A 72,089-nucleotide genomic window follows, 5' to 3' on the forward strand; every position below is an offset into this window, starting at 1 on the left:
TAAAGATATTGATTTTAAAACAACTCCCCGTGTAACACTATTATGAATTATTATTAATTTTATGTAAAATTATTATAAAATTTATCAATTTATAAGAATTGTTTATTAAATTTATTTTTGAGCATAGTATTTTCAAATTCTAAATAGAAATAAATATTAAAGAATGGTAGTATTAAATGACTATATATATGTATATCCAAAGACAACTGGTACAAAATATATATGTATAAATTTTGATCTCTTAAGTAATGTTACTTAGTTTATATTAAACAGCGGTGATATCGCAATTTAAATATAATGATGTAACACTCATTCTATTAAGTTATTGTATTGAAAGAATTAAATAAATGAACGTCACATAATCATAATATTTGAATTATCACATTAACATTATTTAATATAAATGAAATAACGTTACTTGGCAGATCAAAACTTATATATATATTATATAAGTTTTTTTTTCAAATTAATTAAAATATAAGTAACATTGAAGGACACAAAATGGCAAAATCAAAATAATAAAAGACTACATCATATAATTAATTAGGCGATCTTCAATTATATGGAGAAGGCATGTACGTAGTTAGATGGAGATTGCCCTATTAATTGCAGTATTTTCAGAGAGTTATTTTGTGGGTTTCTTGGCAAAGCAAAGGCAGGCATGTAATCTTAATTACTAAGTCGTCAGCTTCCCACTAATAAAAATAAAAGAAAAAAGCGTTTAATATTTTCTTTTTTAAAGTGATAGGAGATCAATTCTGGGTGAAGATAAAAATATCTCATTTAGTGAGAACTGACCAGCTATTTGCTTAAAAGTGTATAAATTTATGATCACATTCAATTTATTCGGAGACTGAATCGAGAAAAGACCAATCTCTTTCAAAATTAGACGAGAGAAATTCGAACACCTAAATCATAAAAAAAAAAAAAAAAAAGAAAGGAAAATGAGGGCTGGATTGTGCTTGGAAAAGCCTCAAAATGATTATTAGTATAATATGTATGTATGTACTTAGGTAAATGGGGTTACTTTCATTTTCTTGGTCACGAGAATGAGTCTAGAAAACAGTTGGGTTTTTCCCTTTTCCACACCTGCCTTAGTCCAATCACCCTACTAATTATGACCCAAATAGAATCTGTCTATGGCTTCGTGCTTTTTGTTTCCTCCATCCTCATTCATTACAACCAAAAAATTAATGAAAATCTTCACTTCTTTACCATACTACTTCCTTTGCTTTGAAAAAGTCACAATTCTCTTACAAAAAATTAAAAGTTTCCTTCTAGCTAACAAAATTAAGCCACTTAATTCCAAAATAAAAAACAGTGTTCCAACCCAAAATGGGTTCTATTATGATTGAATGTTTTTTTTTTTTCTTGTGGAATGACTTGGTCATAAGTCAAGAAGTGATCAGTGGGGTTTGAACAAGACAGAAACCTGAAAACCAACCAATCTATGTATCTTGTGTGAACCCAACAAAATAAAGATTAATAATGGGAGAAAAACCCAATCAAGTAGAGAAAAAGAAAATTAATGAAAAAAATACACACACACACAAACAAATAAAAGTGTTGGTAAGCAGTGGAGGCTGCTGGCTGGCTGGCTGGCTCATGCAAATTGATACACACACAAGTACTCTCCAATGACCCCACAAGGAGGAATATGCACCCACCTTTCTCACCTCAACTAGCTTTTGGGGAATTTCATGCTCCACTTTTCACTAAAATATTGCTTTAAGTTGACTACAACTACAAGTTAAGAATATCTTAAGAGTATGTGTGTGTATATATAGAGAGAGAGAGAGTGCCAAACATATGTTACCTTATGCGCAAGTCACAGGCCTTAATATATTCAACTTAGATGAGGTGGGTTTCGGGGATTTTAATTAATAAAATAAATCTTTTTAACTATGGCTGCTGTTAGTAATTAGATTAGACCGAAGATAATAAAAAGATTACTGCGATGTCATTTTTATGATACTTTTTGGTGTAAAAAGGTCTGTGAGGAACATAATTTTCTTGCTTACGAGAGAAGGAGAGGGTGATGGAGATCGGAGAGGTTTCTTGACTTTTCTTGTCTAATATCCATCCATTTTTTCCAAGCACCAGTCGACAATCCCTGTTCTAGACCTCCACTGCCCACCACAGTTTGCTTCTGATTTCTTGGTCTCTCACAGACATAATCCATGACTAAAGCACCCACCAAACGCAATTAAGATATCAAAGAAATTAAGAAAATGTGTATGAATGAAGAGATAATGAATACCAAAACTGTATATGACGGAGAAGAAAGGTCTGCAACAGTCGGGAAATAAACCCTCTGGAAGTCACATCCATTTATCAACATTAACATATATTCAATCTGCTGCCACGCCTGCAATGCTAAGAGGGAAAATAAAATTAAAACCATACTGAAGCATATGGATGGAACAGCAAAAGGCCATGTACAGTTTACTGGGAAAGGAGGGCAATCTATATGCAGCTTCTTTACATCTTCAAAACCTTGCGAAAGGAACAAACACTTCTATTACATCTTTTTGCTCCTCGGCAAGCTTAGCTACGGATCCTCATGCTTAATTAGTTTCCAAAAAAAAAAAGAAAAAATGAGCGCAAAAAGACAATTAGACCCCACCATTGATAGAAAGGAAGAAAGACCTAAGATGGTTCCTCCCGACACCCAACTGTACTGTTCCCACTTATGAGCTACTGTCTGCGAGGACTACTCAATACTTCGAACTGCCAAAATTTGAGGTCCTCATCATGGCCTCTTTCTTTCAGAAGCTGCTGCTGCTGCATAGCTAATTGTGAAGCAAGAAATTGAAGAGTTATTGGTTTGCTCAGATGGTGCATATTCATAACCCACCTGGGTGGTGATCATGAGACTCGACGCCGTCTTCGTAGTCCATGGCCGGGAGCTCGTTGAGATCGAAGGGCAGGGCTCTCCGGCCGGGGGAGGCACTAGCAGCAGCTAATTGGGTAGAATTAGGAGCTTGGTGATCGGCGGCACCAGTCCAGTGACACCTTTTATGGCCCCCAAGGGCCTGCCCTGTGGGGAATGACTTGTTACAAATCTTGCACAGGTGATCAGCAGCTACCTGCTTTGAGCTGCTGCTGCTGCAGCCGGCACCTTCGTTCTCCTTGTTTTCTTCTTCATTATAGCAGTCGACACTGGGTTGGTAATCATCATCATCTTGGTCAGCAGGAGCAGTGGAGTTTGTTAAGGTCTTGTTGATCTTGTTGTGGCTGGACCTGTGGCCGCCCAAAGCTTGGTGAGTCGGGAAGCACTTGTTACAAGTGCTGCATTTGTATCTGTCCACCGGTTGCGACTTCTTGTTATGATCATCTCTTACAGATTCCAAATCCATCAGCTTCACCTTCTTCATCTTCCTCTTCCTCTTCTTCCTCATCATCACCAAGCTTCCCTGACGATCGTATTTGTAATTATTATTATCCATGATCAGCTCCTCCTCCTCCTCCTGTAATTCACTGGGCATGCTCCCATTGGAGATCTTTCCATCCGATTCATCATCGTCATCTTCCTCAACTACATCAGCATCTGTGAACTTCTCGCAATCACTTTCTTTGGCCCAATCCCATCCATAGGATTTCTCTCGAACAGACTCAGCTTCTAAGATAGCTTTCCCGTGGCCCTTGCCCATTTCAATCTTAATCTTATTAGCAATTTCATCAATTGTTAGCTCGGCGACTTCATTGTTGGTGAGGGAATTGCTGTTGCTAGGCTCATGAGCTACATGCTTATGGTGAGTGAGGCTGGAGTCGAGAGAATCCCCATGTGCCAGCATCATCAGATCGTTCACGGCGTCGAGGAGCTTTTCATCGTCGTCCTCCGCCGCTACGAAGGACTTCCGGCCTCTCTTCTCCGTCACTGTCCAGCCCGGCAAAGACTTAGTTAAATCAACCCACTTGAAGCTCCCGACAGGATCGTTGAATTTGGGAGGCTCGCAGTCCGATATCGAAGAGGAAGAGCTGTTCTTGGCGGCGGGAGGCGGCTGAATCCCCCTCCAGTCCCTCTCCGGATGGCACCTCATGTGCCCGAACAGCGACTTCATCGACGGGAAATTCTTCTGGCAGATGGAACAAGTGGGCTTGGTTTGATCGTCGCCGGAAGCAGCAGCAGCATTGGGATGATGAAGAAGCTCTTCGCCATGATTCAGCTGCCTTTTGATCTTTAAGGGTTTGAGCTTCTTGAGAGACATGTCCTTGTTGGCCTGAACATGAACTCTCATGTGACCCCCAAGAGCTTTCCCAGAGCTGAACGCTTTGTTGCACACGTTGCATACCCGGTTAGCCGCCACCGCCTGATCGCTCCTCCGGTGAGTCCCAATTGGATCTTCCTTATCCTCACCTTGGATCGAAATCCACAGCTTTTCTTCACCGCCAGAAATAGCCTCTTGTTTCCGATCATCATCTTCCTCCGTCAGAAGATGCTGGTTTTCTTCTTCACCGTCAAGATCCATTGCAGAAGAACCTAGAAGAACAAACAATGCCAATTAAAAAGCTAAAGCTTAAAAACAACCACAGATGAGAAGTGAAGAGGGATGATCAAAAGTACCAACAAGCTCGGATCAAGATCGCAAGGGTTTCTTAGCTCAAAAGAAACCGAGAAACAAGCATCAAAGAAATAGGAACAAAGAGATCAACAACGGAGTTGTTTTCACATACCCAGCTAGAAAATTGAGCTCCTCGTCAATTACCCACACTGTGAGTGGACTCAGTTACCAAAGATATGAATGCGTATTCAATTGGGTTTGTTAAGATGAGACCCAAACGAAAAACCAGACACCAGACACCAGAACACAGAGATGGGGGATAAGGGCAAGAATCGAAGAGCTGCTGCTGATGATGAAGAAGATGATGATGAAGAAGAAGAAGAAGAAGAAGAAGAGCAAGAGGATGGAAGCTCAAGGGTAAGGAAGAGTCATTCTTAACTGCTGTGTGGAAATTGACTGTCACGTTCTTCGTCCCTTTGCCTCTTATTCCGGTTTTTCAGAATCCCCTTTTCTCTCTCTCTCTCTCTCTCTCTCTCTTAATAAAAGATATATATTTCTCAACCCAAAACAAAACTTTGAATTCAATTGAATGACCCGAAAGAAAAAGAAAAAAGAAAAAAAAACAAATAGTCATCGGCGTCTGGGGAGTGAGCCAGCTAAGGAAGCTCGCTAGAGCCACACCTCAGCAACAAAAGAACAAACCCAAGAAAAGAAAAAGAAAAGATTTTGGTGGGGGGGGGGGGGAAAGAAAATCGAAAAGGAAAAGATTTTCTGGGTCTTTCTCAATATCTTGAATTAATATTTTGCCTTAAAAAGTTAGGGAGGGCGACGAGGAGAGGAGGAATGACCTTTCTTGGATGGATAGGCCTCACCTACCTAAAATCTCTCCCTGTAATTGAGCTTTAAGATCTCCATATCTCTCCCCTCCCTTTTAATTAGAGCATTAATTCACTCTCCCTGCCTATTTTTCCCCTTTCTTATTATTATTATTTTATTATTTTATTTATTTCTCTCCTCAATTTCCATCTCAAAGATTCCCTTAATTAATTTTCAAATTCTTACTTTCGTCCATATCCACACTTCTCTCTCTCTCTCTCTCTCTCTCTCTCTGCTCTTTATCTTTCTTTTCTATGGAGAAATTGCCAATTTAGTCCTTTAATTTTTTTGATTTTCATCATCCATTTAGTGGGCAAGTTGATTGATGATTTCATCATCAACGGATATCTCTTAATTATTGATTGAAGATGAAGTGATTGTCACATGCCAGTACGGTTGTAGGGGATAATTCCATGGCAATAGAGAGCTCGAAGGGTGCCTGCCTGCCTGCATGCTAAAGTGCATTTAGTTTCTCTTTTAACACCAAAAATTAATTATCCCATAAATATTGTCAATTACTACTGCCCTTCCTTCCTTCCACACGCGGTTTTGAACTTTGGTCAGGCTTCAATTCCAATTTTACCCTCGAACGCCTGCCCCAAAACACAAGGCACGCAGCAACTAATCAGGAAGAGTAGGACGGTTAAGGTGGGAGAGGGTCCATCCTATTAACATGCACATCACCCCTCTGCTCAAAACTTCACATCAACCAAACTTCTTTAATACTTCATCTAAAAGTGAAAATCAAAAGTCTTTTTTTTTTTATATAAAAAATTTCATCTTTTTTTTTTTTAACTTTTCAATCCATTCCGTAAAGTGAATTATTTAAGGGTCAATCCTTACCCTTTTTCACAGTAATATACTTTTAAATATGCAATTAATATAATATTTAAAAAATTATACCATGCCTAAATATATATATATATATACATAAGCCAAGAAGGCAATTATTAATCATCATGTGCACATTTAATTTACCTTATTATGCAATATTATGTTTAGTGAAAATTTACTGATTTTCTAAATGTATATAATAATAATAATAATAATATAAAAAAAGAAAAAAGGGTTTGATGGGCTTCAACCCACTTGCCATAATGGATTAAGTCATTGAAAGTTTCCACCATTTTGGGGGGGTAAAGAAGGAAAAAAAAATATTCTTGGGAGTCAGAGACCACACACACAACACAAACACACCCTCCTTTTCTTTGAACTTTCCATGAAAATTCAAACAAAATATAGTGATTAGCGTGACTTCGCCTTTGTTTGGCTAAGACCCAATGCCTCTTCTGTCATTTAAGTATTTCCTCATTTGCAGGCTGCTGCATGCACCAAATCCCTTCTCCATCGCTCCCCAACTAATTCTATTTTATTCTTCTTTTCAAATTTTAGAAACATGCAGTTGCATTGTTAATAGAATATTATGCAATTTGAGAAACACAATCTCAAACCCCGCGTTGCGTTCAATGGTATGGTTGGTAGGGTTACCCTCTTAACACCTAAATACGAACGCATCGTCTCATCACATATTTTATGTCAGTTGAATCATCACTAAATTTAGTTTTACATCGTAACTCTTTCACCATATAAATTTTGTACAAATAAAATTGAAATTATTTTAATCTCGACTACTCTAAATAACTATTACACACTTTATACGGACTCTAACACACAATCAAGTAATTTCACAAAATCATCCCCCAAAATATTGGCAGTGCAGTTAGGAGTCTATTTATAGATAACAACTTTAGTAAATTTAGGGCTCTTGTATCTATCTATTTTTTTTTTATTAAAAATTAGATTATGTTATCTCTATCATACTTTAAATTTTAAGAATTATCTAACAATAGGAATAGTTTTAGACCCAACAAAAAATAATTTTTAGGCTCTCTTCTCAATTTTTTTTGGAAATGGCAAGATCAACTCTTGGTGGAGGTAAAAATATCTCATTTAGTGAAAACTGACCGAGTGTCTGCTTGAAAATGTATAATCTTGCGACCACATCCGATTTACGCAAATACTAAACTAAGAAGGAAGACCGATCTCCTCCAATACTAGGTGGGCAAAGTCCGGATACTTGGGTCATTAAAAAAAAAAAAAAATCAGTCTTTATATTCTAAAATAAAGACGTTTTCAAACAAAAAAATTTAAAATAATCTTTAAAAGCTCTTCAACAAAAGCATACTTTTTAACTAATTATTTGATTGAAAAACTAAAACCAGAGTCTTTTAAACCTCTGAAATTTGATGGCGTTGCCAATCTTTCAATTTAGTGAGTTTAAACCAATAACATACCTATTCGAAACTAAATTTAGGTAAATTACACGATACTTCTAAAAGTTCACTAAATTACAATGTGTGCCTTCACACAATTTAGAAATTACACTAACTCCCCTCAGTAAAATATTTGTTAATAAATCCATATAGGTCAACAAAGATTGAAGAGTACCCATATTATTTCAAACCTCAAGTGTTAATCTAATATAACTTCATAATAATAAAGAGCTAATTAGTGTATTTTTTCAAAAGATAAAGGGTAAATTATATGAACCATAAAAATGCATAGTATATGGGTAAATTATACAAACTTCCACCATTTATTGAAATTATAATGATCTCCATTGTTGTTAAAAAGGTAAAATGAGTAGTTTACCGTTTCTTTCTCCTTCTCTCTTCTCTTTCTCTTTCTATCTCCTCTTTCTAATTATAAGAAAAAAGATTATCGGTGGTCAACCCCCACTACCACCATTCCAACAATGATGGATTTAATATTGTACATCCCAATTGGCCATTACTTCATAGTTAATAAACCCCTACATTGTTGAGGTTTATGCAAAACCAACCGCTTAGGTTTCATGATTGAGCTCTAGCATCACTAAGGTTCATAGCCAACAATCACCATGTTTTTCGAAAAGAGAAAAAAAAAATTGAGAATGAGAAAGAAAAAAAGATGGATTTAAACCCTTATGGCTAATTCTTCTTCAAGTTGAAGAATACAATTGCCAACTACCCTATGACCAAATAAAAAAAAGAGATCGAGGGAGAAAGAACAATAAGATCATACTGTTGCCATCACTGAAGAAAAAAATAAAACACATCATTGCAATTGTCCGAGAAAGAGAGTATTGTTGCCATTGCCGAAGAAAGAGATATACAGAAGGCATTCTAGATATTTTTAAAAAAAAAATTATTGATTCTCGATTAACAACAAGGATATCAATTGATGCAATTCTTAAAATTTATGAGACTTTCATAATTTCTCAAAATTAAAGAATGGTTTCTTGAATTAGATTAGTGTTTTCTTTTTCACTTCTCTTTTAGTTGTACTTGGTAGTATTTTTACTTTGCTCGCTATTAATGGTCATCCATATTATCTCAATTAAAAGCAATTTCCTATTAACTCAATTTTTCTCATTATTTTTCTAATATATTTCTAACAAATAATCAACTTCAAATATGAATGCTTATTTTTATTTAATTAGATAATAAAAGGATTTCATTAAAACAAAATCAAAAAACATTAGATAATGCACAAGCATGAGCCTTAACATGAAAAGACTCTTTCCATACACATTGCCCCACATTTGAGATTCAAACTTAGCAAAAAGGTGAGAAAGTCGATTACCCATTCAATGAGTGTGTTGAATCCCAATACATGGTGCCTTATTAGTAGCACAAAAATTGTCGAAATAAAATGATTGCAAGAAGAAAAAACATTTCATCCTAGTAGATCTAAAATCACCTAAAATGAGTCTACCTTTCACCAAAAAAAAAAATGACGTTTTAATGCCAACTACACACCAGCTAATAAAGTTGTAGCTTCAATAGAATGTAAACTACCTAAAAAATGAAGACATTGACTCGAAGCTATCACAATGCACCCATCAAGGTCTTAAATGACAACTCCAATGCCAACACCAAGTGGGTATAATTGAAGAATACCATCCACATTCACCTTAAACGACCCACAACTATGAGACCTACAAAGCACCACAGTAGCATCTCGTTTATCTAGCCCACACTTATCTCATGTTAGATGGTATTCAAGGAGATAATTGTGTACATAGCCAAATATCGACCTCTAAATACCTTGACAATAAGGGAATCAAGACATGGTAGGAGGTGCCACTCTTTCTTAGCAAGCATAGCTAGATTAAATGCCTATGTACTCCTAAACCCAAGTTCAGACCTCGATTTTGGTAAACACAAAGTGTGCCAACTGACCCCATGCATTCGTCGTTTCTCCCGAGTATGACACCACCAAAAGCCTCGAATTAAGACTTCCAACTCATGGTAAAAGGACACAAAACGTAGAAAGCATAATATTACGTAAGTGGGAATAGTCTAGGCCACAACTTTAATCATAACTTCTTTACCCCCAATAGACAAATGTTTCTCATTCTAACTATTAATCAATTTCCATATCCGATCTTTCAAGCCATGAGAATACTGATCTTTTGAGTGACCGCAAAAGTAGGCAACCTAGGTATTTGCCATTACATTCCATATCTTTAACATAGATTTCTCAAAATTAGTCAAAATTTATGTTTTTTTCTAGATTTCTCAAAATTTACGCACTACCCAAAAGCCATTTTTCACATGAAAAGCAAATTCTAGATTCTCCACATTAGACTCATTAGTGCTTGCAAAAGTAAGACTATCATCAGCAAACAACAAATAAGATAGAGAAAGAGATAGCCTAAAAATTTTAATGCCTATAACCTATCAATCACGTTCCATGGATCATGCACAACTAGGAGGATGATGATACCTCAAAACACAATATAAATAAATATGGAGATAATGGACAACCCTATCAAAGCCTCTTACAAGAGCAAAAGAGGTGAGAGGTCTTTCATTAATAAGAACCTAAAACTTAAACTAGATATACAATCGTAGATAAAACTATAGACCGAACAACAAACCCTATCTTCTCCATCAAGAGATGCAGAAATCACCATTCAACTAGATCATATGCCTTCCTCATTCAAGTTTCAAAACCAAAAAAAGAAGCTCGACCATGTCATTTATTCTTTAAGCTAATAAAGAGCTTTGTAATCAAGGTTATAATTATGCAATTAGCTAACTTGGAACAACAAAACTTTGATAAGGAGAGATCATATCCAAGAAAACTCTCTTGAGATGATCTGTTAGCACTCTTGCCACCAATTTATAAATATTACATAAACTAATGGGTTGAAACTCACTAAAGCAAACATGGCATTTCATAGTCAAAATTAAAGTGATGAAAGTGTCATTAAAAGGACTAAGACTCCCGTCATCATTTAGGATGAATAAAACAAAAGGTGTGACATCTCCCCTCCTCCAACACTCCAAAATTTTCAAGTAAGAAAAAACTGAAAAAATTGCTTTAACACCCCCATAACCTCCTCGTTTGTAAATGGCGAACATAAAAAGATACATTCATTTGAGACAAAATTTGCGTCTCTACGACAACTAAACGACGATTTGTAGATTTAGATGACGAATTAAAAGATGCGAAAAAGTGCTCAAAGTGTTCTAAGAAAGTTTGTCCAATAGTAACCTCGAAATAGTGCTAAATACCATAGCATCCTTAAAGACATTGAAAAATAGTTGTCTATTTTGTTAAAAATCACATCATTGCCTGGTTCAAATTATGCTATGAACATCATTGGGTTTTGTGAGCTTTCTAAGTTATTTTATATTAACAAAATAGATGAGAAAGATCATACAAGAGATGATTTATTGCTTGCGTCATGTTGCTCGGGCTAGGGGGTGGTGTGTGGGTCCCACCACCCTCCATGAGACCTATGCCCTGTCTCTAAAATTATTGATATCGGACAATTATTATATTGTCTGATACAAATAATATATCAATTCTACCAATAAGAAAGCCCCAAAAGAATTGCCTTGGGTTACAATAATGAAACCTGTTATTGTTGTTGCTGCTTTTTTTTCTCTTTATTTTCTTTTTTTTTTTTCTTTTTTTTATTTTTTTTTCATTTTGGTTAAACTAACCACATCCTCAACACTTTCTTTTTACAATTTTGTTTTCAAACTTTACTCCCCCCCCTAAATAATAGGCTTTAGCCCCAATTATGAAATTATTTTTCAAAATACAATCTTGTGAAAAATGCACCATGTATAGGCCTTGGTGTAAAAGACATACCACCAGCTCACGAAAGCAATTAGTCATAAGCAGTGATGCTATATTGCTCATTGGCGGGCAACATAACATTTGCCCGCCAATGAAGAGGGCATGGGCCCCATGCACGTGGGGCCATGTGCAAAGGCGGGCTCCACGTGCATAGGCCCTCACCCATTTCATTGACGGGCAAATGTTATGTTACCAGCCAATGAGCAACATAGCATTCCTATAGGCATAAGACCCTCAAATTCCAAGTGTTAGAAGATGGTGATATATTAGAAATTATTTTTTAAATTCAAAAGTGATATTTTAAATTTTTTATCTCCCTCTCTCTCCATCACATCACCATTATCACATCACCATTAGTGAGGTTATTTCGTAAAAGGTCAAATCATCTTAGAAATGATTATTAAATGTCAAATTATCTTATAAAATGTCAAATCATTTCAATTAAAATTGAATTAGCTTACTTCAAGTTTAATTGACGCCTTTTGTTACCTAAATAAATAGTTAGTGTTGGGACAAAATTTAAAGTACAAGACAATAGAATTATTCTATTCCTATAACCACAAGACATCTACAAACCGTAAGGAACCTAAAATAATTTACCCAAATTTTTTTGTTATTTTAACATGCATGAATATTTATGGGCAATTTGGACCTAAAGGCCTTGTGCATTTAGGGGTTGTGTTGGAGATCTTAGTATCATTAATATAAGAGCATAAAAATGTAAAATTATGTAAAAAAGAAAGGTATAAAATGTAATATTTCTTCTATTTAAAAAGGAATAAAACATAATCACCACGATAAATATTATCTCAAAAAAATCGTAATTAGGATTTTAATTCTAAAGTTATAATAAATTCTTGTATTTAGAATAGAAAGAAAGAATCGGACTGCTATATATTTAGTATGAGTCGATTTTATGTCACGAGACTCCCACCGACGTATTCATCAAATCTTTGAAGAAGAGACCCAATCTCCTATTTGATGGTTAGTATGGTGATAGACTTCGCTTCTATGACTGCCTTCCCAACTGTTGCAAACATATCAAAAGATAATAAGAATCAAACATTGAATGAGCAGATGAATCAATAGAATTCCGACCAAAATTGGTCAAAGAGTTAGAAAATTTTTAAATCCTACTTATTTATTTATTTTATTTCTTATCTTCTCATTCCCTATTTTTTCTCTCCATGTGGTTGTGATGTTAATTTGCTTATCTTATCTCAAAATTTTTTTAAAAAAATACTTGTTAAAATGGTATTTTTAGCATTATTAGCTGATATTTTATTTAATTATTATATTTTAATGATAAAATATCATGGTTACATGATTCAGTGACATTTATTTTATGGATAACATTAAAGAATAAAATCAATAGTTTAATATTGTATATTTTATTGGATTGTTAAGAATAATATATATATATATATAATTATAATCAAACCCTTATTTAATTATTGTTCCAAACATAGAATTAGAGTGCTAATTTCATTGCAATTGGTTCCAAGCAGGTTGTTAAGGTGATAAATATGATATTATTTAAAATTTATAATTGAAATACTTGAATTTCAAATTCTGTCATTTCAAGCGTCACCCATTTTCATATCATTTTAAATTATTCTAATTTTGGATTCAAATTCAAAATAGATTTGACCCCAAAAATCCAAATGCATTCAAATAATAAAAATATGAAATTTTAATTAACAAATTTCAAATAAAAGCGTGGACCGACCCTAAAAGAAGATGGGAAAAGGCTAGTAGTTTTTATACAAATTCATGAGCCATAAACAAATGTACACTAGCTCGTAAACAATGTTTTAAAAATTGGACCAGATAGCGAACTGGCCTATTAATTGAGTCACGGGTCAGTTGGTCTGACCGGTTAGACCAGAGTGGTCCGACTAAATGATGTCATATATATATTTTAATATATATTTAAAATACTAATATTCTATATATTATGAGAAATGTTATTATTAACTAATATATAACTAATAATTGTTATATATGTTATTATATAATTAAAAATTTAAAAGTGAGTGGGGTGAAAAAAATTGGGGTCAATCCAGTTCTCGGTTCACCCGTCTAATCGAATTTTGATCGATTTTGATCGGGTTGAAAGATATTTGACTTTTTAAGTTAAACCGGACCGGATAGGCCACCGGTTCCCGGTTAAATCGGTTTGACCGACCAGTCCGATCCGATTTTTAAAACATTACTCTTAAATAAGATTATTCACGAGCCAAACAATCTGAAGTTTAAGTTTTATTTATTTACTAATTAAACTTAAAAATTAATCTCGAGTAAATAAGCGTAAATTGAATCGAATTTCAAATCGTGTACATCAAAGACTAAACCTTGAGTTATACACACGCATAAATGACTAAAATATCATTTGCGCCTCATCGTCTCATCTCGTGCCATTTCATGTTTTAGGTGAGTGGTATTTTAGTCATGTGTCTGATTATCTCATGCTATCTCATCGCATTGTCTCATCATTTTAGATTTGAAATATTTAAGTCATGCATATGACGGCCTCACGTCGCCTCACTGCTTTAAATAAGAGATATTTTTATCAGTAATCTCATATATAACTCCACCCCTATTTAACATAGCCAATCTGTGGAAGCCACGCCGGCGGGCTGAAATTGAGTTTTCCAGTACACAAGAGTTGATAGAATAAATAAATAAATAAAAAAGAGAAACGTAGTAACGTAACTCTTCCCTAAGCCGTGACTTAAACAAATTGTATTCTCGCTGAACATGGAGAAACTTGATTGAATCCTAATTAACTATACACTTAAAAGTTAATTCCAACCAAACCAAAGGATGGAAGTGGAGACAGATTTACGCATGGACCCAGTTTCCCTAGTGAAGTTAGACTAAGCTAATAAAAAAAATATTCATACTGTTTGAATAAGTTAAAACCATATATTCTTAATAAAGATAAATATGATACTTTAAATTTTTAATACTGCTTAATTAACGCAGTCTATTAAGAGAAATAGACTTAAGAGAGTCTACATAAGAATTTTAAAGTAGAGTTTCATTACTTAAATTCTTGTATCTGCGTCTCCGATTAGTCATCTGCTTTGACAACTTTCTCCTCCTTTTCTTTATGCGGGTTTCTTCGGTGTAAAAAGTGAAATCCCTCACTTTGACAACTTTCTCCTCCTTTTCTTTACGCGGGTTTCTTAGTAACCAAACAAGGTGGGCAAAAGAAAAAAGAGAGAAAATGTTGGAAGTTGTTTTTAGTTTCGAAACGAAAACAAAAACTTAAAACACTAGCTTAATGTAACCCAACAGCCTAATCCGAATTCCCAATGGTATGATCGAAACCTGCAGGATTTGTGAATTGAAAATGAACAGAAATTAAATACACATCGATACGAGCATGAGGTACTGCTGCTGTTGCTGCTTCCGACCCACGATAAATATAGTAAGAAACAACTATCATCATCAAAACAGAGATGCATACGTTAAACTATCCTCCTCCTCCTCCTCTACGTCTATTATGGTTATGGAGCTGCTGCTGGTGCTGCTGGTGCATTGTTGTTGGAGGACCTACTGCTGTACTCCAGCATCTCACTCTTGTACCTCTCCTTGTCTCTCAACCCTTTGTCCTGATAAACCTGCATCCCAGCCCACCACCACACATGAACATCGACATCAACATGATCAAATAAAAAATTAAGGCTCGCTCGAGTTGTAGCACTAGATCAGAGCAACAAGGGGTATCGTAAAATTAGGATATGTTCCAATTTATGCTGTTAAAAACATGTTTTACCTGTAGGCACATGATTACATTAAAACTTGTTATTTTTTGTTTTCATGTTTGGCAGGGCAATGATTGGAAGCTACATCTTTATTGAGGTGCCTAATGGAAAGCTATTGAGATAAACAAAAGGGTTTTGATTTGCTTACGGTGTTTATAAATTAAGCAGCTTATGATAGTTTCTAGAGAACACTATGGAGGGTTCTAGAAAAGAAACGAGTCTAACTCTGCTTATATAGATGTTATTAAAGATACATGTATCATGAAGTAGAAACATGTGATATGTGGAGAAGATACCAGGATTTTTCAATTACAACTGGATTGTGTCGTGACCCCAAGGATATAATAGTACTTTAGCAACAATAATTTTGTTATTTTACTTGTTATATTTTCTGTTTACTTTGTAACAGAAGCTATATAAAGCTACTGGAGCTATAAAAAAGGGATCATTGTGAAATATATTAAATTGACACTTTTGATTCTTTCTCTACATTCTCTCCCTCTCGGATCCTACTGCTCTTGCTCCCTCAACATCTCTGATCTCTCTCTTTCTCTGTTCTATTTAAAATTCTCCCCCAATTCTTTCTGTAATTCCCCCTCAATTTCTTCCAAATTCCTAGGCAAACCCTAGGGTCGTGATAGATTGCATCAAGGATTTGCTTTAAACCCTTATCTATTTTCCCTAGTGTAATGGATGAATCTATAAACATATCTAGGAAGAAGCCCATTGGTGTATCATATTTGCAAATGACATTGTGGTGATGGATGAGACAAAAAAAAAAAAAAAGAGGCATGAACTCTAAGCTCAAGGTATGAAGGAACACATTAAAATCCACAAGCATTAAGATAAGTAAATCGAAAACTGAATATATGAAATATAAGTTTAGTAAAAGTATGAATGTCCCTGACATTATGGTAAACTAAAACTAATAAGCCATACCAAGAAAAGATCAATTTAGATACTTTGGATCAATCATCCAAAAAGATGGAGAGATTGCAAATCTTACCCATATAATAGGATGGTTGCTATGGAATTTTTATGTGCAAGTAAAATTTCATTAAATCCAAAGGGAAAATTTTAGAAGACATTAGTAGTTTAGAATCTACATTATGTATGTACACAATGTTGAGCAATAAGCACCAACATGTGCAAAACATGAGTATAATAGAGATGAGGATGTTAAAAGGGATGTGTTAAAGATGAAGTTGTTCGTAATAAGGTCGAAGTGGCTTCTATTAAAGATAAGATGCATGAGACATGCTTATATTGATTTGGTCACATGAGAAGAAAACCAATAAAGGCTCCTATAAAGAGAGTTAATGGAATGAAATAAGTATTTAGCAAGAGATGTGGAGGAAGACTTAGAAAAACTTAGTGGGATACACTTAGATATGACATGAAGTATAAGGGCCTTATAGAAGACAAGCATAGATAGAATTGACTCCCTAGCTAGAATTCATGTAACTAACCCCATGAAGTGGGATAAAAGGCTTGACATGTTATTGTTTGAAAATGAACATTGAAAGTTGAAAAGGGTAAACTAAAAGCTTTGTCCAACAGCTCCTTAATATCACAAAAGTACATCAGTTAGGAGATTGCTAAAGATAGAAAAATTCACAGCCCCACAGGCTGCATCTGCAACCTCTCCCTCCAACATAGGACCCACCTGCTGCCCATGTGAGAAAGAGGGCTATGAATTCAACTACTAAGTGTATGGATGTATTAATCTCCAATTTGAGAATTCTGCATGAACCAGTAAATCCAGTGACTATAGTGATCCTATCACAAAATTAGGGCAGAATAATGCAATAGAAGAATTACCTGTTTTTCAGAATCTGTGAGTCTGCTCCATAAAATTGCAATTTTCTTGGCAATAGCTTTTTCCTTCCCATGGTACAAAGGCTTTAGCCTAGTGTAATGCTCAGAAAAGAAGAAGTTGTAACCGCTCCTATTTGGCTTAGGACGAGAGGGATCCCTTGATGCCAGCTGGTATCTTTTGCGGTTCCGGTTAGGATGGACAGCTGATGTCTTATAGCTCTTAGATGTGTGCAATGACAAAGGAGTATGATAAAGGACGCCTTTCAGCTTCTCAGAACCCAATTTGACAGTAACCAGATAGCCACTGTCAAATTTTGCATCAATGGTTCCAATGACTGAACTGCCAGGATCCAAGATAAAACTCACTGTGAATCATAAAAAAAGAATATACTTGTTATGCAACAATCAATCAAATCATTTTGTTGTACCAGATGAAACATGCCCAAGAAAGAGAAAGGGAAATATAAAAAGAAGAATATTAGGTGGAATAACGGGAGAAAAATTGTCATTGTCATTTGTTAAAATAGAGAGCAAGACTTCAGAGTCAAATCACATAGTGGATGTAAGTACTCTATTTACTCATACTAACATGTAGGCATGAAAGTACGCTGTTTGTTAGAAGAGAGAGCAAGACATCAAGGTCAAATCACAAATAATGGTGTAAGCACTCTTTACTCATTCTAAAGATATCAAAACATTTAGGCAGTCTTTGATAATTCAAAATTTGCTGGTACAGTGTGTGTCAATCTTGGTGGCTTTGGTTGATGTAGGAAGCATTCAGTAAGAGGTGTCAATCACTGCAATTGGAGAGAACATTCCTCACAGAAAGAGACCTTTCTGCTGGCCATGGTCAACAAATTTATCACCCAGAAACTCCTAGTTATAAAGGAGCACCTAATTATAAGGCCGTGTTTGTTTCCCAGGAAGATGTTGAAAGATTAGAAGGGACATGTAGTACCATAGGATAAAAGGCCAGGTTATGCGTATCATGAGACTAAATGGAAATATGCGGGGTTAACATAAGACAAGAAATGAAAATAATGTAAAACTGAATGCTAAAATTACATCCTTGCTCTTATACAAACTATTATAATTGTATACACATTTGTAGAAGGTGACTTAAATGGTCATTTGGGTAGAGAAATGAATGGATATAGAGATGTGCATGGAAGTTATGGCTTCGGAGAAAGAAATAGTGAGGGCAAAGCTATTCTAGATTTTGCTCCAGCACATGATCTCCTCATTGCTAATACCATATTCGAAGAGTCAGGATGAACAGTAGGTCACATATGAAGATAGCTTATCAACGACCCAATTTACTTCAGACAAGTCAAAATGATCACAAGGATTGCAAAGTTATATCGAGAATATGTCTAACCACTCACATAGGGTTATGGTCCTTGAAGTCTATCAAAAAATAGAAGGTGAAAAATGGAAAAAACAAAAAAAAACAAAAGTCCAGGAATCCAATTATGAGAATTAGGTGGAAAAAAAAATACTTTCAAGGAAAAAGCATACAGAAAAAGAGATTGAATCGTTAAAGGAGAAACTGATCCAATGTGGATAATAACTATTGCTATCTGAAATACAATAAAACTATTTTAAGAAAGTCAAACAAAAACCCCAAACCAAAAAGAACCTTGGTGGAGTTAGAAGGTGCAAGGAAGAATCAAGACGAAGAGAGTCTACTATAAGACTTTGCATACATGTAGTAACAAAAATCTAAAGATGTATATAAAAGGAAGAAAATTAAACAATCAATGAAGTAAAGTTAAGAGGTTACAAAAATGTATATCAACAACCTTAGTACAAAACTGAAAAATATACATGCATACATTTATATATAAACGTTAGCAAAAGCAAGAGAAAGAAAAACAACAAATTTAAGCCAAATGAAGTGTATAAAAGACAAAGGCCAAAACGAGTTGTTAAGTGAGGGTGCAATCAAAGAGATGAGAAGAATGGTTTTCAAAGAAATTCAATGAATGTGAAATTATAAATGTTAGTTGGACATTTTGATAGTCCCAACGAACATAAGAATTAAACGTTCTAGACATATTTATCCAAATGAAGAGCAAGCTATCACAAAGATGAAAAATGGTAGAGCAATTGAAATGGATCATATTTTGATATAAGCATTGAAATGTATAGAAGAAGTCCTTTTATGGTTAATGAGTATCTAATGTGGTCTTTAAATCAAATAGGATATCTGATGAGGGGAAAAAGAGCACTCTAATTTCCATTAAGAAGAACAGAATGTTTGAAGTTATAAAATTTACAGAGGAACCAAGCTAATGAGCTACATTATGAAACCTTGAGAGAAGGTAATTAAGCAAAGGTTAAAAACATAAATCAATGTCACTAAAAACCAATATGATTTCATGACTAGTAGGTTAACCATAAAAGCTATCTACTTACTAAAGCGTTTGATAGAAGGATCCAAACGTAAATCAAAACAAATTATATATGGTATTTGGAAAAAAACCTATAACATAATCTCCAAAGAAGTTTTGTGGAGGGTTTTAGAGAAGAATTAGAGTTTGGATTATTCATTTACAGGTTACTAAACACGCGTATTATCAGGCAGAAATTGTGCTAGCATTTGTAGAGAAGATAATTGAGACTTTTTCAATTATAATTAGATTACATCAACAATTTATGCTAAACCCTTACCTCTTTCCTCTAGTGATAGATGAGCTCATAAAACACATTCAAATGATATTATCGAACTAAATGAAACAAAAAGGCATAAATACTAAGCTCAAATTATAGGACATTTAAAATCCAAAGCCTTTAAATTGAGCAAATCAAAAATCAAATCTACAAAACATAAAATAAAAATATAAGTATGAATGATGTCACAATGAGACTTAAGAAATCAACCAATTCATAAAAAATGATCGATTTGGATATCTTGAATCAACTGTTCAAAAATGAGAGATTATTGATAGTCTTACATACAAAATCAAGATAGGTTGAATAAAGTGATAAAGTGCTACCAACATTTTATATGACTAAAATATCTCGCTAAAACTAAAATTTAATCGAATAATTTGAAGATCAAGTTTGCTATATGACATAAATATTGCACAATTAAACACTAACATGCAAGACTTGTGATGGCTGCATGAGGTGTTTTTTCTGTTATATAAACCAATTTGGAGCTGTTAGGTCAAACAAATGTTAATGCTGACAGTTTTATCTAACGGTATGATGAAAGTGATACGCATTTGAAAGTCTGGGTATAGAATTGATAATTTTTAAAGTTCATTATAAAATTGATACCTGGGTGAAATTTCATTGATTTTTTGGTAATTGTCATGAACCTAGGGTTCATAACGGGTTGAAATTGGCAATTGGAAGGATCCGATTGAATTAAGGTTAAAAACAGAATGTATAGAGGGAAAATTGAAGAAGAATGGGGAAGAAATTAGAGAGAATTGAGGGAGAGCAATAGAGAAACAAGAGGGAGAAGGGAAAGAATTGTAGAGAGAATCAGAATTAGAAATTCATCATTTAATTCAAGCATATTCATCTCCTCTTACAATGGGCCTTTATATAGGCATAGGTAGCTCCTTAACTAATTTCTAACAGCACCCATGTGCTCCTAACAAACAACCAAATATCTCCTAACAAGTTAATATAAGTCTATTACAATATTACCCCTTTATTATATCCCTATCAGAACATTACCCTTCTAATCCTCCTAGGGACATGACAGTAATTTTCCTTATATATAACAATTTGTAATATATACATTTTAGATGAATTGTTCATACAACATTGCACAGAATAAAATGTTCAAATTACAATATATAGATATAATAATATATTATTTATATATATTTAAGATGAATTATAAAGAAAACATTATTACTGATCCAAAAAGACAATAACATGTTATATTCTAATATAATAAAACATGAACATATGATAGTTAATACAACATGCATTATAGGTCAATATAATATTGTTAAAATAAAACGTTAATATGTTATAACATATAAAGTTAACAACGTGAGGGCAGCCCATAGATTTCAAATCCTATTCCCCCTCCCCTTTTCTCACAGAGTTGCTGCAAATGAGAAGCCTTAATCAGCAAATATAGATGAAGGGCAAAATTCTCAATATTAAAAACTAACCCCCCCCCCCCCCAACCCCCCCGGCAGCAGTGACAAAAAGAAATAAAAAAGAAAGTTTTATCATATTCCTCATAGATTCACACTTCATAAGCGACTAAATTGTTAAGCATGCAGTCATCTCATGCTACAGCCAGTATTACAAACAAAACTTGTATGCTTTTTAGCAGGTTTGGATTATAAGCTACGTTTTAGAAAAATAAAATCCTAGTCTAGGAAAAGGCATGTCCTTTTCACTACAAATAATCAAGTAATGGGTATTCCTTTTGGCAGTTTGTTTGGCTTATATCCATCATTGTGTCAAAAATGAAGCCAGTGTACAGTCATCTGCATAGTGTCATCAGTGGTTCAGGCATGTCAAGTGTGGAGGTGCATGAAAATCAAGAACTACCACTACCAGCTCTGCAGGTTTGACAACCAGATGCCATTCCAGACACAAATTTAGCAAAGGAAATCCTTTTGGAAACTACAAAACTATATTGCAGTTGTCAGACAACCACAGATTTATATAAAATAAAAGCAGAACAATGATTAAAAAATCAAGTAGGTTACACAGTTAAATAATACTTCCTATATGGTAAATTCATAATTTCAAAAAGGTGCTCTATCCTGACCTGGCAGCTGATTTGTAGAGGCACCATCCCCAAGCCCATGTGGGATTGCGGATTCATCAACTAAGTTCCTGCTTGTAGAATCTGTAGAATGTAACAGAAGCATGTCTGTTTTAGTCTATACAAGAAAACTTCTAAAATATCATGTGCATCATATGTTGACATACCATTGAGAATGGAAGGAACTTCTTTCCGGAAGTAATAAGCCTGCTCAAAGTGATAAAGCAACAATAGGTAGTACTTCCTCAAGACAAATGATGCACTGGTTATTGTTGATGGGAAACTGAAGGCTGAAGTCACTTCCTTCCATTTGCGATCTCTGATAACCTGCAAGAAATTCACCCAAAAAACAAAAATCACTTCCAATTAAACATAGACCCCCCTTACCATAAAAGATAACACTAACAAATAAAAACTAATAGTAATGATGATGATGATAAAAATATAAAGAAATCAAAGAAAAGAAACTCAGGACAAAGTGAAATTAGAAAGTTATGGAAAATAGGAATATTCTGTCTTTGGTTCAAATGCTTTTGAAATGAGCAAGCTAAAAGTAGGCCCGTAAATGGACGGGACTTCATCCATATCTATTAGATCTAATCCTTTTACATTTAGATCAAGTCCAGATCCATTATATAGATATCTACTACAAAATAAAATTTCATATTTCTAAATTCTAATATTAAATTACACATCTTTTAAAAATATTTTATTCTCATTCATTTATAACAAGTACATATATACTCATGTATGTTTGTATATTTGTTAAAATATTTACCAGTATGTATATGCATACATTTATATGTAAGCATACATACATGTACGTAATACATATATAGTATATGTCCATAAGTACATTGGATGTATACATATATGTACATATGCATGTTTATACATATATGTACAATGTTTATAAGTACATACATATAAATATATGTACGCACACATATACACATATGCATACATGTGCATATGTTTTAGATATAAATGTAAATATAAACATACATACATATGCATAATATGTATGTAATTACATATATATGTGCATGCATATAGGTACCTAAATATATTTACATATGTACTTATGTATAATGTGTATGTATATATGTATATTTGTGTATTCATATATAAGACCTATGCGTGTATTCGTATAAAAACATACATGTATACATATATATGATATAGATATGAATATATACAATAATATGTAATTTGGGTAGTATTAATATATATGTGCATGTACATGTAGTATATACTTGTGTTTATATATATATATATATGTATGTATGTATGCACATTTGTGTATATATAAACATATGTATGTATATATACCTATTCTTGTATTCATGTATAAACAAATACATGTATTTATGTGTTCATATCTATGTATATACATATATATTTGTTGTAAAAACTAAAAAGGAAGTTAAAAAAATGGATCTCATGGATTTGGTCCAAATCTATCAAGATCCAGATCCAATATAAATGAATCTAGGCTAGAACATTAGTTATTGGCTCTGGACCTAACGTACCTAGTGTAGATCCGGTCCATTGACAGGCCAAGCTAAAAGGTAGCTCCCAAGCTGACACACATCTAGAACGTCCGCAACATGAACGTAGAAATCTAGAATGCTCAATAGAACTAACAGCTCAATGCTGGTACATAGGTGAAGCATGATACAAAAGGCCCAAAAGCATATAGAAAAACCGGCCCAAAAGCATATAGAAAAACCCAAAAGTAACGGTGTAACTCATTAAGAGTAGGTTAACAGTATCCAAGAGGAAGTTTTAACAAAGCCAGTGTTCAATTGTGACATGAAATAGAATTATAGCCTACCTCTTTCTATTGCCAAAAAAAATGGAAAAAATTTTGAGTTCAAAGTAATGATTGTTGTTTTTCTTTTTTGGGTTGGATTCAGACAAGAAATTGATTTTTCACTATTGTTAATTGGTCCACAATTAGAATGGCTTTTATTTAAGATGTGTAAGATAAAAAAATATACCAAGCCTTTATTCTACCATGTGGGGTCAGCTATATAAATTCCAAATCTCTAGTCTTTTCTATCTATGACACTATTTTCTGTACGAGCCTTAAAACTAATATCATACCCACATGTCTCCAAACAAGTTTATTGTGGTCTTCTTCTATCTCTTCTGCTAAATATTCGTTCCATTCTATCGACTCTCCTCAAAGAAGCCTCCATTGGTCTTGTTCTTGCATAACCAAACCATTGTAATAAGGTGTCCAGCATCTTATCTTCAATAGGAGCCACTCCAACCTTATTACAAATAATCTCATTTCTAATTTTATCTTTCTTGTATAGTTGCAAATCCATCTTAGCCTTCTCATCCTTGTTACACTTGTATTTTGCACATGGGGTGATGCAGAACCCAAGTCAAAGAAACTAGAGAAATCCCAATTACTCAAAACTAATATCAATATTCAATATTATTTATCAAAGTCTAATCTTCAATAGTTCACTATAGGATTATTTGTAGACAACTAATAGATAAAAAAAAAACCCTATTCTAATTAGGATTCTAGGAAATCAAAGAAATTAAAAGAAACTAGAAAACAAATTAAAAGTAAATAAACTAATCAGAAAATATTAATTTCTACTTTTATGCCTAAAATATTGTTTGCCAAAATATTTGTTTCTATGATCTTCATTATTGGGCTTTCATAACTAACATTCTGTGTCATATGACAAGGCTAGTCTTATAGTTGTTTTATACAATTTTCTTTAAAGCTTTAATGAAATCACTATCACACAAAACACCAAATGTATTTTTCTATTTTAACATTAGCCACACTTTTAATTTTACTAAATTTATATTCCATGTATTCAGTTTTCACTCTAGTTAACTTAAAACTGTTAGATTATAAAGTGTTCCTCCATATCTTGAGCTTAGTATTCACCTTCTCTTGTCTCATCTACCAACACAATGTCATCTACAAGTAGCATACACCAAAACACCTTTTCCTAGATATGTTTAGGGAGTTCATCTATTACTAGGGGAAATAGGCAAGGGCTCAAGCAAATCCTTTATGTAATCCCATTGATGTGTAAGATGCATTTAAGATAATTTGGACAGGTGAGATGAACACCTAAAGCCCCTAGAAGGAGAATGAATGAAATAGAATAAATTTGTAGCAAAATACACCCCTCAAAAAATGATGAACTCTTAAACATGACATGACCTATAATGGCATTATCGAAATATGATCATGAATAGGGATGATGGCATGCTAGATTCCATGTAGACAACTCCATCAAATGGGGGGGATTAGGGCTTGGTGTTGCTACAATGAAGAATGATATTATATTTATTGTGATACAGTATTCTCTAACATAAGTAAATTCCCTCATCTAAAATATGTGGGTAAAGAGGAGAAGGCAAGAGAGAATCTTAGGTGAACACATGTTTCTTCTTTCCCTTACTTCAAAGGTTACCAACACATGTACAATACCCATACAGCACAAAACCATGCAGTGTCAATCCAAAAATTTGCACTTGTCATATCCTAGAAAGTTCAGAAAACACAGGCTGAAATCGAAGGTTTGGTCAGAACCAACCAAGCAATAAGTATTGCTCTTGGACTTGGACTCTTAAACAACAAAAGTATAAAACTCATACCTTTTCAATGCCACCTCGAGTTGTGACTTCTAGAAAGAGGCGGTATAGATCAAGAGCCCTTCCTCCTATAGTAGGAACCCTGGGAAAAGAAACAGCCCATGAAGAACATAACCCAAAACCTTCTGTCCCGTTCCTATTTTCATGTGATCTGATCCATTTCTTCTCCAAATTCACATGAAACTATCGAAGATGTAGAGTAAGCAAGCAAGTCAAACAATATGCAGGATATCATGAATTATTGAGTAAAATCACAGCAATGAAACATGACAAAACCTAATAGGCAATAAGTACACCTATCTTTCACAACCAAACATGACAAAAGCTATTATGCACAATACAAATATTTGTATTCTTTTAACTTTTTCTTTTCTCTTTTTCTTTTTTCCTTTTTTTTTTTTTGGAGGGGGTTGAGGGGGTGGCGGAGGACAAGATAGATAGGACGTTTAAAGATTAGATGTTAAATTATTGCACTTCACTTATATACCAGAAGGGAAAAAGACTTCCCAAATGTCAATTACTTTTCATAATCGCCATAGAAGGGCATTCTGTAATACAAAAATGTCAAGGTAGCACCTCCTCACAATTCCTTAGAATATTCCTACTGAACCAGTGAACCACACCTTCAGATATATAATTCATCATTTCAACAATTGAATGGTATTTATTTTCTTTAACAGGTTGCATGAAACAACACAGGATCATCAACCACTTCCTCAGTCTGTTGCGACGGTGTGTGTGTATATATATATACATGGATATATATATATATATATCATTGCATCTGTGGGGCAACTCTATTTTGGCAATGCAAACAGCAACAGAGTTTCAGCAAATAAACACAAATCACAGCAATTTACTCCAGGAAATATAAGCTGCCCTTGAAATTTTCAAGAACTTCAAAATTACAGGATGTCCATAACCTTGCGGTGGCAATTTCCTATCCAAAAACTCTAAACTAGTTTGAACTATTTCTTCACTCTGCAAAACCAAATATTACAAGTTAAAGAACCCAATTCACTGCAGGAAAGATGAGTTAGACATGAAAAGTATGGACATTTGCAAAACTATAGGAATGTCCATAGCCTCTAGTAGCCCTTTCTTCCCTCAAAATCCTAGACTAGTAACAACTATCTTTACACTATCCAAAACTAAAACCGTTTGCAAAAACAATGCTCTTCTCTACATTCATAGCTGCCAACTAGCATCTACCAAAACGTCTTAAGCCTTGACATTTCCTCCAATTAAAACATAAACATTAACTACTCCAACACTTTTGCTATCCACTTAAATCAATCAGACCCCTACTTAGTTGTCTTAGGTATTATCCGATGCACCATTCACCAACTCGGCAACTCCCAGAATACCATCTAAACTGGTAGTCGGTAGAGGAACCATTACTCTTTTAACATCACTAACCACTTCATTTCAGCTCCTTTCTTTCAAGGTCACCTTCTGGTAGCTTATATACAGAAAGCAATGAACCTGTGAGGAAAAATTAGTAAATGACCAAACAAAAACAATGTAAGGTTGAAAGAATTGGATCATGCTGGTGACAGAATGATGGAATTATAGTACAGAAGCCACTCTTGCAAGTAATCAAAATGATTATTTCTCACTGGTGAATTTTACATATGAACATCAAGAGGGCAAAGGCAACTCTGGATATAACCAAGAAGATTCAGATTTTGAAAACGGCAATCTTTTCCTAGTGGCTACCCCCTGTAGGTGAAAAATGAAGGTGGCAAACCAGAGGTTGGCTTTTTCAGTAGCAGAAGTTTTCCATTCAAGAGCTAGGGCCAGTGGATGATGCCCCATCTAGATCATCTTTGAGCAACAAGAAATGGAACTGCTCAATTGCAGAAGGAAGGATTCTAGACTTTTGAAGGTGTGGTACCAAGCCTTTCTCTTTATTTTATTATTTTATTTTCTTTCCGGGGGTGATTGGGATGGGAAATTCTAGCATCATGGAAGGTCCTTATTCCAAAAGGTGTCTGGAGTTGGAAATTCAAGCATTGTGAGTCTTGTTTCCAAAGATGAAGAGAATGGTGGAAGGAAGGTGTGAAGGTTTTTGAGGTATGCCAATATTGTTATTGAGAGAGCTAAACAGATTTTTGTAGAAGTCACCACTAGTCAGCCATGGAAGACTACTTGTGCCCTACAAGGGTTTCCCTCAAAGAATGTCAAGATTAGGAGTTTTCTGGCTATTCAAAACAGGGTTCATCAGCTGGTGGTTCAGGTTGGGCAGTTCATAGACAGCTATTTAAGGAAAAAGGTAGATTATGGTCTCTGGGAGGTCATCACTAAGCTCTTCAAAGTTATAGTGGCATAGTGCAACTTTTATCTTGGACACCAGTGGAGTTGAGACAGGTAAGGAGATGTAGAGACAGCTTGCAAGATGGATGTAGCGTATGAAATCAATATGGGAAGTGCATGACTGTTGGTTATGGAGTATTTTGGTACCCCTACGCACTGTGGCCATGTATCAGATGCGGCCCCAATGTACCAAATTGCCATGTGCCTGCCAAACCTTTCTTTCTACTCAAGGTTTCAGTAAGCCAATATGTTCTAAAGGTTTCCAAGTGGATCAAGCTACTCTGCAATTTAAGGTCCAAGATTCAGCTCAGAAGATGAGTGGGCTGTGTAAGTTTTGAGCTTTTTACAAAGAATCATTTTAGACTTGCTGGAATAAGCACTAAGGCGGCCAAGATTCTGACTTGGGGATTAGCCAGCCAACTAGAAGGTCTGTTACACTGATAGCAACAGAAATGAAAAGATGGTCTTGAATATTTTACCTATGCAAGAGTATCTTAAGGATCTTGAGAAGACGTGTTTAACAAAAGCTCTCAAATCCTGAGAAGCACCGAACATACAGATACAAAAAGTGAATATGGAATATAATGATTTTGAAGGGGACCGGGGAAGTAATAAGGATATGACTATGGTACAGATAAGACAAAAGTTAATACTTCTTATAAATTTCTAAGAACATAATAACCAAAATGCACTAAATTATTGAAAAAGTAGCATAAATCTAATATAAAATAGCACTTATCCTATAATACTTATAATATATGAATATAGTAAGAAAAACAATCTCCAAATTCCAATATTAGAACTGCATTAAATCCATAACAATCATAATTCAAACATCACTTAAAATAAAGAGGATTAACTATTTTTGTCATAGGTGTCATATTTCCATGTTGTACAAGTTGGTTTCACAATATCAACTATGTGATAGAGCATGACCATATCAGTTATTGTCATTCGTTGCCATCTCATGAAACTTTTCCATATGAATATGGTGTTGGTACTTTATCTCATCATTCCCTTTCTAGAGAGTTGCATCAAGAAAGGTATCCGGCATAAAATTTTGCCACATTGTTCTTTTACATGGATTTGTATTGTCAATGTAACTCTTAGAAGTCAATTAGTATTATAAATGTCATGCCAACAAACCTAACTTAGTTAGGATAAGGTGCAGTTAATGATGATGGTCATAGTTGTTATTAAGCTTAATTTTGTGGTTTTTTATTCTTTACAAATAGCTTATTGTATTTAAGACTTTACACAAAGAAACAGGATTAAAACTCTATTAACGACACTACTGTTTCCTCAGGCATTTTGTTACAAGTCTAGAAGTGTCCAAGTAACAATAACAAACAAGGACGAATCATTTAGGGTACCAAAAATATATACCATAGTGTTTGACTATCCCTTCTGATACATGTACCCAAATACAGCACCCAAATGTGGTGTATGTGCTTCCTCGTTCAAAGCTAACTGGAAGGCACTTCTTAAGCTTGATGGTTGCTTCTGTTATAATAGATAGTTGCCTCTCTATAGGTCTCCTTTATCTTTATTTTCTATCTTCACCCCCACAAAATGCCTCTCCTCTTCTCTGTTTTATAGTAGGGTTGTGCCCCGTTGGTAACTTTTACTTTAATATTTTAATACTTTTATGGAAATTTTTTATTACTAACTGAAATATTATCAATGGAAATTTAAATTTTAGACTCCAATTCTTGTTTAGCAAAATAATGTAAAGCAAGATATAAAAGATAAAACAAGTATGATCCTAGATATTCTAACAACAATGCAAGTTAGGGCATTTGTTTCTCTTAAACTTAACTTGTTGGTCAAGAAGCAAGATCGACAGGACTTTAGTACCTATTATCATAACTCAAGCCTTTAGCCATTACATTGCTTTTCTTTTTTAGGAAGATAGAGAGATAAACAAGGACAATTAGACAAGCAATAATTAAGGTTCAATAGAAATTACAGTTTCTCTTAATGATTAAAATTTATACTCTATATGTTCTTGTTCTGTATGATTACAATTTTAGGCTTACATGTTTCTTTACTTTTTGATACAAAATTAATGCCCTTAGGTACTGAGATCAGCTTGAGGATGCCCGCTAACAACAAAGAAAGATCCATCCATTTATGCCAAAAAACTTACTGAAGCTACTAGTAAGAGGATATTTTCCATCAATGGAATTGAACATACAACTTTAACTTTTAGCATCTATTTTTTGCAGGAGAAATAATGTCATAATAGGCAGTATAAAGGATAGAAATTACTAAGATTTTAATTATGATAACCCACAAAACGATTTAGGTTTTTCTGACCCTGTATGTTATTCGAGAGATTATGAATAATGCTCAAGTAGAAAACATTCCAACTATATTATGCCGCTGCATTATGGCCTCTAGTGACACAAATCCACACAATTCCAAGTCCTGTGCACAGGCCTGATCAACGGACAGGTAATTAGCAACACGAGGTTAACAGGAAAAAAAAAAAAACATCTGCCTAAAATCACGCCCAATAATAACTGTAAATTCACTATAATGGAGACGATGACGACGAAAAAATCAAACAGAAATTGAAAAAGCAGAAAAGAGAAGAAATGAAAGAAACCCACAAAAGAACTTACTTGAACTTGGTACCAGAGGCACCGTGAAACCCTTTAAGCTTTTCCAAGAAAGCATCTGGGTTTTGAGCGATTTCCTCATACTTAGCCTCAGGTGGAGGATAAGCCTTCTGATGGGATAATTGGGCTTGCGATGGGTGAAGTGTAGCAGTTGCCGTGCTGGTATTTTGGTGGTTGGGAGAATGAGAAGACATTATAATCGGAGGTAAAACGAGGGATTTTTTTTGTATATCCATTTATCCCTCAATTCATCTGCATTTTTTTTGGTTTTGAGAAGAAAGATGAAGGAACAATAGGGATGGATGGAGGATTGATTGAAGGATGTTCCGACTTCCAACTTTCACGAACCCTTCTTCTGTTTCTAATACAGCAATCTAGACATTCATATCATATCCATACATACTATCATCACAACAAATCAGTAAACAGGTTTGTATTCTCGTGAATCGTATACTGTCATATTAATTAATGGCTAATATATTTATTATTTATTTTTTTAATAACGAAAAAATGCTAAAGTTATAGGATCTTAATTTCAATTTTAAAATAAATTTTTAGTTTTTTTAATAGCTTATAACTTATTTTTTGAAGCATTATTATTTTTAATTATTATTAAAATATTAATGTGACATTAAGAAAAATAATTAAAAGATGAAATGAGAGAAAATAAGTGAAAAAAATAGATTAATAGTGACGTACCATTATTATTTTATTTGGTAACGGAGTCATGACAAGCTAGCTAAGCCCTTACCATCTATGTTATATAAAAACGAAAACGGGAAACGTTTCTGATAAGAAACGAAAACGTGATAACAAAAGTTTTTCTGAAAAAATAGACATAAATAGAATCTGAAACGAAAATAGAAAACGCTTCGAAAACATTTCAAAAATGGGGAAATGACTCATATGAAGTGTTTCCGTGCAACATAACTTACCCCTAATTGGCCAACTTCATACCCTAAATGAGTTGGCTCACAAAATCTTTTAAAAATGTTTCTTTTAAATATTTACAAATATAAAATGTTATAAAATATAAATAAGTCATTTTAAAATAAATTTATATTTATACTTGACATAAATATAAATTAAACTATAGAGTGTGAGACTCGTGACTCACCATTTATATAGGTCCAGGAGCCTAACTTTTTTGGACTGTCAGCCTGATCAGTCTCAAACCCATAAGCTGGTAGGCTTTGTCCTGGGCTAGGTCCATTGGGCTTGGTGAAATTTTAATTTTATAGGAAATAAAATTATAAATAATTTAATTTTGAATTTGAGTTATTGATTTTTAATTTAATAACTCAAATATTTTAAAAATTATATAGACAATTTCACAAATTTACAATGACAATAAATAAATTCAAAATAATTTATATCTCATACATAATTTTATACTTTTTACAAAAAAACTTATACTTCATACACAAAAATGCATAATCACATTAAAAATTCTAAATATATAAATAAAATTTTATCTCATGCACAACTCTTACATTTTGAATTCAAAATATGAAATAATTTTTAAATATTTATAAAATGTAATACTGCTTTAAAAGTAGAACTGTTGATTATTAAAAGTTTTAATTTTAAAATTTATAGTCTGCGTTCTCTTTGAATTTTAATTTTTAATTTTAAATTTTGAATTTATTTTTAATTTTCTATTTTAATAGTTTGTTTTTGAAAAACTGAAAACCCATTCTGTTTGACATTTTAAAAAATTATTTCTCAAAATAGAAAACTAGAACACGCTTTTTATTTGAAATTTTAAAAATAATTTTTAATGACATTTTATTCAATAAATTTAATTATTTAATATATTATAACTATTTAATACTAATATATTATTAAAAAATATATACATTTTAAAGTTGGTGAATCTTGTAATATTTTTTTCTTGTTACAAGAATAAAATATAAATATAAGAAGCATAAAAATAAAAATTAAAGATTTTGAAATGACATCTACATGACCCCAACGCTTGGAATCCTAACAAATGTATGAACTTGGCAAGGACAAATGATATTGCCAACCTCACTAGGTCGCAAATTTAGTACGTGCTCAAGAGAAGAGTATTTCTTCGGGCACCATAGGGTCGATCTAAGAGGTGAAAGATGGTATTTCAAAAGAGTTGGAGAAAGATCTTAAGGGGCATTCCTAATCAGGTATTTGCTCATGGCTTCTTAGTAGCCTAGTGCCCTACTTTAGTCGTTTGAATATCAGCCCTTGCTTTTTTTATTTTTGTTTTATGCTTTGTATGTACTTTCCATTCTTAGATGGAATTGTTTTAAAGAAATGAAAGGAGCAATACAACTTTTCTTGTGCCTATGGTGTCTCTTATTTTCTTACACCTTACACTGCTAATTTATATGTCTCATGTCATGCGATCGTCAATAAGTAGGGATACATGTACCAGGTAGAAGAACAATTAAGTTAAGTATTGGTACCTAGTAATGCTCTTGCACATTTCTTTAAATCTGCCATCCACGTTAGTTAAGAGATTAAATATGGCAAGACTAGATCAGTCACCATAAAGCCTTAGTTTTTACAAGAGCATTATGCCATCTGCTAACTAGAGCTCTTATCTTGCCAAGCTGGCTAGTATCTAGCTTCTTAATCATAGAGTTAGTTCCTAAAATTCTCAACTCAAGCAGCCCAATACGTTTGACACCCATATGGTTAAGAACTTGAAAATAATAAATGATAGAGCAAGTAAAGAGGAGCTCCTTGTGTACCTTGAATTGAATACCACTGGTTGGGGTGACAGATAGCGATGACTAACTGGAGTGAAATTGTCAATGCTACTTATACTGTCCCTTAGCCTTTTACCTAGCTATCACGGGGAATTGTGGTGTGGCCATCTCTAACCTGACCACCTCGGTGGGTTTTAAGCATTAGGGACCCTTAGAGCCAAACTGTTATGGCACATCTCTCTGAGATCGTCGTCTCGAAAAGAGATCTCTCAGAAAGAACGTTTCGTAGGACAACAGAGAGAATCCTTTTAGGTGAGACTTGAAACACTCACTTAGGAAGATCCCCGAGTGAATCCTTTTGGGAAGAAAGCTAAAAGGGATGTCTCGGAGAGAGCCTCAGAAAGAATCCTTTCAGAGAGACCAAATCCCAAGATCACATATCCTCCTTCGATCTTCGACACGTGTCCCCCATTTTTTTGAGACCTCGAGATCCAAGCTGCTATTAAAGCCATGCTATAGTGTTGAAAAATAGACCTTTTTTCCATCACCGATAAACCAAACTCTAGCTTTTCTTTTGGAAGCATTTCTTGTTTTCTTTATGCAACACTTTTCCTTTGAATATTAACTTGAGCATTAGAGGGTCTTTGCGGGTGGTCCTCTCCTATGAGCCTCTAACCTTTTGCTCTATTCTTGCAGTCATTTTCGGAAGCCTATTCCTCTCCCTGAGAGGATTAAAGTCCTTTGCGGGTCTATCAAAACACCTTCCTAAAAAAAGCTCCAATCTCTTTCCAGAAGACAAAATCATCATCTTGGAAAGGTGTTCCAAATCTTTTCTGCGAGCCATCTTATGCATTTGATCACTCGAGACGCCAATCTTTTGGGAGTCCAACCCCAAGAGATCACTCTTCTTTCCTAGAGATAACTTTAAGACTTGGGTGACAATCCTCTCGGGAACAATCGTTTCCAGAACATCTCTTTTGGTAGTGACCCTTTCGACAACAATCCATTTTGGCCTAACGCACCGGCTTTTCTCGTATTACCAAAATTCTAATTGTTGTATTTTTTACAACAACAATTGGCACCATCTGTGAGAAACCAATATAAAGCCAAGATGATGAGAGCCACAAGATCAATTGGCTTGGGAAACCCACCTACCCAAGTATGGAGAAGCACCTATTCCAAAACTAGAGCCACTAGAGAACCCAGCTTGGTACCATCTATACCTTTGGAGCACAACCAAGATGAGGAAGTTCACTTGAGACATATGCCCCAGCTAAAGGGGCAATTAGAGTGATGGACCAGAAAACAATCCAATCACCGAGACTGGGGGCAGAGGACAATCGGAACAAGGAAAAGTGCATGTTACTGATTTTGGGGTGCACATAGCAAGACAAGGAAGGTGTGCCCCATTCTCGATACTTATGGTCCAAGAGCCTATGAAGCACGAAAATGGCTCGGAGATGCCATTTCGACATTTTTGAACCGTTTCCTATTTTGAAAATGGGAAAAACAACCTAAAACATTTTTTGGGCCATTTGTGTAATTTTTGAAAACTTTCGGGTCGTTTCAAAATTTAAAGAACTTACCAAAAATGCGTTTCAGCGAGTGTTGCACAACTAGATCCCTATAAAAAGCTTTCTCGTCCCTTTTTCCCTTTCTTCTTCTTCTTCTTCTTCTTCTTCTTCTTCTTCTTCTTCTTCTTCTTCTTCTTTTAGCCATTTCTTCTCCTTCAATCACCCTCGTCGCGCCACCGTCTTCTTCCAGTCCTTCGATCGCCCTCATCACCAGTCCTTCTCAGCTTTCCATCATTTGCTCTGGTGCTTTGTCGTTTGCTTCGGTGCTTCACAGACTGTAAGTAACCCCCTCCCCTCTCTCTCTCTCTCTCTCGATATATATATATATAAGTTAACAGTATATATAAGTTAACAGTTATATATATGCGAAAATATATATGTTAACACTTAATAGTATGCATATTTATCATTTTACATATATATTTATATATATATATATAGATTTCATTTCAGGTGTTAACATAACCATATATATATGTTTTATATATGTTTCTATTGTTAATTTATCATTTTAATCATCTATTGTTAGTTCATGAAAAATTTAAGGGCTATAAACAATAAACACTAATACAAGTTAAAAACTTTTTTGGAGCAATGTTGTATTTATAAATTTATGGACTATTACATATATTTGATTTGGTGGAATTTGATCTTATATTATGAATCATATATTTGATCATCTATTAATTTATTAATTTAACTCATTGGTCATATGGCTCATTCAACTTCAAGTTCAGGATCTAGCAACAGTATTACATCCAAAAATAAGATGAGAAAAATAGTTTGTTATGGAAATATGTGACTAGAATGGAGAAAATAAAAGAATGAGGGGATAGTTGAAAATGGACTTGTAACTTTTGTGGTTTGCAAAAATTTGGGACATACACAAGAGTTAGGGCTCATCTATTAAGTATCACTGGGATAGGGATTGCTTGTTGTAAAAAGTTAAGTCCTGAAATTATAGCTGACATGAAAAAAGTTGAAAGAGAAGTTGCAGAAAGACTCTCAATTTTACAACATAAGCAAGTGTCATTATCGACTAGTTGTGTTTCTTTGGGATCTTCTTTAGTTTTACATGAACCAAGAGTTTTAGAACATTTAAACAAAAGAAAATCTATGGATTCACCTATTGCTAGAGCTTTTGACATTCAAACTAGAGCATAATTAGATACTAAGATAGCTAGAATGTTCTTTACTGGGGGTTTGCCTTTTAATCTTGCTAGAAACCCATATTATCTGAGTTCTTATTCGTTTGCTACTAATCATCCATTAGGTGGTTATGTGCCTCCAAGTTATAATAAGTTGAGGACCACATTACTTCAGCAAGAAAAGGAAAATGTTGAAAAATTGCTGGAACCTATTAAAAGCACTTGGTTGGGAAAAGGTGTTAACATTGTTACTGATGGTTGGAGTGACCCGTAAAGAAGACCCTTGATTAATTTGTTGGTTGTTTTTGAAAATGGTCCAATGTTTATCAAATCTGTGAATTGTTCAGGTGAAGTAAAGGATAAACAATTTATTGTTAATTTGATGAAAGAGGTAATAGATGAAGTTGGTGACCAAAAAGTAGTATGGATCAGTTCTGATAATGCTGCTAATTGCAAGGGAGCTGGGGAAATCATTGAAAGTATGTTTTTACATATTTATTGGACTCCTTGTGTTGTTCATACGCTTAATCTTGCTTTGAAGAATATATGTGCAGCTAGGAATTTAGAAAGTAATCAAGAGACATATGATGAGTGTCATTGGATCACTGAAGTGTATGGAGATGCTTTGGTCATAAATTTTTTTATAATGTATCATTCAATGTGATCGATTAGCCATGTTCAATCGGTTTAGTTCTTTGAAGTTGCTTGTAGTTGCTGACACTAGATTTGCTTCTATTCTTGTTATGCTTAAAATATTTAAACTTATTAGACGTGCACTTGAAACAATGGTTATGAGTGATGAATGAGCACAATATCGAGATGATGACCAAGGAAAAGCTCGATTTGTTCGTGAATTGGTTATGAATGAGGATTTGTGGGAAAAAATTAATTATATTCTCGCTTTCACAACACCTATTTATGATATTATTAGAGTTTGTGATACAAATAAGCCATGCCTTCATTTAGTTTATGAGATGTGGGATTCTATGGTTTTCAAGATGAAGAAGATTATTTATGATCATGAAGGCAAGCTGCCAAGTGATTTTTCATCATTTTTTCATGTCATTCATCGTATTCTTCTTGGTCGTTGGACAAAACATAGCATTCCATTACATTGTTTAGCTCATTCATTGAACCCGAGGTAATTTTTAAATTCAATCTCCATTTCTTACTAATTCAATACTCTATGTATTTTTTTTTTATTTTTAAATTTTTGTTGATTTTGTCTTTTGAAGGTATTATAGTGACAAATGGCTTCAAGAAAGAGAAGGTAGAATGCCTCCACATATGGACGGAGATGTCTCCACACAAAGAATGAAATGTTTTAGGGTACTTTTTCCTAATCTAGATGGGCGTGCTAGTGTTGAAGATGAGTTTGTTGATTTTTCTCTCAAAAATGGGTCATTTGGAGATTTAGATGCTATCTTGAACAGCTATGATAGGGAACCTAAGAAGTGGTGGGCATGTTATGGTTCACATGCTCCTTTGCTTCAAAGGTTAGCTTTTAAGGTTCTTGGACAACCTACTTCTTCCTCATGTTCTATAAGGAATTGGAGTACTTATTCTTTCATTTATTCATTTAGAAGAAATAAATTAACTCCAAAACGTGCAGAGTGTTAGTAACCGGCCAACCGTGTAGCTTCGATTCTGCCTTCTTTGATCCGTAGAGTTGCAAGCGCAAACTCCTCCAAGTTGGTCCACACGATCGAGCCTTTTCCACGACGCCTCGAGTAGTGCTAGCAAACCCTAGGCGCCTCCAAGAGAGATCCGAATTTTCCTTTTTTTTTTTTTTCAGCTTCTTAACTGGCCTTTTATAGAGTAAAAAACCCTAATTATGCCTTTGAAAAAAAAAAAAAAAACCTAAACGATTTAGGTCTAGCCCATAATCATATTGGGCCGTATCTCTCTTTTAAATTATGGAACGGGCTCGACCTAAGTGTGTAACCCTTTAGGTCCACCATTAGGCTAGATGTAGGCCAACTCTATTGGGTTATATGAAGGCCTAACTCATTAGATTAATTAAACTATTTAATTAAACTTATGGGCTTCTTAATTAGCACATCTTATGAGCTTCTTAATTAAACTCTTTAATTAATAGTTTTAGAATTAATCAAATTAATTCTAAAACCCTACATATCTTGGTTAACGTCTAGCAACATGCCATGAATACCTAGCCAACGATGAAAAAAAAACACGGACCTTTTCAATTGCAAATACCATGCATAAAATCCTTTCATTAATCTATGTCCCGATTGAATTTAGGGTATGGTCTTATGACAAAACCCTAATCATTCAATAACTATGTATCCATTCCAAATTTATGACTTGATAGGTGAAATCAAAACACCTTTTGATTTCCACCTCACCTTGGCCAAGGATTTCCTCAGTCATGAAATCATCGAAATACACAGGACATCTTTTCATCTTATCGATAAGTGATGAATTCTATTTCGACATCCACAAGCCTTCATATGTGATAAGGTTATGCCCAATGATAATTTGTTAATGACTCCATTGGAATCCAAAAAAGAACCAAAGCATAACCAGTCAAATATAAGACTACCGTGATGTCTCAAGTCTAAGGACCAATCTGCACTATTGTAACACAGAAATTCCAATTCGACAATAAATAATTACCATTAGGAATTCTGTAGCGGGTCAGTTCAATGTACTTATTCTTGTAATAAGCACCCACATATATGCACTAGTGTCCACACACCAATGTCTATGAAACAAGACATTCTCCTAATTGAGCATGTATCATATATGCTAGTCTATCCGAGTTATTAGTGTCCAATCCTAATAACTCTATGACTAGGAACATTTAAGATCAAGGCTTATGAGGAATATGTTTCATGATCGTCATCTCTATGCACAACCATATTCCATGAGCCTATTTGATCTATGGACTTTGTCAAGAATGGAAATAATAAAGACAACTATCAATGACAAATAAAACATAATGCCTTACAATAATAATTGATTGAAGATAAAGAGTCACAATGAAAAAAAAATATGATCAATTACATGTAAATATAATTGGCTTGTGGGGCATAACTCTAACACAGAGGATTTAGTCTTTGTTCATAACAAGCTTTGTCTTCTATCAAGAAACCCTCCCAATATTATGACGAAAAGACAAAGATGTGGGATGTAGGTGGAGGTAAATTTGGGAGTATGGAAGATGTGGGTGTTCTTGAGTTTGCTAATCTCTCCTTAGATGAACCAGAGTTGGAGTCTATACTCTTTGGTGAAGATGTTAGCCATTCTATAGAGACAGAGAATGATGAACTGAATGAACTTTTATAAATTGTATTATATTTGATTTTGTTATTTAAATTCACTATTTGTTTTTAATTACTAAGTCATGGAAAGATAATAGAACTTTTTAAATATTGCTGATGGTTGTTTGAATGTATTATGAACTTTATATTTATGTTTATTTAAATACATTATAGAATTTATGTTTATTGTTTATGTTTGAGCATTTTTTTATTTTTTTATATTAAAAATTATATTTACAAAAACCCCTATATTTTTTAAATTTACAGTTTACCCCATGTTTCTGTTTGTCGTTTTCGCGTTTCCATTTCCTATTAGAAATGTCTCTCATTTCCATTTCCGTGCAACTTAGCCAAGAGCAAGATTCTCTAGGACAATCAGCAATTCCTTTAAGAAATTCCAGCCGTGACCGTAGGAGGACCCATTGGCCCATCTTGGATAATACCCCTCACTATACCATTATCTGATTATGAACAACTCTAGAAGAATTATGAAGAGTTGAGGCACAAGAACGAAGAGCTTGAGAAGAACTATGAAGAGAACATAAGAAGAATGCAGGGGATCAAAGCTCTATTACAAGAAATGATGCCTGGACAAATCCCCCATATAGGACTTACAGACATAAGGGAAGGATGATCAGGACTCCAAGGCCATCTCTCAAGAATGGCTTAACTTGGGATAAGGATCGGAACACTGAGGTCAAATGACTGCACCCCAAGGATGATAAACCTTCCAGAAGGAGGTGGTACGCGGGCTGGGAAAACTCCTATGTATGAAGAAATAGCTGAGAGTACCCCTTTAAGAGCCCTCTGTGTTTCTCCCCCTAGTAGAAAAGAAGTAGAACAAGGATCGCTTAACTCGGTTGGTGATTAGTGGTCAAATTTGTAAAAATTTTGTTATAATTTCACCTTTATTTTGATCTTAAAATGGTTTAAATTGAATATTATTATGCATTTTGTGATTGCATACAGGTTTAAAAATGTTAATATAAAAAAATATATAAAATAAATATAATATATATAATATATGAATTGTAAGCCCAACACAAGGAAGGCCCAAATCGCTTATATCATGGGTTGGAATGATGTCATTGCTTACATCAAGTCACGAAGTTTCAAGAACCACACTTTGGCCCGAACTTTTTGAGTAATTAGATATTTTATTTATCTTTGTATTTTTAAATTAGGTATTTTGTTTTTCTTTAGATATTTTGTATTATTAAATTATATATTTTATGTGATCTCCATTGCACCTTGTGGGCTATAAATAGCTTACTTGGCTGCATTTGTAATGATCTAATTTTTCATATAATGAAAGCATAGTTGTGTTCTTAGAATTTTTCTCTCAAATTTCCAACTTTAGTTTTTGTATAGTTGTGTTCTTAGAATTTCTCTCTCAAATCTTCAAACTTTAGTTTCCATATAGTTGTGTTATGAGCACCCCCTCTCCTAGAATTGCCCGAGAAGAGGTGCTACGGGAAAACAAAATAAACTAACTGATGAACTGAAATCTGAAACCAATACCGAATATCTCAATCAATTGAAATAAAACTTCGAGTTAACAAAAACTGAAAACCACAAACTGCATCTAAGGGAAAATCCCTAACTAGAATATAAAATAAACCTAAACTAATTAAAAACCTAATTAATAAACTCCCAGATATCTTTGGTCTTGAGTGGCTCCACGTACACACACAGTAACACGGCTGCTAGGCCCCACATCTGGTACTCCCCCGTTAGGTCCTGGAATGGTGAAGAGTACAAGGTGAGCTACAAAGCTCAGCAAGTAATAAACTGGAAAGAATAACTGAAGCTGAATCGAAGAATATCAATATTGATAAAAATACTTACTGAATTTGTACTGAGAGATATAATAACCACTGGATGGCATTTATAAGATGTAATGCACAAAAGCTGTAAACTAAATGCAGGTATGCAACTTTGGCTCATATGCCCACATATCTGTAATACATACCTGACTGATCTGAGTCCTGCAAACATAAAAACTGTAAGCACATACTGTAGGCAATATGCCCCTAGCTCCCTGGTCGACATCAGGCGAGTGACACACAAACTGAAACTGAAACTGAAACTGGTGGGATCCCCGCGGATTAGCCGCCTGGTACGCATAATGCAATACTCACATACATGTTAACACACGATATGTAGTGCTCCATAGAAAGTCATGCTCAATGCTCATACCAAAATGTATGCATATAATTTCACAAAATAATACTGATTATGCCATAACAACTACTAATCATGCAATCTGATCTACTATATTGAATTACAAAGATTCTATGAATTATGAAATGGGTATGGGCATGTTTAACTTGTCATATTCTGGCTTATGAATTCAATGTTGGAAGGTACTAAGTACATTGATTGAATTAAACTTGAATTAGAACTCACTGTAAATATACTTGACATTCTGGAAAAGGTCATCCGGATATGGATGAAGACATCCGGATATGAAACAAGTCATCCGGATCACTGGAATCGCAAGGGAAGAGTTATTCGGATATGCTGGAAGGTATTCAGATATGATTTTGGTCATCCGAATATCCCACTAAGACATTCGGACACTACTGAAGCTTATTCGAATATAACAATTTCAACTTTTGAGCTGGCATCCGGATATGAAACAAGACATTCGGATATCACTTGACTCATTCGAATGTATGAGAAAAACATTCGGATATAACTCTAGACACATCCGGATACGACACAAGGTATCTGGATATCACTTATATTAGACACATCCGGATACGGCCCTATGTATCCGGATATCACTCACAATATAGACACTGACACATCCGGATACTAGAACAAGGCATCCGGATATCATTAAGACCATCCGGATGTGAACAATGACCATCCGGATGTCACTCACATAAATCTTTTTGAGCCATCTGGATAGCCTCTAGCCTATCCGGATGTCACTCACATACTCTGAAAAACTCATCCAAATATGGGGAAACCTATCCGAATGTTTGCAACTTTTAAACTCAAAGACGAACGCTCACAGAGATTGAAACTTGATTTAAACTTAATCGAAACTACACCATTCCGAACAAAATCTTGGGAAAACAAATCCCAATTGATTCCAAACAAACTTATGAATGATTCAACAATAATATTGATAAGAATCGCTAGAAGTAAACGTGCATGACTGCTGTGAACTCACTGTACGCATGTAAATATATATATATATAAACATGCACAGAACTGATATAACTCAAGAATCTGATATAAAACTCAACCGAGACCTGTAAGAAAGGATTACAGGGGAAGGATACTATAATACCCCATATTTTCGTGAAGATGCCACGTATTTTAAGTGAGTTTAAAATACCAAAAAATATGTTTTAAATGGCAACGAGTGACCAAATCAGTCGCAGGGAGTGCCCTAGATCTTAGATACCTGAGGATAAAGGTATATTTTTTATGAGCATCTCGAGGCGAGATTTATGACGCTGAAAGAAATTAAATCAGAGACGATTTTTCGATTAAGCTAAGTTGTAGTCTAAAATAGCCGAATGATGGTAAGGGGCTTTGGGAGATCGTACATATCGAGTAATTTTGAGTTATTAATTTTGAGATTTTAAGTATCTCGATAAATTTGATGTTTGAGGGTGTAATTGCAATTAGAGAATTATCCAAACGAAATAAGGATAAAATTAAGAGTTTATGTGGTGAAATATTAAAGTTGAGGACTTGAAATAAGGGCCAAAGTGTTATTTGAAAGAAGTTTGGGATTTTAGCTTGGATTTCAAAAGTTAAATTCATTTTAGCTTTGGATTTCAAAAGCCATTCAATTATAGGTTTGAGTCTTTGGAGTCCATGGCTAAGATTGTGATAAGTGGCATAATGTGATTGGTTGAAGAAATCTATAAAAAGGCACCATGGGTTGTTCTCAAATCAATCCAAGCAAGTTTGAGAGTTGAGGCACTCTAAGAGGAGGAGTTTTCTCTAGAGAGAGAGTAGGAAGTTCGGCAAGAAGGCGGGAAGGAATCGAAGGAGAAGCCGGGGAGAACGAGACTCGTCGGAGTTACAAGCTTTCGCCGGAATTCGTCAAAATTAATCAAAAAAAATGAGGTAAGTCCTTTTTTTTTATAATCCTGTAGAGGGGGAAGAGAGGGTCGTGTAGGTTCAAATGGGGGTCGAATTAGAGTTAAAAGGATGGAGATATGGCTGAAATACGAAAACGATGCAATGCTATCCAAAATCTGGTAGCAGCGTGTGAGATACACGTGCCGGAAGTGGCTGCTCGTGAAGGCGAGTGAGCCACCTTCCTGGGGCGAGTGAGGGACCCATTTTCCTTCAAATTTTTCAGTTTTTTCCATCCTTTAATGCCCCTCATCCTTATGTAAAAATATTTGAGGTTAGGTTTAGGAAAATGCATGTTTTCTGCAGAAACCTAGGCCATTTGTTATGAAATTATACCGTCCAAGAGATAAATTAATAAGGTGAGACTCTTATACTCCAAATCCTATTTTTTATTATCTTATGAGATACTTCTATTGCATGATACGTGTTTGGTGAAGTTTTTATACGTAAACTCTTGTTATTCTCTTACGTGAAATCATGTTGCATATATGAAATGTATTTTTTTGAAAATTATATGCTATTAGCTTTTTAACTGTTGCATTTATAAAATTCGCGTGGCCATACTGTTGTACCTATTTGTTGTTGGCTGAGAGAAAAAGTCGGATATCCCTCGAGAGGAGCTATGCGTGCGCCATCGAGAAAGCTCTCGTGGGGAAGACCGTGAGCCTAAGGAATAACGGATGTGGTGCGTGCATGAGTGCTATGAAGTCGGGCCAAAGTGACATGGTTGGGGACCTCCCGAGAGGCACTATGCATGCGCCATTGAGAAAGCTCTCATTGGAGGAGGCTGACGTGTTCACGAGGCACTTCGGAGTAGTTCTCCTTGTCTTCTCATACATTTTATACCTGATCATGCATTGATATAAACTGTTTTTGGAGTTTCTCACTAGAAGATTCATCTTCTAATTGGACTATGTCCCTGGAATATTCAAACGTTCCAGGTTTGACAAGCAGCTCTAAGGGAAATGAGGTAGCTGAAGGATAAGCTTAATTTACTGCCTGTAGCATGTTTAGCATATCTATGTTTATGTGCGAACCTATGTAATTTTGGAAATGTTTAAGACATTCAGTTATCACTTGCTAGAGATAATGTCCATGTAATACATTGTGTAGACGTCTTGAATGATTTTATTTATAATAAATAAGGCATTATGGTTGTGAACCATATCAGGTTCGATCTAGCTTCCGCATTTGAAATTTTAACACCTGTCTTAGCTATTTGATTATTGGGTTTGTTAAGTTGAGAAGGTAAAAAATAGGGTTTTTGGGATATTGTGTGATGTATGACAGTTATTGTGATATGAAAAATTTGTATATTCCCAAAATCCTAAGTTATAACACGCTCAAGAAATTTGGGATGTTACAGTTGATATCAGAGCGAACCTAAGGAAAAGTTCGCATATGGCTAGATGAGTAAAGCCACCGTAAGTTTTGAGAATTAGGTTAGGATTTTTGAAATATTTAGTGGCATACTCTTGTTGCTTATTCAAATTGAATTGAACCATGCCCTGATGATTTAATAGATAGCCCTGTCTTCTTGCTAGATGGTGAATATAAGAAGGAACAGGTGCGCGAGAGGCAATGGTGAAGAAAGCAACACTAACCCGCACCCAGGAGGTGGTGTGGGAGGTCAAAGAGATGCACGAGCTGACCTCGGTGAAGGCCGGATTGATAGGATCGAGAGAATCCTATAAGGCATGGCTGGGCAAATTTTGGAGTTGCAGCTTGAGCAAAGAAGAGTAGATGCTTTGGAGAGGTATCTACGACAAAACCTGCCAGTGTTTCGAGGAAAATCGGCAGATGACCCCGCAATAAGTGAATACTGGTTGGACTAGACCGAGAAGATCCTATAAAGATTGAGAATCCTGAATGAGGACAAGGTCAAGTGTACGACCTATATGCTGGAAGAGAAAGCGGCCCAATGGTGGAGGTCTATGCAGCGAGCAATACCTAACCGAACAGGATCTTAGGGGTCAGCAATAGATGTAGAATTAGGGGAGGCACCCCAGATGTCGTGGGAACGGTTTAAGGAACTTTTCAACGGAAAATTCTTTTCTACTTGCTGGAAGTTGGCTAGAGCTCGAGAGTTTATGAACTTACGCCAAGGACCAAATATGTCTGTGGCCCAATACGAGGCTGAATTTTTGTGGTTAATCAAGTATATGCCGCTGTACAGGATGAATGATGTGGAGAAGGGACGAAAATTCTTACAAGGATTGCGAACTGAATTTCAACAACTGATGAGCTTGGTCCACGTAGAGTCTTACGCGGATATAGTTTTCAAAGCTATGACGGCTGTGGAGAATATGACGCGGGTGGCAGAACTAAAGGCCACAACTGTTCAAACTGGAGGACAATAAGAGAAATCCCACTCGACTATGGGACCTCGGGATGGGAAGATCATGAAAAAGGGTAAGGCGTGCTTTAAATGCAAGAAGAGGCACCTGGGCAAGAGGTGCGATGGCCAAAGCATTGTTTGTTACACCTATGGACAACCTAGGCATACTTCTAGAAATTGCTCGAAGGGAATGGTCCAAGAAGGTAAAGCTATAGCAGCAACACCAGTGAGCGTGATCTGCTACAATTGCAACCAGCACGGGCACATCTCGAGGAATTGCCCGAAGAAGAAAGAGCAGCAGCTAAGGATTGAAGAGGAAAAAGGGACCAGACAGGGGCGAGTCTATAATTTGACCAAGGAGGACGTAGAGGCGAATCCTACAACTATCCAAGGTACTCTTTTCATTTTGGATACTCTTGTGCATGCATTGATAGATCCAGGGTCTACTCATTCTTTTATATCGCATGTTTTGGTTGGGAGTTTGAGAGTAGAAACCGAGTCTATGGGGTGTCTTATGGTGATTTCGACACCTATGGGTAAGAGTATGAAGTCCTCAGAAATGGTGAGGGGATGCGAAATTAGCCTGAGTAATGTTCGGTTCCAAGCTGATCTGATTCTGTTAGAAGTATATGACTTCGACGTAATCTTGGGGATGCACTTCTTGTCCAAGTACAATGCCAATATAAACTGTCATAGGAAGATAATGACCATAAGAAAACCCGAGGGAGGGTGGGTTAAATTTCGGGGACAAGGCGACCTCGATGTCATAAAGATGATTTCGGCAATGAAGGCAACAAAGTTGTTGAGCCAAAGAGCTCATGGATTCATAGCTTATGCTCAATTAGAAGAAAGAAAGGTACCGAAGCTCAATGAGGTGTAAGTGGTACGAGAATATGAGGACGTGTTTCCAAGAGAATTACCAGGATTACCTCCACCTCGGGAAATCGAGTTCTCAATTGAGTTAGTGCCAGGAACCAGCCGATATCAATTCCGCCATACCGAATGGCTCCGGCGGAGATGAAAGAATTGAAGATTCAGCTACAGGAGTTGACTGATAAGGGGTTCATTAGGCCAAGCATGTCGCTATGGGGCGCACTAGTGCTATTTGTAAAGAAGAAAGACGGGAGTCTAAGGATGTGCATTGACTACCGTTAGCTAAATAAGGCCACTGTAAAGAACAAGTATCCGCTCCCAAGGATAGATGAGTTATTTGATCAACTACAGGGAGCGAAGGTGTTCTCGAAGATTGATTTGAGATCTGGATAGTATTAGCTGAGAATTAAACCAAATGATGTTCCGAAGACGGCATTTCGGTCAAGGTATGGCCATTTTAAGTATTTTGTAATGCCATTCAGATTAACTAATGCTCCAGTAGCGTTTATGGATCTTATGAATAGGGTGTTCAAGCCCTACTTGGATTGGTTTGTGATCGTATTCATAGATGATATATTGGTGTATTCTTCGAATGAGAGTGACCACGAGGAGCACTTGAGGATAGTGCTAGGAACCCTTAAGAAACACCAATTATATGCCAAGTTCTCAAAATACAGTTTTGGCTATCCCAAGTGGCGTTTCTTGGGCATGTGATCTCAGCCAAAGGAATCTCAGTGGATCCAATGAAGATTGAGGCTGTTCGAGGATGGAAGCAGTTGACGTGCATAACCGAAGTGCGAAGCTTTTTGGGATTGGCAGGCTACTATCGAAGATTTGTGAAAGGGTGTTCGAAAATAGCTACACCTATGACGAAGCTCATACGGAATGAGGTAAAGTTCGAATGGACTGCAAAGTGCGAGGAAAACTTTCAAGAGCTCAAGGATAGACTAACCTCAGCACTTGTGCCGGCAATGCCTAGTGGGCCCGATGGATATGTTGTATACACCGATGCCTCAAAGGTTGGTTTGGGATGTGTATTAATGCAGCATGGTTGAGTGATCGCATATGGATCACGCCAGTTGAAGAGACACGAAGTGAACTACCCAACTCATGACTTGGAACTAGCAGCCGTGGTATATGCTCTGAAGCTATGGAGGCACTACCTATATGGAGAGACGTTTGATGTGTTCACAGACCACAAAAGTTTAAGGTATGTGTTCTCGCAGAAAGAGTTGAACATGAGGCAGCGACGATGGATGGAGTTCTTGAAGGACTACGACTGCACCATCTTGTATCACCCGGGGCGTGCCAATGTGGTAGCTGATGCTTTGAGTAGGACTGTGATTGATGCTAAAAAATGTCAAAAATTTGTTATATTTTATTACCTCCTAATCCATTTGATCGACTTAAAAATCTTCAAAATTGCTCGTTGCAGCCAAAAGGAGGAAAAGAGATGAAACTAATGATTTAACTCTCCAAAGGCATGATTGAAAGAGGAAGAAAAAGCTAAGAAATGAAGGTGTTCTGATAATATTCAAAGCCATTCAAATGAGTTTTCAGAAGATATTCAAATATGGAGCAAATTAGAAGGAAGTTGCTCAATCATTCGAATAGATCATTTGAATATTCAAATATGCAAGATATCGGGTATGTATTCAGATAAGCTTGGCCTAATTCGAATAAGAAGTAACAAAAATCAAGGACTCTAGGTGAAATTGTGCATATTCGAATGAAAGCCAAGTCATTCGAATGAGCCAAGAATGAGAAGAAATTCGGATAAACACATCGTATGGAAGCAATGAAGATATATCTGAATGAAGACCAAGTCATTCGAATGTAATTGAAGAAGAAAGAAAATCTATTCGAATGAAGGCTGAGTAATTCGAATAAGAAGCAACTCAAGGAACTCTAGATTCGAATACTTCCCAAGTCATTCGAATGCTATGAAGAAGTCAAGAGGAAAATTAGAAATTCATTCAAATGAAAGTACTGTTGCATTCGAATGACTAAGAAAATCGCCGTGTAAGGAACAGTAAAATGCAAAATTCAATCGAATGAGATTAAAACTCATTCGAATGACCCGAGTAGCCAAAAGACACTCAGCGCACATTCGAATATCTCTGCTAGCATATTCGAATGAGCATCCGAACAAAAATCTGACATGCGCAAATAAACACGGTGGCTCTGAGGTAAATTCAACCTACTTTTTGAACAACTTTTCATCAAGTGGTCCCCACTTCCATGCACCGTAAGCTTAAAAAGGAACCAACATCCTTTGGAATCAAAAGTTGGAAAGAACAGAGGATACTCAGAAGAAAAACACAAAAAGACGAAGATCATTGGAAAGTAGGGAGTTTTTTTGTGTTTTTCTTCTGAGTATCCTCTGTTCTTTCCAACTTTTGATTCCAAAGGATGTTGGTTCCTTTTTAAGCTTACGGCACATGGAAGTGGGGACCACTTGATGAAAAGTTGTTCAAAAAGTTGGTTGAATTTACCTCAGAGCCACCGTATTTATTTGCGCATGTCAGATTTTTGTTCGGATGCTCATTCGAATATTGTAGCAGAGATATTCGAATGTGCGCTAAGTGTCCTTTGGCTGCTCGGGTCATTCGAATGAGTTTTAATCTCATTCGAATGAATTTTACATTTTACAATTCCTTACACGGCGATTTTCTCAGTCATTCGAATGCAACAGTACTTTCATTCGAATGAATTCCTAATTTTCCTCTTGACTTCTTCATAGCATTCGGATGACTTGGGAAGTATTCAAATCTAGAGTTCCTTGAGTTGCTTCTTATTCGAATTACTCAGCCTTCATTCGAATAGATTTTCTTTCTTCTTCAATTACATTCGAATGACTTGGTCTTCATTCGGATATATCTTCATTGCTTCCATACGATGTGTTTATCCGAATTTCTTCTCATTCTCGGCTCATTCGAATGACTTGGCTTTCATTCGAATATGCACAATTTCACCTGGAGTCCTTGATTTTTGTTACTTCTTATTCAAATTAGGCCAAGCTTATCCGAATACATACCCGATATCTTTCATATTCGAATGTTCAAATGATCTATTCGAATGATTGAGCAGCTTCCTTCTGATTTGCTCCATATTTGAATATCTTCTGAAAACTCATTTGAATGGCTTTGAATATTATCAGAACACCTTCATTTCTTGGCTTTTTCTCCCTCTTTCAATCATGCCTTTGGAGAGTTAAATCATTCTTTTCATCTCTTTTCCTCCTTTTGGCTGCAACGAGCAATTCTGAAGATTTTTAAGTCGATCAAATGGATTAGGAGGTAATAAAATATAACAAATTTTTGACATTTTTGAGCATCAATCACACCCCCCAACTTAAACATTGCTAGTCCCTTAGCAATCAAATTAAATGCATGAATACCTTATCATTCACAAACTCGTTGATAGATTAAATCTCGTATGTGAAGCAAAAATGTATGGTCAGTAGCATAGGGACTTCGAACAATCAAAGGAATGTTTATTATTTGAACTTTTGTCCAGGGCATATTAAGTTAAATGAATCAGCATTTTACATTCAATTCTCAAAGCTTTGATTGCAAACCTCACTGGATATGTCTCTCTTCAATAAAATGATCACTCAAAGTTGCTCTCAAAGGATGTACCTCAATTTGGAGTGGATGTAATTCAAGTTCAAAGAGGTATCATCAATCATCAAGAATGCTATTAAGGAAAGAAAGGACCTGTCATAGCTTCATGATTAGAATAGCATCTCAATGAATAACATCTAAAATTAACCAAGTCTCTTTACTCTTGAAATTATATCCTGAAATTGCATGATTGATAGAACCAAGAGGGATCTTTCTGGGAAGAAATGGGGCCAAATGGTGATGTGGTATAGCAAAGGGGATGATGGAAATCAAAAGAATGTTTAGGTCTCAGGAATTTTCCACTAGCTAAAAATTGAAGATTATTTTTTTTTTTTGGATAAACTGAAAAATAAAATGCACATGTGATGCATTCATGCATCAATAGCTGAGATCATATCAGGGCATCTAAATTCAGTTGGTCGTATCCGGACCTGAATCTAACTGCTATTGTAATACCTGGTATTACATGGTGTTGAAATAAATAATTTTTGGATTATTTTGTCAGGACCTCGGGTGGTCCGGAAAGCCCAAGGGTCAATCTCGAGAAATTAATTAATAAACTTTGCCGAATTGGCGGCTGGGAGTGCCTCGGGACTTGGATGTCCAGGGAAGAGGGCAAGAGATTGACGAGCGTCTCAAGATGAGATTAATGACGCTGGAAGCAGTCCGATCGGGAATAATTTTCGGAATAAATTCTGTATAAGCCCGAATGGGTGCCAATACCGAATAGGCGGAGGGGACCTCCTAGAAGCTAAGGGGACCCTAGGGGTGGTTCGGTTTTCTGAGTAAGGCAACCCTTAAGCGTTTTCGGGTCAAATTAAGGTCCCGTGCAGGCGCAGGGACAAAATTGGCTTTATTGAGTAAAAGTCAAATTATTAATTTTGGAGAATTAATGTTTTAGTGGCTTGTGGGAAATTACTTATAATCTTGGGAGGGTCCAAGTGTAATTATAAAATCCCCTAAGTGCAATTATCAATTCTCTTAAGTGGAATTAGGGAATAATTGAGGGATTAATGTGTGAATTATATATATATATATATGGACGTGTGCAGGCGAGGAAGCTTCCTTGAAGCTTCGTGAGTCCTCTGCCATTTGAAATGGCCGTGAGAACAGAGAGATGAGATTGAGGGGAGTGAGCGATCGAGAGAGAGAGCATGGCCGAGAGAGGCATCGAGCTCGGCAGAGAGAGATCGAGCGATTGAGGAAGAGATCGCGAGTGAGAGCTTGCGAGAGAGAGGTGCTGGCCGGATTTGCTAACCGAAGGCAGCAACCATGGCTGCCGTTTGATGGCCGAAACAGAGAGAGCAGAGGAGAGTGAGAGCTCGTGGCCAAGGGGGAGAGCATGGCCGAGAGAGTGAGAGCATGAGAAAGAGAGAGATAGCGATCGAGAGATGGCCGGTTAGAGGCTGCGTGATGCAACAGTGGCCATGGAAGCAGCGTCGGCTTGATGAAGCCGCTGCCATGGCCGCGGGTGTAGGAGCTCGGGGCGACGAGGGAACCAGCGAGGGTGCGATGAAACTCGTGAGGGGCTGAAGTGGCCGCCTTGGTGCGTCGATGGCCGGTCGAGACCCGCGGTGATGGCAGCGGCGGTGCGTGCAAGCTGCTCGGGGAAGCTTCCATGGTAGCTCGTGATGGCAGCAGCCAAGGCGGGCGAAGGCTGGTTCGGTGGCTACAATAGCGCGATGGCTGGTTACAGCGGCTTGCAGGGGAGCTGGGCATGGCCGCGGCTGGCAGAGGCCGTGAGGGCTGGTCGGCATTGAGGAAGAAGGAGCAAATGGCCGCACGCGGGGAAGAAGAAGAAGCACAGTGCGCGCGCGGGAAGCCAGGGAAGAAGAAAGGAAAAGAAGGAAAAGAAAAAAAAAAAGGAAAATAAATTATGGAAAATGGGAGAAATAGCCAAAAATTCCAGAAAAATTAGGGAAAGTTCTGGAAATAAGTTTGGGGCCCGAGGAACGTGCTGGAAGCCGAGAATGAGGTTTGGGCGCAAGATTTGCGGCCAAAGAAGCAATGCCGGATAAGCGTTTTCCCGATATCTTCTCCAAAATTAATTGAGGTAAATTGAGTTAATTCTTCCTTAACTAATTTCATTAAATGAGATAATGAATTGTGTAGTATTGGTTGGATAAAACCCTGTGTTGGGGTTATTTGAAATCTTGTTGATGGATGATTTTGGCGATGTGCGGCGTAGTTGAGGGCATTGGTTAAATGCCGGATGTTAATGGAGTTGGGGTTTTGTGTGTTTTGCATCTAGGTTTGACCGGGGAGGCAGTGATCCTAGAGGAACTAGAGGTTCGGGCTGGAGTTCGTGCCGAGGCGGAGTTGAGGCTTCGAGCCAGGTAAGGGATGGCCCCATGTGGAGGTGGCCTTGCAAGTTGGTAAATATGTTTGATAATGTTTTTATGTTGCATTGGCATGTAGTGGTTATATCTTGTGTGATGCAAGACCTAGTGGACCTATGGCCATATGGAGGACTAGTGAGGTGGGGGCTGATAGGTTGATGCCTCAAACCTTAGTGGGTTGTGAGGATGAATGGACCTAGCCTCATTTGCATGCATTTGGCATACATAAACATGATTATATTCATATTTACATGCATTGCACCCTTACTGAGTCTTTATGACTCATGAGGTTTTACCTCATGTGTAGATGTAGCAAGTCCAGATGCAAGCAGGGACGGTGCCGGGAGGCTGTTGTGGCAATTAGCTTGTTGCCTGAGATGTGTTGTTGTGAAATCTCTTGTAATTTTTATATGTATTCATGTAATTGAATGTAAACGATATTGAGCACTAGATGTATTTAATTGTTGAAATCATCGTAGTGTGATAAATGATTGTGAGATTGTTCGTGGTATATGGCTTAGTTGGAGAAGCCGAGTTTCGGACCGAGTAAGATCAGCAAGGTATGTTCTCATAAATCCCCAATACTCAGCGAAATATTTGTTATGCTAGCTTTGTGCCTGGGTCACCTCTGGCTTGCTATGGGGCGAGCTGAAGAGAGGTGAAGCTCACTCGGGTTTCGGGTCTCAGTCCGCTGAGCTTTTCCTTGTTTGTGTTGAGACCGATTCTTGAGTGGAGCGAAGGGAAGGACGAAGCCTAGTTCCCACCTAGGGCGTTTCCTGTTGAAACATAGTCCACCCCTTCAGTTGCGGTTCGTCGGGTGAGTAATCCGATCGATTATTTACCGGTAGCGCCCGTAAGTGGGAGCGGGTCGTTACAGTTGGTATCAGAGCATGGCTAGCTATATAAGTGAGGAAGGCTAGCGTGCTTAAATGTTAAGTATGGTCGGTTAAGGGATTAATGTGAGTAATTGCCAGGGCTTTGGAATAGAGGATGTCTGGCATGATTGAATGTTAGTCGAAATGTCTTAACTGCTGAGTTGGGGTCGAGAACAATTGATTTTAAATTTTGAGATTTCAATGTAAGGTTGGTCCGATAACCTTGAAAGTTAGACATGTGGACCGAGGACCCTAAGGGATTGGGTCAAGTCATTGAGGCCTGCAATGGTATGTTTGGATATTCCTGTTATTGGGATGAGAAAATACCCTAGATTGAGATAACATACCTGTGAGAGGTATAAGGGTTGAGCAAAGAAGAACCGAAAACCCAAGTGTGGGTGTCGATGTCAAGAAACCCGAATTTGGGAATTTTGGGTAATATTAAGTGTTCTAGGGATGAGAACTCCTTGAGATTGAAGTGTTGAAGCTCGTGTGGGGACACGAAGCCGAAGCGTGACTAGTCCGAGAGGGGATTAGTGGAGCGTCCCTATGTTAGAGATTTGCTGAGCATGTTCGAGGGAATAGAGTTGTCCCTTGGAAGTGGTGCAGTAAGGCTTGTGCGCTTGAGATAAAATGAGCTAAAGTAGGTGTTAGCTCGAGGCTCGTGGAAAAAGATTGGCATCAAGCGATGTGATCGTATTGTTATGATGATCCCAGAGGGGATGTGCCTAGGGTATGAGTGGACCCCAGTTGGTTTCATGATGAGACGAGGTCTACCCTTGGGAATGATAGGTGTGTGGCAAGTGGACACTAGAGGGTGTTTGCATGAGATGGAAATCTCAAGTGAGTTGAGCTGGAATCCAAGGGAATTCAGATTCGGGATTAAGGAGTTGAGCATGCGTTAGTATGCGTGTAAAAGCCATGGGATTAGAAGTCCTAGTTGTGAAGAGCTAAATGATCGTTCATGTGATTGATGGATGAGGGGCCAATCAAAACTCTCATTATGACGCTTGGGGTCTGGTGAGACGCCTAAGGTCAGGAGATGAGAGATGAATAGACCCTCATTGTGATACCTGGGGTTGTGATGACGCCTAAGGTCTCAAGACCCTTGATGGGAGACGCGGAGGTCACCCAATGAAGGGTTTGAACGGGTGTGTGTGTTCTGAGGGCGATGAGTGTGTGGCAACAGGACATCCATAGGCAATGCGCGCAATGGAAATGCCAACTTCGGATGCCAAGTAGGCAGGGGCAGGGTGAGCAATGTCGAGGCCATGAATTTTAAATTCCAAGTTATGGAAGCCCGTGCGAGGCTTGTTGGAAGGCCAGGCCGGGCGTCGTGACTAAACGCACTATGGGTGTGCAAGAAGAGACGGGAGGTCTCGATTTACCTGGAGGGTAATGGTAGGTGCTCGATGGTTATGGGTACCTAAGCTTGAGATAGGCTCAGCATGTTGGTTGTGGTTTGAGAGTCTCTTAAGCGATAAGAGATGCAGAGTCTTGAGAAGCGAGGCTCATGGTATGAGCTTGAGGTTATCAAGGCAATGATAACCAAACAAGATGGCTTTGGTAAGATGGTGGTGGAACCAACGTAGCTCAGGAGGGCTTTAAGTAGTCTTGATGCTAAGGGTGCAAGGCTCGATGTGACGGAGCTGATGCTATGGACCGTGTGGCAGAGGACTAATGAGTTGGCTCGCGTTGAGGGCAAGTGGCCCATGGGCTTGAGCAATTTAGTGAACTGCAGGTGATGGTCAAATGCCGAAGATTTGGAGCAGCACCTTAGGAAATTTGGTCAAGTGAGACCGAGAATCTCCTATAAGGAATACGTTATTTAAAGTAATCCTAAGGAGGAATCACGGAGCGCGTTAGGGATTCGATAGATTTGTTGTCGAGTAGGACGCCTGGTAAGAATAGTGGCTGCGAGCATAACGATGTAGTCATGTCAAGTTTGATGTCAGAGGTGTGACTGAAAGGCTGAAAGTCACATTACGGGGTGCGAAATAGATCAGAGTGGGACCTGAGCCATGCTGTTGGAAACTGTTGTTGGGCCAGTGTATGGGAGCAACACGGTAATGATGATTAGGTGTTGGCTCTCCGAAGCACAGGGCAACACGATGGGGAACCAGTGTTGGGCCAGTGTATGGGAGTGACACGGTAATGATGACCAGGTGTTGGCTCGCCTAAAGCACAGGGCAACACAGTGATTATGCAGATGGTCAGGGGCTAAAGATTTGTGAAATGCGGTAGGGTGACGAAAGTTGTGGCCAGTTCCACAATTCAACTGCTAGTAATAAGAGTTGTCAGGGTGTTGCACCCAAGTGGGGTTTAAGCCCTTTATCTCGTTAAAGTAGTGTCAAGGCAATTTAGCGAAGTGGTTTGGCTAATGTTTGGGTGTTGTAGCGCTTCGAGATGTTTGAGAAAGAAACCCGGGGAAAAGAAACGGGTCTAGCGTGGGAATAACGCTACAGTTGATGCCTACAGTTGACGGGTCTAATGCCAAGGACCACTGGATATAGACGGTTAGTTCACGGGAGGGACTGCAGCCCTCTATGTGGAGTAACCTGTCTGCGGTGGAGACGATTAGACGTGAAGACTTGGGCTATGCTGTAGGTTATGTCTAGGCCAGACCTGAATTTCTGTGAGGGTTGAAAACAATCATCGTAGTGCCTTTGTTGTCTTGGCGGCAGGAAGATTTGTGAATTGATTGGGTGATATCCGGTGGTATGAAAACGAGATGCGTGGCAATGCTCCTTGTTAAAGGATGCTAACGCAGTTGTGGTTAAATCGATCGCAATTGATCGGGTAGATTGAGATGATGGACCCAGTGTGATCTTGCAGTAATGCATGAAGATGGGTTGATTGGTGGAGTCGGTGAATGGCTCCAGAATGTTACGTAAGTGCCGTGGAGGGCGAGAATTACGAGTTGGAAACCAACCATGAGATGGGATTATTGAAGCGTGCAAAAGTTTCAAGTATGGGGATCTCCAATCCTGTGATGGGAGTTGTGGCATGCTGAACGTGTGGTTGAGGCACGGTTTGAAATTCGTGAAGGCTTGCAATTGCACGGTCTAATATTAGTCCTGATGTGTCGATGCGAAAGTGAGGAAGTATCTTCATGTGGCACTGGATGGGTTTCCAATTGTTGACACAGGATTAGTTGCCAGGTGGTAGCACCTGATGGCAATGGTGAGAGCGTGAGGCTCGAGGACTGTGAAGTAAAGCCTTGTTGGGTGCCGTGTATGCCTCTAGTATAAAGGTTCAGCGGGTCCTGGTGGTTAGACCAGGCGAATTTTGAGAAAGAGATCCAAGGGGATAAAAAATGGTTGGTCAAGGCAAAGTTGTGCCGCTTGAAGGAGTGCTACTCCGTAACGAGAGTTATAAATGGTGGAGTTGAAATGTGTTCTGGGTAGAACTTGAGATGTTCTCCCAAGAGAGGCTAAACATAGGGTAACAACACGGGATAAACTTCATAAGGCGCTATAACTCTATCAGAATAGATCACCTGGAGAAAGCCATCGTGATGGCAAGTGCCTGAGTAGGAAGGCTAGTCCTACGGCATCGTGTGGAAGTGTGAGTTCCGCAAGAGGGACATGGGTGATTTCCAGTGAGTGGAGTTTAAATCGAAGTCATAGTTGATGATTGCAAGAGTAGTGCCTGGAGAAAAGTTGTGTTGGTTATGAACCGGGCGATCTGATTAATGCTAATCGAGTTGATTAGATGGAAGGTGAAGGAGAATTTAAGATGTCACCAATGGGTGGCTAGAGCTCAAAGGAAGAGCTTGTGGGACGAGATTGGTTCCTAGGAATGGTGTTAAGGTGATGAAATCACCTAATGGCTGTGAGTGATACAGCTAGAGGGATGCCTTAGTGTGTGGACAATTGATGAGATTTAACCTCGTGGTTAGGGGTTAATGGGTGTGAAAGAAATCAGCTAGTGGAGCCGATTGATGACTGACTGAGGGTAGCCGATGGCGACCGAAGACGCCGACCGATGATAACGGCAGCAGTAGTGCAGCGGCAGGTCAGGGTCGCGGGGCATTGAGAGAGTAGTCGGTCAGTGGCATAGGTGGCTCCTGAGTCGCGGTTGCGATTGGATGTGGCGCTAAGTGATGGCAAGAGGTCGCCTTAGCTAATGATGATGGCGTTAGAGCCAATGTGGTCACTCACTGAGGTGTAAGCTGATTGAAGCAAAAGTTATAAGAAGTCCGGGAGAAGCCAGAGTCTCTCAGGGAATTGGCTAGCTGCTATAAGCATAGCAAAGTGATATGAGAAAGGCGGCCTAAGAGTGGGGTCGTGCCAGTTGCGTTGAGCAGTGAGATTCATGGAGCAGCGAGTTTTTTGAGATGGCATGGTAGTGTCATTGTCGCTATCAGGGAAGGGATGTCAGGAAGGTTAAAGGTAGCCATTTTGCATGGTAAGACCTTAAAGCCGAGTGTGAATGGACACGAAGGCTGGTGCCTATGAAATTTCAGATGCAACGACTGTAGAGGGAAAATTCGTTGTTGTTCTGGTGTTGTCCTTGCCGGAGAGGACAAAGGGAACCATTATGCATGGTTTAAATCAGGTGTTTATCGCAAATTGAGAATGAACCTGATTTAGGATTGCTGAAAGTTTCGTGCCTCAAGAGTAAGAGGCCCCGTCGAGGCTCTAGCGAGAATTGAAAAGTCCCAATGAAATTGAAGCTGGGCGAGCAAATTTGGCTAGAAGATCGCTACAAGAGTAGGGGTGTAACCATGTAGCTCGTTGTGGTGCGGACCAAAGGCACGAGTTATCCTACACGTGCGATGCAATAAGTGATTGTGCAGATGATAATAAGCCAATCACTTGTGCCACGCCCCGTGGGTGATGACGAGGGCTGATTAATGGTTTCGCGACCTTAAGCGCAATGGTAGGATCCTTGACTCGCGGTAGGGTTTAACAACCAAGGTAAGGCCTAGCATGGGACATGATCGTAAAAGTTGAAATGGGATGAGGAATTGATGAGGGGGTTGCTCAGTGAAGAGTTCCTTGTTTGGGGTACGAAACCCCTACTAGCGTGTGATATCGGCTAGTAAAAAGGCCTAAGTACCTCTGTGTGCTTATGCGAAGAGCTCCTGGTTGGGAGAAGGTTGGGGCTCGAGCATGGTTAAGCTCGAGGTGAGATTGTAATGGTGCGTGCATTGCCAAGCTCGAGTTGGACTCGGGTAATGCAGGTATGGTTGAAATGAGTAATTACTTGACATGGTGTTAGGTATATCGATTTTGCGTAATCATATCGATAAATAAAGGTCGACTGATCAAGGAAGAAGACCATGTATGAAATGGTCTAAGTTGACTGGGTGAACTAAATGGTTGCTTCCCATGTAGTGCTAGCATGGTTAGTTGATCGGTAATAAGAAGTTGCCATGAGGATCAACTTAAGTTGTGCACGCTTGTGATTAATGGCAGTATGCCATGGTGGCATAGGTGTTTGAGTGTCTTGTGGGCACTAAAAGAAACATTGCGGCTGATGATCAGTGCTAAGACGTTGCTGGTTGGACCAGCGTAAAATCGTGGCCATGTGTGATTGGCAATGGGAAACGTTGCCGTGTGTGATCGGCGTAAAATCGTAGTAGACTGATCAGTGATGCAATGTTAGTGAGAGTTGTTTCGGTTGATGCGAAAAGGGGAAAATGGGAAGTAAACCTGTAAAGAGATGCTTCGAGGCAGAGAAAATCCATCCGAAAATGGATATCGTTGCAGTAAGCACGACCAGCGACCAGTGGTGCGGTTTGGCTGAAGGCCAAGGCGGTATTCGATTGGTGAATGTCCTCGAGAAGCAGAGGACCATATGCCTAAATGAAGCCTTGAGGTGGGTGTAACTCGAGGTAAAAGCTGATAAATGGTTCGGCTATGAGATTCTCGTGCAGGAGATTCAGAGAGTAGCCTGAAAATGTGATCATCTTGGGCAAGAGAGTAAGGTAAAGTGAATTTCGAGGAGGAAATTCTTTAAGGAGGGTGGAATGCAATACTCGGTATTACATGGTGTTGAAATAAATAATTTTTGGATTATTTTGTCAGGACCTCGGGTGGTCCGGAAAGCCCAAGGGTCAATCTCGAGAAATTAATTAATAAACTTTGCTGAATTGGCGGCTGGGAGTGCCTCGGGACTTGGATGTCCAGGGAAGAGGGCAAGAGATTGACGAGCGTCTCAAGATGAGATTATGACGCTGGAAACAGTCCGATCGGGAATAATTTTGGAATAAATTCTATATAAGCCCGAATGGGTGCCAATACCGAATAGGCGGAGGGGACCTCCTGGAAGCTAAGGGGACCCTAGGGGTGGTTCAGTTTTCTGAGTAAGGCAATCCTTAAGCGTTTTCGGGTCAAATTAAGGTCCCGTGCAGGCGCAGGGACAAAATTGGCTTTATCGAGTAAAAGTCAAATTATTAATTTTGGAGAATTAATGTTTTAGTGGCTTGTGGGAAATTAATTAAAATCTTGGGAGGGTCAAAGTGTAATTATAAAATGCCCCAAGTGCAATTATCAATTCTCTTAAGTGGAATTAGGGAATAATTGAGGGATTAATGTGTGAATTATATATATATATATGGACGTGTGCAGGCGAGGAAGCTTCCTTGAAGCTTCGTGAGTCCTCTGCCATTTGAAATGGCCGCGAGAACAGAGAGATGAGATTGAGGGGAGTGAGCGATCGAGAGAGAGAGCATGGCCGAAAGAGGCATCGAGCTCGGCAGAGAGAGATCGAGCAATTGAGGAAGAGATCGCGAGTGAGAGCTTGCGAGAGAGAGGTGCTGGCCGGATTTGCTAACCGAAGGCAGCAACCATGGCTGCCGTTTGATGGCCGAAACAGAGAGAGCAGAGGAGAGTGAGAGCTCGTGGCCAAGGGGGAGAGCATGGCCGAGAGAGTGAGAGCATGAGAAAGAGAGAGATAGAGATCGAGAGATGGCCGGTTAGAGGCTGCGTGATGCAACAATGGCCATGGAAGCTGTAACGACCCGCTCCCACTTACGGGCGCCACTAGTAAATAATCGATCAGATTACTCACCTGACAACCACAACTGAAGGGTTGGACTATGTTTCAACAGGAAACGCCCTAGGTGGGAACTAGGCTTCGTCCTTCCCTTCGCTCCACTCAGGAATCGGTCCCAACTCAAATAAGAAAAATCTAGCAGACCAAGACCCGAAACCTGAGTGAGCTTCACCTCTCTTCAGCTCACCCCATAGCAAGCCAGAGGTGACCCAGGCACAAAGCTAGCATACAAACACTTCGCTGAATATTGGGGATTTATGAGAACATACCTTGCTGATCTTGACTCGGTCCGAAACTTGGCTTTACCAACTATGCCACATTTAACAAGCAATCTCACAATCATCTATCACACTACGATGATTTCACAATTAAATACATTTACTCACAAGGGTATACATACACCACGCCCCCTGGCTACATACAAGCAATATTAAAATACATAACTCAGGCAACACAGCTAGTTGCCACAACAGCCTCCCGGCGCCATCCCTGCTTGCATCCGGACTTGCATCATCTACACATGAGGTAAAACCTCATGAGTCATAAAGACTCAGTAAGGGTGCAATGCATGTAAATATGAATATAATCAAGTTTATGTATTCCAAATGCATGCAAATGAGGCTAGGCCCACTTATCCTCACAACCCACTAGGGTTTGAGGCATCAACCTATCAGCCCCTACCACACTAGTCCTCCATATGGCCATAGGTCCACTAGGTCTTGCATCACACAAGATATAACCACTACATGCCAATGCAACATAAAAACATTATCAAACACATTTACTAACTTGCAAGGCCACCTCCACATGGGGTCATCCCTTACCTGGCTCGAAGCCTCATCTCTGCCTCGGCCCGAATTCCAGCCCGAACCCCGAGCTCTTCTAGGATCACCGTCTCCCCGATCGAACCTAGAGGCAACCATACACAAAATCTCAACTCCATTAACCTCCGGCATTAAACCAATGCCCTTAACTACGTCACACATCACCAAAATCACCCATTAGCAAATTTCAAATAACCCCAACACAGGGTTTAATCCAACTAATACCACACGGTTCATTATCTCACAAAATGAAAATAATTAAATTAATTTACCTCAATTAATTCAAAAGAAATAATTAATTACCTCATTCAATTGGAAGGAAAAATCGACTAAACGCCCATGCCGACGTTGCTTCCCGAGCCGCCATCTCATGCCTGAAATCCCATCCTCGAGCTTCCGATATGCTCTACGAGCCTCAAAATAATTTCCAGGACTTTTCCCCAATTTTCTGGAATTTTTCTCCTATTTTTCCCATTTTTCCAGATTTTCTTATTTTTTATTTTATTTTTTTTCTTTTTTTTTCTTTTATTTCTTCTTCTCCAGCGCCTTCTTCTTCTTCTCTGTTCTTTCCCGCGCGGCCACTGTTCACTTTCTTCTTCGCTGGCCTGCGCGCACAGCGCGCTTGCGCGGCTGCCACCGCTGCCCGGCCTCTCCAGCCGCCACCCGTGGCCGACGTCGCCTCTTCCCATCTCCCTCGGTCGCCACTAGCTGCGCCGGGTCGCTACTTGCAGCTGCTATGCACAGCCATGGACGCCATTGGTGCTGCAACGGAAGCTTAGCAGCTGCCATGGCTGCGCCTTTGGCCATCCCCATCGCTTCCAAGCACCTCCTTACGCTTCTGTTGGCCACCTCGCGCTTGCTGCCATCCACCATTGCAGGCGTGAGCCACCGCCAGTACGCACAGCCGCACCAGTGAGCTGCCATGGCCGATCGTCTGCCTCCCTCGTCGCAGCTGCAGTCTTCGGCTACCCCGTCGTCGCCACCGCGAGCTACTGCAACTCACACCTGAGTCATCGACGGCCACCTCAGGGTATCCCCGCGCCAACGCCTCTGCCTCAGCCACGACCGATTGCCATTGCTGCTACCTTCCGCATCCACCATGGCCGCTCCAGACCCCTCTCTTTCTCGCTCACTCTCGGCCTAAGCTCTCCATCTCTCGGCTTCTATGCTCTCACCCTCTCGTCATGCTCTCCCTCTCAATCTCTCAATCTCTGATCTCGCGGCCATTTCAAAATGGTAGAGGCGTACACGAGGAAGCTTCAAGGAAGCTTCCTCACGCCTATATATATACATATATATATATATATAATTCACACATTAATCCCTCAATTCTCATTATTTGCACTTGAGAACCCTTAATTCCACTTAGGAATTTTTAATAATGACATTTGGGCCCTCCAAGCCTAATTTAATTATCATTAACCCACACAAATTCTTTATTCTTTAAAAATTAATAATTGGCATCTACTCAGGTATCTTGATTTCATCCCCGCGCCTGCACGGGACGTTTATTCGACCTGAATACACTCAAGGGTTGTCTTACTCAGGAAACCGAACCACCCCTAGGGTCCCCTCAGCTTCCAGGAGGTCCCCTCCGCCTATTCGGGACTAGCACCCATTTGGGCTTATGCCGAAATTATTCCGAAAATTATTCCCGATTGGATCGCTTCCAGCGTCATTAATCTTATTTCGAGACGCTCATCAATCTCTTGCTCTCTTCCCTGGACATCCAAGTCCCGAGGCACTCCTTGCTGCCAACTCTGCAATTTATTTTAATTAATTTCTCAAAATTTAGTCTTGGGCTTCCCGGGCCACCCGGGATCCTTTCAAAAATAATCAAACTTAATTTATTTTTTAATACCATGTAATACCGAGTATTACATTCCACCCTCCTTAAAGAATTTCGTCCTCGAATTTCACTTTGCCTTAATCTCTTGCCCAAGGTAATCACATTCTCTGGCTAGTCTTCGAATCTCCTACTCGAGAATCTCCTAGCCGAACCATTTCTCAGCCTTCACCTTGGGTTATTCCCACCTCAAGGCTTCACTTAGGCATTTGGTCCTCCACCTCTCGAGGACGTTCACCAACCGAAGATCGCTTTGGCCTCCAGCCAAACGGCACCACTGGTCGCTGGTCGTGCTTACTGCAACGATATCCATCTTCGGATGGATTTTCTCTGCCTCTAAGCATCTCTTTGCAGGTTTACTTCCCATTTCCTCTTTTTCGCATCAACCGAAACAGCTCTCACTAACATTGCATCACTGATCAGTCTACTACGATTTTACGCCGATCACACACGGCAACGTTTCCCATTGCCAATCACATATGGTCTCGATTTTACGCTGGTCCAACCAGCAACGTCTTAGCACTGATCATCAGCCGCAATGTTTCTTTTAGTGCCCACAAGACACTCAAACACCTATGCCACCATGGCATACTGCCATTAATCACAAGCATGCACAACTTAAGTTGATCCTCATAGCAACTTCTCATTACCGATCAACTAACCATGCTAGCACTATATGGGAAGCAACCATTTGGCCCACTCTGCCAATTTCGACCATTTCATACATGGTCTTCTACTTTGACCAGCCGACCCTCATTTATCGATACGATTACACATAATCGATATACCTAACACCATGTCAGGTAGTTACACATTTCAACCACACGTGCATTACCCGAGTCCAACTCGAGCTTGACGATGCACGCACCATTACCATCTTACCTCGAGCTTAACCATGCTCGGGCCACAACCTTCTCCCAACCAGGAGTTTCTTGCACAAGCACATAGGCTCCTCTGGCCTACATTTATGGCCGATATTGCACGCTAGTAGGGGCCTCATACCCATACCAGAGAACTCTTCACTGAGCAACTCCTCTTCAGTTCCTCATCCCATTTCAACTTTTAGGATCATGTCCCATGCTAGGCCTTACCTTGGCTATTAAACCCTACTGCGAGTCAAGGATCCTACCATTTCGCTTAAGGTCGCAGAACCATTAATCGGCCCTCGTCATCACCCACGGTGCGTGGCACAAGTGATTGGCTTATTACCATCTGCACAATCACTTATTGCATCGCACTTATAGGCTGACTCGTGCCTTTGGTCCGCACCACAACAAGCTAACACGGTAACACCCCCACTCTTGTAGCGGTCTTCTAGCCAAATTTACTCGCCCAGCTTCACTTTCGTTAGGACTTTTCAAATCTCACATTTCTCAACAGGGCCTCTCACTCTTTAAGCACGGAATTTTTCGGCAATCCCAAAATCAGGTTCATTCTTAATTTGCGATAAACACCTAATTTAAACCATGCATAATGGTTCCCTTTGTCCTCCTCGGCAAGGACAACACCAGAACAGCAACGAATTTTCCCTCCATGGTCGTTGCATCTGAAATTTCACAGGCACCAGCCTTCATGGCCATTCACACTCGGCTTCAAGGTCTTACCATGCAAAATGGCTACCTTTGACCTTCCTGACATCCTTTCCCTGACAGCGATGATGACACTACCATGCCATCTCAAAAGACTCGCTGCTCCTTGAATCTTACTGCTCAACGCAACCGGCACGACCCCACTCTTAGGTCGCCTTCCTCACATCACTTTGTTATGCTTATAGCAGCTAGCCAATTCCCTGAGAGACTCTGGCTTCTCCCAGACTTCTTATAACCTTTGCTCCAATCAGCTCACATCACTCAGTGAGCGTCCACATTAGCCTTAACGCCATCATCATTAGCTAAGACGATCTCTTACCATCGCTTAGCGCCACATCCAGCCGCAACCGCGACTCCAGATCCACCAACGCCACTGACCAACTACTCTTGCACTCATCGACTATGATTTTTTTTTTTTTTTTAAACTCCACCCACTGGAAATCACCCCTGATCACTCCCATGGAACTCACACTTCCACGAGATGTCGTAGGACTCGCCTTCCTACTCAAGCACTTGCCATCACGATGGCTTTCCCTAGGTGATCCATTCTGATAGAGTTGTAGCGCCTTAGGAAGTTTATCTAGTGTTGTGGCCCCATACTCAACCTTTCTTGGGAGAACATCTCAAGTTCTTTCTAGGCCACATTTTAACACTACCATCTATAACTCTCGCTACGGAGTAACATTCCTTCAAGCACAATTCTACCCTGACCAACCATCTTTTATCACCTTGGATCTCTTTCTCAAAATTCGCCTGGTCTAACCACTAGGACCCGCTGAACTTTTATACTAGAGGCATACACGACACCCAACAAGGCTTTACTTCACAGTCCTCGAGCCTCACGCTCTCACCATTGCCATCAGGTGCTACCACCTGGCAACTAATCCTGTGTCAACAACTGGAAACCCATCTAGTGCCACATGAAGATACTTCCTCATTTTCGCATCGACACATCAGGACTAATACTAGACCGTGCAATTACAAGCCGTCACAAATTTCAAACCGTGCCTCAGCCACACGTTCAGCCTGCCACAACTCACATCACAGGATTAGAGATCCCCATACTTGAAACTTTGCATGCTTCAACTTTCACATTTCATGGTTAGCTTCTAACTCGTAAGTCTCGCCCTTCACGGCACTTACGTAACATCCTGGAGTCATTTACCGACTCCACCAATTGACCCATCTTCTTGCATCATCGCAAGGTCACAGGGTCCATCATCTCAATTTATTCGATCAACTTCGATCAAATTCAACCACCATTGCGTTAGCATCCTTTAATAAGGAGCATCGCCACACGTCTTGTTTTCACACCACAAGATACCACTCAATCTATTCACAAACCTTCATGCTGCCAAGACAACAAAAGGCACTACGATGATTTTTTTCAACCCTCACGGAAATTTAGGTCTGGCCCAGACATAACCTATGGCATACCCCAAGTCTTCGGCGTCTAATCGTCTCCACCGCAGACAGGTTACTCCACATAGAGGGCTGCAGTCCCTCCTGTGAACTAACCGTCTATATCCAGTGGTTCTTAGCATTAGACCCGTCAACGATAGGCATCAACCGTAGCGTTATTCCCATGCTAGACCCGTTTCTTTTCCCGAGTTTCTTTCTCAAACATCTCGAAGTGCTACAACACCCAAACATTTACTAAATCGCCTTGACACTACTATAACGAGATAAAGGGCTTAAACCCCACTTGGGTGCAACACCCTAACAACTCTTATTACTAGCAGTTGAGTTGTGGAACTGGCCACAACTTTTGTCACCCTACCGCATTTCACAAATCTTTAACCCCTGACCATCTACATAATCACTGTGTTGCCCTGTGCTTTAGGCGAGCCAACACCTAGTCATCATTACCGTGTCACTCCCATACACTGGCCCAACACTGGTTCCCCATCGTGTTGCCCTGTGCTTCAGAGAGCCAACACCTAATCATCATTACCGTGTTGCTCCCATACACTGGCCCAACAACAGTTTCCCACAGCATGGCTCAGGCCCATCACTGATTTGCTTCGCACCCGTAGCTTTGCCCTACCAACCTTCCTACTCGGCAACTAAACCATTAGAACGTTTTCGCGTTCCACGATTTCTCCCTGGGACTACTCTAGATGTCCTATCCCTTGCAGGAGACTATCGATCTCACCTGACTAACTCTCATAAGGTGCTGCTCTAGGTTTTTGGCATCTGATCGTCACCTGCAGTTCACTAAGTTGCTCAGGCCCATGGGCCACTTGCCCTCAACGGGAGCCAACTCATTAGTCCTCTGCCACACGGTCCATAGCATCAGATCCGTCACATCGAGCCTTGCACCCTTAGCATCAAGGCTACCTAAAGCCCTCTTGAGCTACGATGGTTCCACCACCATCTTACCAAAGCCATCTTGCTTGGTTATCCTTGCCTTGATAACCTCAAGCTCATACCATGAGCCTCGCTTCTCAAGTCTCTGCATCTCTTATCGTTTAAGAGACTCTCAAACCACTTTTCCTCTTGAGGCCTCATGATCTTACCCCACGAGATCATACCTCAATCTCCGACACCCATAACCATAAAGCACCTACCATTACCCTCCAGGTAAATCGAGACCTCTCGTCTCTTCTTGCACGCCCATAGTGCGTTCAGTCACGATGCCCAACTTGGCCTTCCAGCACACCTCACTCAAGCTCCCATGACTTGGAATTTAAAATTCGGGGGCTCCACATTGCTCAACATGCCCCTGCCCACTTGGCATCCGAAGTTGGCATTTCCATTGCGCGCATAGCCTATGGATGTCATGTTGCCACACACTCATCACCCTCGGACCACACACACCCGTTCATACCCTTCATTGGGTGACCTCCGTGTCTCCCATCAAGGGTCTTGTGACCTTAGGCGTCATCACGACCCTAAGCATCACGATGAAGGCCTATTCACTTCTCATCTCCCGACCTTAGGCGTCCCACCAGACCCCGAGCGTCATAATGAGAGTTTGATCGGCCCCTCATCCATCAATCACCTGAACGGTCTTTTGGCCCTTCACAACTAGGACTTCTAACCCAATGGCTCTCACGCACACATCAACGCATGCCCAACTCCTTAATCCCAAATCTGGATTCCCCTGGATTCCAGTTCGACCTACTTGGGATTTCCATCTCATACATACACCCACTAGGGTCCACTTGCCACATGCCTATCATTCCCAAGGATAGACCTCGTCTCATCAAGAAGCCAACTAGGGTCTACTCATACCCTAGGCACATCCCCTCCAAGATCATCATAACAATACAGTCACATTGCATAAAATTTATTTAGCATCCTAACTCCCCTCAGAGTCCATCCGGATTCTACTCACGCCATGCCTTCACTGGCCATGACATACAAATGCATTACATGCATACTCCCCACAGAGCTTTACTGCAAGCAACCTTATTCCTAGTAGCTCGTCACATCACCTGATGTCGAATCTTTTTCTTGGGCCTCGAGCTAACACCCACTTTAGCTCATTCTATCTCAAGCGCATAAGCCTTATTGCACCACTTCCAAGGGACAACTCTATTCCCTCGAACATGCTCGACAAATCCGTGACATAGGGACGTTCCACTAATCCCCTCTCGGACTAGTCATGCTTCGGCTTTGTGTCCCCACACGAGCCTCAACACTTCAATCCCAAGGAGTTCCCATCCTTAAAACACTTCATATCCCCGAAATGCTACATTCGAGATTTCTTGATACCAACACCCATACTCGGGTTTTCGGTTCCTCATTGCTCATCCCGTATACCTCTCACAGGTATATCATCTCAATCGAGGGTATTTTCTCATCCCAAGGTCAAGAATATCCAAACATACCATTGCAGACCTCAATGACTTGACCCAATCCCTTAGGGTCCTCGGTCCACATGTCCAACTTTCAAGGTTATCGAACCAACCTTACATTGAAATCTCAAAATTTCAAATCAATTGTTCTCGACCCCAACTCAGCAGTTAAGACATTTCAACTTACCCTTAATCATGCCAGACATCTTCTATTCCCAAACTCTGGCAATTACTCACATTTATCACTTAACCGACCATACTTAACACTTAAGCACGCTAGCCTTCCTCACTTATATAGCTAGTCATGCTCTGATACCATTTGTAACGACCCGCTCCCACTTACGGGCGCCACCGGTAAATAATCGATCAGATTACTCACCTGACAACCACAACTGAAGGGTTGGACTATGTTTCAACAAGAAATGCCCTAGGTGGGAACTAGGCTTCGTCCTTCCCTTCGCTCCACTCAGGAATCGGTCCCAACTCAAATAAGAAAAATCCAGCAGACCAAGACCCGAAACCTGAGTGAGCTTCACCTCTCTTCAGCTCACCCCATAGCAAGCCAGAGGTGACCCAGGCACAAAGCTAGCATACAAACACTTCGCTGAATATTGGGGATTTATGAGAACATACCTTGCTGATCTTGACTCGGTCCGAAACTTGGCTTTACCAACTATGCCACATTTAACAAGCAATCTCACAATCATCTATCACACTACGATGATTTCACAATTAAATACATTTACTCACAAGGGTATACATACACCACACCCCCTGGCTACATACAAGCAATACTAAAATACATAACTCAGGCAACACAGCTAGTTGACACAACAGCCTCCCGACGCCATCCCTGCTTGCATCCGGACTTGCATCATCTACACATGAGGTAAAACCTCATGAGTCATAAAGACTCAGTAAGGGTGTAATGCATGTAAATATGAATATAATCAAGTTTATGTATGCCAAATGCATGCAAATGAGGCTAGGCCCACTTATCCTCACAACCCACTAGGGTTTGAGGCATCAACCTATCAGCCCCTACCACACTAGTCCTCCATATGGCCATAGGTCCACTAGGTCTTGCATCACACAAGATATAACCACTACATGCCAATGCAACATAAAAACATTATCAAACACATTTACTAACTTGCAAGGCCACCTCCACATGGGGTCATCCCTTACCTGGCTCGAAGCCTCATCTCTGCCTCGGCCCGAATTCCAGCCCAAACCCCGAGCTCTTCTAGGATCACCGTCTCCCCGATCGAACCTAGAGGCAACCATACACAAAATCTCAACTCCATTAACCTCCGGCATTAAACCAATGCCCTTAACTACGTCACACATCACCAAAATCACCCATTAACAAATTTCAAATAACCCCAACACAGGGTTTAATCCAACTAATACCACACGGTTCATTATCTCACAAAATGAAAATAATTAAATTAATTTACCTCAATTAATTCAAAAGAAATAATTAATTACCTCATTCAATTGGAAGGAAAAATCGACTAAACGCCCATGCCGACGTTGCTTCCCGAGCCGCCATCTCATGCCTGAAATCCCATCCTCGAGCTTCCGATATGCTCTACGAGCCTCAAAATAATTTCCAGGACTTTTCCCCAATTTTCTGGAATTTTTCTCCTATTTTTCGCATTTTTCCAGATTTTCTTATTCTTTATTTTATTTTCTTTTTTCTTTTTTTTTTCTTTTATTTCTTCTTCTCCAACGCCTTCTTCTTCTTCTCTGTTCTTTCCCGCGCGGCCACTGTTCACTTTCTTCTTCGCTGGCCTGCACGCACAGCGCGCTTGCGCGGCTGCTACCGCTGCCCGACCTCTCCAGCCGCCACCCGTGGCCGACGTCGCCTCTTCCCATCTCCCTCGGTCACCACTAGCTGCGCCGGGTCGCTACTTGCAGCTTCTATGCACAGCTATGGACGCCATTGGTGTTGCAACGGAAGCTTAGCAGCTGCCATGGCTGCGCCCTTGGCCATCCCTATCGCTTCCAAGCACCTCCTTACGCTTCTGCTGGCCACCTCGCGCTTGCTGCCATCCACCATTGCAGGCGTGAGCCATCGCGAGCCACCGCCAGCACGCACAGCCGCACCAGTGAGCTGCCATGGCCGATCGTCTGCCTCCCTCGTCGCAGCTGCAGTCTTCGGCAACCCCGTCGTCGCCACCGCGAGCTACTGCAACTCACACCTGAGTCATCGACGGCCGCCTCAGGGTATCCCCGCGCCAACGCCTCTGCCTCAACCATGACCGATTGCCATTGCTGCTACCTTCCGCATCCACCATGGCCGCTCCAGCCCCCTCTCTTTCTCGCTCACTCTCGGCCCAAGCTCTCCATCTCTCGGCTTTTATGCTCTCACCCTCTCGTCATGCTCTCCCTCTCAATCTCTCAATCTCTGATCTCGCGGCCATTTCAAAATGGTAGAGGCGTACACGAGGAAGCTTCAAGGAAGCTTCCTCACGCCTATATATATACATATATATATATAATTCACACATTAATCCCTCAATTCTCATTATTTGCACTTGAGAACCCTTAATTCCACTTAGGAATTTTTAATAATGACATTTGGGCCCTCCAAGCCTAATTTAATTATCATTAACCCACACAAATTCTTTATTCTTTAAAAATTAATAATCCGTATCTACTCAGGTATCTTGATTTCATCCCCGCGCCTGCACGGGATGTTTATTAGACCTGAATACACTCAAGGGTTGTCTTACTCAGGAAACCGAACCACCCCTAGGGTCCCCTCAGCTTCCAGGAGGTCCCCTCCGCCTATTCGGGACTAGCACCCATTTGGGCTTATGCCGAAATTATTCCAAAAATTATTCCCGATTGGACCGCTTCCAGCGTCATTAATCTCATTTCGAGATGCTCATCAATCTCTTGCCCTCTTCCTTGGACATCCAAGTCCCGAGGCACTCCCTGCCGCCAACTCGGCAATTTATTTTAATTAATTTCTCAAAATTTACTCTTGGGCTTCACGGGCCACCCGGGATCCTTTCAAAAATAATCAAACTTAATTTATTTTTTAATACCATGTAATACCGAGTATTACAAAAGCAGCGTCGGCTTGATGAAGCCGCGGCCATGGCCGCAGGTGCAGGAGCTCGGGGCGACGAGGGAACCAGCGAGGGTGCGATGAAACTCGTGGGGGGCCGAAGTGGCCGCCTTGGTGCGTCGATGGCCGGTCGAGACCCGCGGTGATGGCAGTGGTGGTGCGTGCAAGCTGCTCGGGGGAAGCTTCCATGGCAGCTCGTGATGGCAGCAGCCAAGGAGGGCGAAGGCTAGTTCGGTGGCTGCAATAGCGCGATGGCTGGTTACAGCGGCTTGTAGGGGAGCTGGGCATGGCCGCGGCTGGCAGAGGCCGTGAGGGCTGGTCGGCGTTGAGGAAGAAGGAGCAGGTGGCCGCACGCGGGGAAGAAGAAGAAGCACAGTGCGCGCGCGGGAAGCCAGGGAAGAAGAAAGGAAAAGAAGGAAAAGAAAAAAAAAGGAAAATAAATTATGGAAAATGGGAGAAATAGCCAAAAATTCCAGAAAAATTAGGGAAATTTCTGGAAATAAGTTTGGGGCCCGAGGAACGTGCTAGAAGCCGAGAATGAGGTTTGGGCGCAAGATTTGCGGCCAAAGAAGCAATGCCGGATGAGCGTTTTCCCGATATCTTCTCCAAAATTAATTGAGGTAAATTGAGTTAATTCTTCCTTAACTAAT

At 38.9% G+C, this 72,089-nt stretch overlaps 2 protein-coding genes across 2 annotated transcripts; both read right to left on the reverse strand.

Annotated features, from left to right (window-relative positions):
• Positions 1 to 2,330: 2,330 nt before the first annotated feature.
• On the reverse strand, positions 2,331 to 5,045 carry LOC127792304 (uncharacterized). Its single transcript, XM_052322757.1, has 2 exons — positions 4,678 to 5,045; positions 2,331 to 4,483 (listed from the first exon to the last, which is right to left on the reverse strand). Exon 2 carries the CDS (start codon positions 4,470 to 4,472, stop codon positions 2,847 to 2,849), a length of 1,626 nt encoding a protein of 541 aa, XP_052178717.1. The 5' UTR covers positions 4,473 to 4,483; positions 4,678 to 5,045; the 3' UTR covers positions 2,331 to 2,846.
• A 9,707-nt stretch (positions 5,046 to 14,752) lies between these two features.
• LOC127792518 (high mobility group B protein 10) lies at positions 14,753 to 30,865 on the reverse strand. The gene is made up of 6 exons (XM_052323037.1): positions 30,440 to 30,865; positions 25,500 to 25,578; positions 22,028 to 22,187; positions 21,864 to 21,944; positions 17,114 to 17,475; positions 14,753 to 15,148 (listed from the first exon to the last, which is right to left on the reverse strand). Exons 1-6 carry the CDS (start codon positions 30,670 to 30,672, stop codon positions 15,035 to 15,037), a joined length of 1,029 nt encoding a protein of 342 aa, XP_052178997.1. The 5' UTR covers positions 30,673 to 30,865; the 3' UTR covers positions 14,753 to 15,034.
• Between the last annotated feature and the right edge of the window lie 41,224 nt (positions 30,866 to 72,089).

Source organism: Diospyros lotus, chromosome 15 (assembly GCF_014633365.1).
Source record: "Diospyros lotus cultivar Yz01 chromosome 15, ASM1463336v1, whole genome shotgun sequence".
NCBI classification, from domain to species: domain Eukaryota; kingdom Viridiplantae; phylum Streptophyta; class Magnoliopsida; order Ericales; family Ebenaceae; genus Diospyros; species Diospyros lotus.

Bases quoted from the DNA above. Each gene is read 5' to 3' on its own strand.
- LOC127792304 (XM_052322757.1), bottom strand. From the start codon at position 4,472: ATGGATCTTGACGGTGAAGAAGAAAACCAGCATCTTCTGACGGAGGAA.
- LOC127792518 (XM_052323037.1), bottom strand. From the start codon at position 30,672: ATGGATATACAAAAAAAATCCCTCGTTTTACCTCCGATTATAATGTCT. The intron at 25,579-30,439 runs GTAAGTTCTTTT...TTCTTTTCCCAG, and splicing joins GCCTCTGGTACCAAGTTCAA to GGTTCCTACTATAGGAGGAA. The intron at 22,188-25,499 runs GTATGAGTTTTA...AATTTCTTGCAG, and splicing joins CTCGAGGTGGCATTGAAAAG to GTTATCAGAGATCGCAAATG.